The following is a 72,089-nucleotide window of genomic DNA, read 5'->3' on the forward strand; positions in this document are numbered from 1 at the left end:
ATGAATGTAGATTGGATGGTTCAGGCTATGAATTAAAAACGATATTAGAATGAAATTCGTTTCGTAAAACGAGTTCCAAAACAAACAATGTACGTACTATAATTGACAATTACACAAAAAGCTATGTAAAAAATAGGATGGCAGCACATTTTTTAACATTGGGACATTTATAACGTAGTCATGATATACCTGACTGTAACCTGAAAATTAGAGATTATAATGTAGTATATAGTCTAAATTTTATTTATATGATTGTAGTTACGTTTATCGTCTCACCTTGCAAATATCGCCTTTTCGCCAATTTATTGGAGAAGATATCCAGACTATAAATATGAATATGAATAATGAAAATAAAAATTTGATTTTGTCATTAGAGAAAAAAATAATATTATATCTTTCTGTATAAGCAGACATATTTTAATGCTTTCAAAAATGCTGATGTGAACGTCACATAGCACAAACGAGTCTTAAATTAACCGAGTAGATCTTGCGTCCTTTGTTTTTTAATATCTGTTAGATGTACTGGAATATTTCTTTTATAAATACATCTAAAATAAACATACATTAGCATCAAGACTATAAACAAATATAAATTAATACAAAATGCTTGTATTATTCGGTTATAACCACAATCATAAAGTCTTACTATCGACTATCGACGATGGTTGATCCTAATAATTGTATGGTAATCGTCAATACTTAGTGCCTTAAGAAGATTTTTTTTCTGTGTAATGGCAAACAATGTCATGGCTGAACAGCACCACTAACATCATATTATCTTGCGATACCCGTGATACCACTCATGCATCACCAGTCCGGATTATTCTCATATGATTGCCTAAAACTCATCTTACAACCGAAATACGGCTTGGCCGCAATAATAGGCGACATAGAGATACTCATGCAGACTTTTTTAAAAAGTTACAATGGTGAAAAGGTACAAAGTATTAAACAACCTGAAAAATCTATTCACAGAAAATAATTCCTTTACTATAGAAATATATGTATACACTACGCTAGGAATAAGCCAACGTGGCATCGTCAGAATTCCAATAAATTTGCAGAACAGCTATAAATCGAACGGAGCTTAGATACCTCATTAAGTCTTCAGTGTCCAGACTACGAAATTGGGAATTTTCTATTTAACTATTGGCTATGGGAACATTTGAATTCTGTGAAAGTTATCACATAAATAAATTTTATAGAATTTCAATATGGATTTTAATGAATTCATGTTAACTTTTCATGTCTGTGCTGTTAGAAATAAAAGTTAACAAAGAATTAAAGAATTAGAATTTTATTACAAAGATAGACTTTATAAAAAGTCTTCTGGGTGTACTTTAATCTCTTGAGTAATGATTATGATAACGACGCCGTGATACCACTATTACGGGCGTCTTTTGTTAACGTGGTATCAGTAATGCTGTTCATATATTTAAACGGCGATCATCATCAGGCAGGGCATCAGCTTATTTACCATTCGAAGAAAATAAAAAATGAGCCTGTATTGTCTCAATACTTACCACTGAAGTTCAGAGGCGCCATGCCTTAGTATTATGAAAATATGTAGATATAAAAAATAACGACCTAAAAATAGCCATACATCAGTACATAAGTTACATTTCCCTATATATACAAACGTTATTAAAGTTATTATTTAGTAATAAACATTTACATACCTCTGCATATCTGAGCTCTATTGAAAATTCACGTCTATATATTTAGACAGATTTAATCTCCATAATAATCACTTCGTTGAGAGTTCAACGTTTGTAATAAGGGTATTCCGGGTTCCTATTACCCTTTGGTATTACCGTTTTATTTTTTACTAACCCACTTCAATAATACATTTTTTTCTATATTTAGCTAAGCGTATCTTGGTAGATTCTCGTCAGATATTGATGGTTCTTTTTACGCGATATTATATAATATATAACTCGTGTAGATCGAGACATTGAGGACATAATCATAGCGAATGAAATTTCACAATATGTCGTGGCAGGAGGACAAATTATCGCCATCTTTCGTTATGGGGGTATAGGGAGAAAATTAATTAATTGTATATCTCTCTTTAGTACCCACTAAACAGAGCAATAATTAATTTTATGAAATTATATATACCCATATATTCCTGCTTTAATGGGCTAGCATATTATTATTTTTCGCGTTGTCACTTTTTTACAATTTTATTATATGTAAAGAAAATAAATAAGGAAATCATAGTAAACGATGTAATAAAAAATAATAATATTCTTTTATCCAAAAAATCTCTAACCGTAATAATAATATTGAAAACAGCTATATAAATATAATTGTAAAGTCATTCAAAGAACATTGGTTAATACGTTCTGAAGAAATAAATCATAAATTATAATGTAAGTTGTAAAACAGGAATAAAATACAAATAAAACTGTAATGACAAAAGTACGCGCCATATTCGTATTTCACAGAAAATGGAGACGAGAATTATTCAAGCTATAGAAGTCTCAATAATTTTATTTACGGTAAAATTTTATCTTCTTTATGTTAAATATGTTAAAATTAACTACGTAATACGTATAAGTATTGCTTTATCCATCGTAATTTTACTTAATTAAATATCATTTGGTAATAAATACTTAAGTAGATACCTGCCTACATTGTAAGTAGGTATTAATTTATTTTTGCACATCATTATTATAGAACAAGTTAATGGATTCGGCGGTCTAGACTTTTAAAACACCACCTTACTTCCGACAGTCGCGGCTTCGATTCCTCGATCGGTACAAACATTTGTGTTAGTGAATATGATTGTTGATTCAGTCTGCGTATTTTAAATATATATTATCTATGTATTTACAAAAACAATTAATATATTTGCATCATTGTTTCATACCCATAACACAAGCTCTGGGTTTAGATGGCACTATTTTCCTATTCCTGATATATATTTTTTTTTTATTCTTACATTTATTTAGGGACTTTTATCTATTTATATTATTTTTATTATTCAGAACATTTTCTAAATACCTATTGGATTATTTAAATTAAGAAGTCAATTTTTAATAGATTATGATAGATTGATTGTCTCAGATTAATTCTTCTTGTGATGAGTCTGCGTTCAGAATGAGAACCGATAGAAAAAAATATGACTGTTCAAAAGTGTTATGTGGAGTTCAAAGGGGAGATGAAAGGTTGTACGGAAGAATCGTCATTTTTAAAGCTAAAGATAAAAATTTATATGGAAATCCCCATTTGAAGCTAGAACAATGAAACTTTTTTCTTTGGATTGTTTATTTATGTTATTACATGTTTTTTCTTTATTTGGTCAAGGTCATTTCATTCCACGTATTTCATTACATATACATAATTGCATTATATTATTATATATTTCATTTATACACTAAGCTATTATCAGCAATTCTGCAAAAACAAACGAAACAGAAAAACCCTGATTGCATATATGTTGACAAAAATAAATTTATTTAATATACACATTCTTATAATAAATCTAAAGCATGTTTTTAATGAAATCCAAACAATTTAATATTAAAAATTGGCTCCGGCTGCATGCCGATAAAAGTTTAAATAAAAGATCATGAAATATTCATGGCAAACATTCAGTTTCACGCGTTTAATGTGCCAAACAATTTTCATTTATTATCAAAGGATATTTTATAAGCGTATTGTTCTTTATTAATAATATCTCATATTGGCTATATGCAGTATACTTTCGCCTCATTACTACTACAGTATTCAGTCACAGTCATACTCATGCATACAAATGTTTGTGCCGTGCGAGGAATCGAACCCGCGACCATCGGAAGTAAAGTGGTGTGCTAAACAGCTCTACCACGGAGACCAACATGTTTTGATAATCTAGAATAACAAATAGGATATTGTTTATTTGATTTAATGCGGGAAACACCGGTATATATCTAGTAATTAATATATAATATAACTATTGTTGAAGTCATATTAACTATTGTTAATTAAAACAAAGAAAAACTCTACAATATCTATATAAACAAATTTATTCTTGAGAATCTGATGCTTTATTAACGAGTCTGGCTTTATAATCACAAGCAAACATCAAAGATAAAGGATTGGGTGTAACAAGTAACAAACTAAAATCTCTGACGTCTCAATTAAATTTAAGCTTTGACTTAATATAATGATAATAACATTTCAAATATTCAAAGGTTGATTGGAAGAAATACCTTCAAGAGACGAATCTGTCATTGTTTACTCCGTATTTATTTAATAATAATGTTTCATTGAACTCATACATACCCTTATTTATAATGGAATGAAAATTATTATGTATCTAAGTATTTATATCTATTCGTTTTCACGCCACTTCCCTTACGTAGTACGCAGAAGATATTTGAAATATAAAATACTAAAAAGTATATTTTGTTATACATAAATTCTAGATACTTATTTTTGATGTAAAGTTTTACCTATGTAGATTCTTTATACAAATTCGTCAGAATGTGTTCCTGTATCTCAGCTATTTTAGTCATCTGAAAACATGTTTTATAATATGATTTAGTTGAAAAGTGAGATTAAGCAGTGTAACTTCGATTCGGAACTCAGTTGTAGGAAGTTGAAGTCTACTTCATTTGATCTATGGGTAGCATGACATTACATGTCTCAGAGCTGGCAATATTTGAGAGATGCCAAGGCGGTAACATGGTGAAGTTATACGTGTTGCTGTTCTTGTAATAGATGTCGCTTATTAGGCGGGCCGTCAGCTTATTTGCCATTTTAAGTACATAGATATATACCTAAAACAAATAATAATAAATTTCTTCTATACATTCTTTCTACCAGGTATTGTTTTCTAAAGCAGATTCAACATACAATGACACGATAATATTCCTCGATCATATGAATATAGTCACAATAAGGTAAATATTCTAATATTTTAGTCAGATTTTTAGCGCTATTTACAGCCAAGACTTGCTTTGTCAGTTGTGTGTTTAGTATGTAGGGTAAGGTGTGACCCTGAAATTTTAATTTCTTGAGGAAGAATGAATCATGCTTTACGAAGACATGGCGGATTCTTCCTCAAGAAAGACATCACATGTGTAACACGTACATTGCAAGTTATCCGTGGTCAGTACGATGTGTTTGTCTTTCGTGTCTATAGCGGTTGTTAAATTTCTTCAGGTGTGCAGTAAGCTCGCTATTCCAGACAAATAAAAAAATTATGTAACTTTGAATTGTCATTTTTTAGCTCACGCACAGTGAGCATCGTCGCTAAATTGGAAAACTTGGTGATGCTACAACAAAATGGCGACAGAACCGTGAAGAGGTATTTCTCAAAATACAACTCACCGTTTGTGGAAATAAAAAAATATAAATATAAATATTCATGCTATTTTTATTTAGTACGGGTATAGCATATATGATTCCTAAGTCCTCTTGAGTGGCTTGTGAAATGTGAAATCATGCTACACGTGGCTCGGAAGTCACATGTAGCATTTTTCCGTAGTACAGTCCATGTACAAATATATAGGCGACGATTACTCCTTACAGTTTTTGACAAGGAAGTTGTCCAGGCCCACCTGGGGTTTGTTGTTCCAAATACATAGAAAAAAGAGATATTACTTGCCTGCCTTGCCTTGCCTACAATAGGTAGTTGTACCTATTGTAGGTGCCACTATTGTAATCTAAGTAGGTAACAGTAAAACCATTATAACCGAGCTGTAGTGTGGTCTGAATTATATGGCGTTCTACTTCTGATCTTAAAGACTAAAAGGATTATTTCACAATATTCGCGCGGAAGACGGTATCGGTTCGTTTCCTCGCACTGTTTTTATTATTATCATGTAAATTTGATATGTGCAAGGTATATTTCGCATGGCATTCATTCGTGGCGTAAGAAAATAAATTTTATAAAACAAACAACTGAATCTATTGCATATTATTTCTGATTTAAATAATACAATATATATTATCAGATAGGCCTTATGCTATTTACCACCAACGTGGTATAAAAAAATGTAAATTATGTTCTATGAATAATATTAATGTAAATAAAAAAAAAGTATTAAAATAGTGCATACTTTACGCGGATCGGATTGGACAGATCGGCCTGTAACTTTGACGCCCACGTCTTACGTTGCCTCTGTCTCTACTTATGTAAATTGTTAGCAAATGGTTTTAACAAATTTAATTTTAATCTGTTTCAATCATGAAATGTTAACAATTTTGTTACATAATTGTTCGGCAGTATTAACCCATTAAATCACACAGTATAATATATATATATATATATATATATATATATATATAAATATCCCCTTGGGCACTTTGTGGCTCAGACGTGCCGTATAGGTAGTTTTTTGTTGATCCATTTTCACTTGTTGATCCGGAGGCCTTTTGTTGATCTAATGCCAGCTGACCATATATAAATGTTGATCCGTTTTGAGCCACAACTGTCACGACGAGTAATAATAATAATTAAGCGATTTATACACGATTTTATACAAATCCACCTTTTTGGCATACGACCACTTCTTGATCCAATTCAAACGGGCCAATCAGGGTGCAGCATTTCCAAGGGCTTCCTCATTGGCACGTTTGGGCTACTACATTATGGCTACAGTAACTTAATAATGTCTAGCTAGTATTTCAAGAATAATAGTCTATCTAATCTAAATATTTATTGAAATCAGTCTGGAGTAACGTGACTCCAGATCAAAACTCAATACTTGTTATTTTTTGGACGGGAATTTTTCCTTTTGTAACAACGTTACTGAGCGAATGAAGAGAAGACGTAACGGCGGATCCAGTGGGGAGCGTCATGGAGGTCTTGGGAGTCATGGGGGGTCATGACCCCCCCTTAGCCCAGGACTTAGGTAGACCACTAATTGAACTAAAAAATAATGAAACAGCAAATTTTTTTGCACGATCGGAGTGTTGGTGCAGTAGTATTAATTATAATTAAACATTGTTACTTAAAACATAACAGTTAAAGTACTATAACACTAAAAGCAAAATAGGTATTTTCAAAATACTTTTTCAAAATAAATTACCCTTTGAGTTTTTGTTCAAACCTCAGATATTATATTTATTTTAGGTATATCAATCAATACATAGTATAGCATAGTACAGTCTGTCTGTCTGTCTGTTTGTTCCGGCTAATCTCTGAAATAGCTGGACCGATTTTGACGGGACTTTTTTTGGCAAGTAGCTGATGTAATAAGGAGTAACTTATGCTACTGTTATTTTAGAAAAATAAAATAAAATTTCACGCGGACGAAGTCGCTGGGGCCAGCTAGTCTATAGATATACCGAGATTTAATGTTTAAGTTGCTATTATGTTATTGACAAAATTTTACTGTAATGTTACTATTACGTTATCCTACACAATTTGTATTATTTTGGATGAATAAATAAATAAATAAATAAATAATAATCTATACATCTATACATTTAATAAAAATTGGAGTGTCTGTTTGTAATATTGAAAAAACCGTTTTTTACTACATGCATATGAATATATATAAGGTACATATACCAAAATAACTATTTTTATAATTTTAGTCTGTCTGTCTGTCTGTCTGTTTGTTCCGGCTAATCTCTGAAATGGCTGGACCGATTTTGACGGTACTTTTTTTTGGCAGGTAGCTGATTTATAAGGAGTAACTTAGGTTACTTTTATTTTAGAAAATAAAGTTAAATTCCACGCGGACGAAGTCGCGGGAACAGCTTGTTTTTAATAAAAACATCTTTTTTGTGGTACTTGAGAATGTTGAAGCCTGTTGTTTGTAATATTGAAATAACCGTTTTTTACTACTTGCATATGAATATAAATACGGTACATACACCAAAATAACATATTTTACAATTTTTGTCTGTCTGTCTGTTTGTTCCGGCTAATCTCTGAAATGGCTGGACCGATTTTGACGGGACTTTTTTTGGCAGGTAGCTGATGTAATAAGGAGTAACTTAGGCTACTTTTATTTTAGAAAAATAAAGTTAAAAACCACGTGGACGAAGTCGCGGGAACAGCTAGTGTATAATATATTAGAGATACCTACGTGTTTTTTTATTGATGACTAGCTGTACACGGGATTTCGTCCGTGTTGAATTTAACTTTATTTTTCTAAAATATAAGAAGTTAAATTCCACGCGGACGAAGTCGCGTGTACAGCTAGTTGTCGGTAGTCTAGCGATTTATCTAGCACACCGCTTTGATTCCTGCTTGGTGGTCGAGGGTTCGATTCCTCGGACGCTGCAAACATTTGTATTCATGAGTATGATTGTTTGTAACGGTCTGGGTGTTTTCTATGTATAGATAATATATATGTATTTACGAAAAAAAACTTTGTATTTATATCAGTTGTCTAGTACTCATAACATAATCTTCAGCTAGCTTAACTTGGGTCTAGATGAAGCTGTGTGAATTGTCCTGAGATTACTATTATTACTATAATAAATCTTTTCAAATCAGCCGATGTTTATTTTTGCCATAATACGTGCTGTTACCATGTGATAATATTACGTACGTACTTATTACTGTTTTAAATGTGATGCGTTCATTATTTATATTTCCTTTGAATTAAAGACAAATGTAAGTATATATATATATACTTACATTTGCACACTTAGTTGATCCAGCCACGATCCGTAGATATTGCTGATTCCACTGTCTCTCTCTTTCTACCACTATAACGGTAGCGTGGCGGAACGGCAACATGTTGCCGTTCCGCGTTCTACCACTATCTTTGTATTCTAATATGCGATGTTGCCGTTCCGACCGAGACCATGCGTTGTTGCCAAATGTATTCGTCGATAGTAGTAGATACTTATACTCGATATATATTTTTTCAACAATTTCCTGCAATAGTGAATCCGTATCGGCATTTTTTTTAAATGCACAAAGATTTTTTGGCTCTGAATATATTTAAAAATCATTTACTTGTGTGTTGATGAATTTATATACTAGTACATGAAGTACCTAATACTTGTTTTGATTTGAATAGGTAGCGATATTATGAATTTATTATACGTAATCTAAAGATTTTGACGAAATAAAAGTAATTAGTTATCTGTTAACCTTGACTTCATGCTGGCACCAGTATTATCAGATGATGAACATACTCTTCGAAAACTTACAGCAGAAATATCGTGTTTGGACTCATTAGATAGGTCTCGATGAATAGAGTTTAAAAAACTTAAAATAAATGGTACATTAGAAATAATGTATAAAAACCCCTTACGTAAAATTCAACCACTTTAAACTTAATAATAATAATAATTAGGAAAAGAGAAAAGCTATACATGCACTGAAAGTAATTGATGCCTTCCACACAATATTTTCAGTATTAAACAACTCTGTTTGTTCAGTAAAAGTGTAAATACACTGGTAACCTTTAATCATATTTTATATGCAAACATTACATATACAAACACTAAAGTTTTATTTCAGAATAGCCAGTAGTTTTCAAGAAATAAGTCTTTGAAATTGTACGTGTAACTTATATATATACCTACTAGTTTTTTCACCATAACAAACAACACCAATATGGCCTAGTTAGTAGTTTACCTGTGTACCAATTAATAATAATAGTAATCTCAGGACAATTCATACAGCTTCATCTAGACCCAAGTTAAGCTAGCTGAAGATTATGTTATGGGTACTAGACAACTGATATAAATACAAAGATTTTTTTCGTAAATACATATATATTATCTATACATAGAAAACACCCAGACCGTTACAAACAATTTAATAATAAGTTAATAGTTTAATAAGTACGTACGTAATATTATCACATGGTAACAGCACGTATTATGGCAAAAATAAACATCGGCTGATTTGAAAAGATTTATTATAGTAATAATAGTAATCTCAGGACAATTCACACAGCTTCATCTAGACCCAAGTTAAGCTAGCTGAAGATTATGTTATGGGTACTGATATAAATACAAAGATTTTTTTTCGTAAATACATATATATTATCTATACATAGAAAACACCCAGACCGTTACAAACAATCATACTCATGAATACAAATGTTTGCAGCGTGCGAGGAATCGAACCCTCGACCACCAAGCAGGAATCAAAGCAGTGTGCTAGCTAAATCGCTAGACTACCGACAACTAGCTGTACACCCGACTTCGTCCGCGTGGAATTTAACTTCTTATATTTTAGAAAAATAAAGTTAAATTCAACACGGACGAAATCCCGTGTACAGCTAGTCATCAATAAAAAAACACGTAGGTATCTCTAATATATTATACACTAGCTGTTCCCGCGACTTCGTCCACGTGGTTTTTAACTTTATTTTTCTAAAATAAAAGTAGCGTAAGTTACTCCTTATTACATCAGCTACCTGCCAAAACAAGTCCCGTCAAAATCGGTCCAGCCATTTCAGAGATTAGCCGGAACAAACAGACAGACAGACAAAAATTGTAACAATTTTATTTTGGTGTATGTACCGTATTTATATTCATATGCAAGTAGTAAAAAACGGTTATTTCAATATTACAAACAACAGGCTTCAACATTCTCAAGTACCACAAAAAAATGTTTTTTTATCAAATAAACAGTTTTTATTAAAAACAAGCTGTCCCCGCGACTTCGTCCGCGTGGAATTAACTTTATTTTTCTAAAATAAAAGTAGCCTAAGTTACTCCTTATAAATCAGCTACCTGCCAAAAAAAGTACCGTCAAAATCGGTCCAGCCATTTCAGAGATTAGCCGGAACAAACAGACCGACAGACAGACAGACAAAAATTATAAAAATTGTTATTTTGGTATATGTACCTTATATATATTCATATGCATGTAGTAAAAAACGGTTTTTTCTATATTACAAACAGACACTCCAATTTTTATTAAATGTATAGATGTATAGATTATTATTTATTTATTTATTTATTTATTCATCCAAAATAATACAAATTGTGTAGGATAACGTAATAGTAACATTACAGTAAAATTTTGTCAACAACATAATAGCAACTTAAACATTAAATCTCGGTATATCTATAGACTAGCTGGCCCCAGCGACTTCGTCCGCGTGAAATTTTATTTTATTTTTCTAAAATAACAGTAGCGTAAGTTACTCCTTATTACATCAGCTACTTGCCAAAAAAAGTCCCGTCAAAATCGGTCCAGCTATTTCAGAGATTAGCCGGAACAAACAGACAGACAGACAGACAAAACTTGTAAAATATGTTATTTTGGTGTATGTACCGTATTTATATTCATATGCAAGTAGTAAAAAACGGTTATTTCAATATTACAAACAGACACTCCAATTTTATTTACATGTATAGATGTATAGATTAAAAAAAAAGTAACAGTCATAAGGCTAGTCGTATGCCTAATATATATAATAATGTAATAAATTCATTTAAACAGAAATTGCGGGAACATTATTTAAATTTGTAACTTTTTTACTGTCCTTCTCCTTTTTTCACATCTTTCTGTTATATCCATATAGTTCTCTCTATATTTTCTGATTTTCTTACTTTCAATTTGAGACTGTACTTATAATTTGATTATCGGATCATTATGTATTTACTTATATATAATATTTATACATTTATGGGTTATATTTAGATATATATTTATGTATGTATATTGTTATTTTTTTATAGAAATGTATATTTTGCTTATCTTTATTATCTTTATAAATCTTTTTTTGACATTTCTTATTTATATTAGTGCACCGCCAATAATCTTTCGCTGCACCACTCATGGTTGCCTGGTAAATAACGCGGCAAAATATTAAGTCCGCCACATGTACAAATTTTTTTGTGCATTAAAGTTAAAGAAATAAAAAAATACAATACTGTTTAATGAAAATGCGTGTTGTCTAGTGCTTTGAGATGTATCAAAATAAGGTCAACAAAAAAGTCCGTGATGGTATATGTCTATCTCTTAAGGATAACCAACAATAACTATTTTTTATCTTTTACATTTTACGGGATTTTTTTTATCGTATGTTTTCCTTAAAATCATGTAAACTATGTTATTATGTCATAATCTAAAGAAATAATAATATTTTATAGTGACATATCCACTATAAAATACCAAAAAGTAGCAATGTAATTCGTTACGCGCGAATCAGGTGTTATAAGGTCAAAGGTCGGTGCACCCCGCGTATTTGATAAATAGTGCTTCTCTGGATGTCTTTAAGAGAAAATGGCAGTATGTACGTGTATATGTACAAGTCCTTAAGTGTTAAGTTTTTCAAATGTACATACAGTAAAGAATAAATATTTTTAAGTACAGTACTTACGTACATTAATATAATACCTACTTTTTACTTGTATCTATTGTTATCAAAATTAAATTATAAGTTCTTAACTTGACCACGACTATGTGACCCTCTCTTGGCGCCAAAACGAGTGAAAAAATGAACAGCATACGACGACGACGCAGTACCTATAGAGTGGAGCAACTGCTTATTCAGTTTTATTCAACTATTTAGTCCCTCCACCGTTACAATGAATGGAGGCGGATATTACAATGTACGTAGCATTGCGAATATAAAATATCTAGATTAGGTATAATAAATTCATAATTCATAGGCTGTTACGGTATCAGAGCCAAAGTCTTCTTTCTTTGTTTATGTACTGTTAGATGCGACAGCGACTTTGTTTTTATATTACTATGTAATTATTGATATACCTAAAATAAATAAAATATCTGAGGTTTGGACAAAAATTCAAAAGGTACTTAATTTTTAAAAAGTATGGTGAAAATACCTATTTTGCATTTAGTATTTGAAATACAAAACACAAAACTATTGTTGTTTTTAGAGTGACATTTCTATGAATTCACTGTCGATAGCGAGCGGTGCGATGGAAAAAGATAACCGTTTATAAAAATATAATAAATAACCCTGGACAATTAACACAGACTGATACTGAACTGATATAAATAGATATTTTTATTTTGTAAATACATATATAATATACATATAAAACACCCAGACCGATGAAAACAATCGATGACCGATGAGTACAAATGTTTGCATCGTGCGAGAAATCGAACCCGCGACCATCGGATGTAAACCGGTGTGACCACCGAGGCAGTCGAAATATATGAATAATCTTATGAATTTAATTTATTCTAATTTGTTTGTGTGCGCGGGGTGCGGTGTACGGTGCTCCCCCCTGCCTCCACCGTTGCTGGAGCTTGCATGTATGGAGCATTGCGAATATAAAATATCTAGATTAGTAAATTCATAATTGATAGACCGTTACGGTATCTATATATATTCGGATTAAAATAAGTATCGCAGTAAGGACCAGTATATAAAGTGATCAACACAATTAACTGATTTTTGAAATATATATACAGAGCCAAAAAGTCTTTGTGTATTCAAAAAATATCTAATTTGTTTGTGTGCGCGGGGTGCGGTGTACGGTGCAGGGGGACCCTGCCTCCACCGTTGCTGGAGCTTGCATGTATGGAGCATTGCGAATATAAAATATCTACATTAGTAAATTAATAAAGTCATAATTGATAGACCGTTACGGTATCTATATATATTCGGATGAAAGTAAGTATCGCAGTAAGGACGAGTATATAAAGTGATCAACATAATTAATTGATTTTTGGAATATATTCAGAGCTAAAAAGTCTTTGTGTATACCAAAAATTTAGCCGTTCGGAGCCATTCAGTCACGAATTATTAGTAAAAAAAGTGTCGAGTATATCGTACTATCGACGAATATATATGGCCGCATCGCAAAATAGAATGCGACGTTGCCATACCGCCTGAGATAGATGCGATAGAAGTCAAGTTATTCAGTGCAAAAGGTGGAATCAGCAAGTGTGTAGGTTGTGGCGTGATCAACAAAGTGCCCAAAGAGGTGTTTATATATATATATATATATATATATAAAACAAAGTTAAGGGATTATATTGTTATTGTTGTACTGTTGTTGTATTTGATAATTGTATAACAGTAGGGATATCTATATTATTTTATACGCATGTTGCTTATGTAAAAATATTTTCAAAGAAGCCTTAACATTAACTTGTTTATTTTTAAGTTTTTATTTCACATTTCCCTGGTTTTCATTCTTATCCATAATTGAATATAACTTCCCTGTAAATGATAAATAGTCTCCATGTTACAGTGTTTAATATATTACTAGCTCCGTTTCCTCGCATAGATTATGTTCATGCAAATTTCCACGTTATTTTAGAACTCATAAGAGCAATTTTCTTCGTAATGTGTTTCAAGAATTTATATCGAATTTTATAGGATATCGTTATAAATCAAGGAGCTATGGCTTCGATGAGAGAATGTGCAGATCTGGAAAATGCCTCGAACAATATCAAAGTTATTGAAATTTACATATATTTACACAGTAAAATCAGAGGAATTTACATATTATTATGTGCTTATTTGCTTAGTTTTTGTGAAAATGTTCTGTGTAATTATTTTATAGCTTTGTTAAGAAATGTATTCTGGTATAGAAATATCTTTCTGTACTCCTTGTCTATAAGAACTAATACCAAATTTCCTATATATCCATAACTCATCTTGCTTAAAGAGATGGATATAATGTTTTCTTTACCATTGGTAATAGGGGTTAAAGTATGAAATAGCCGTTCTATATTAAGATGTTTGAAATGACTTGACACAAAACTTTCATGGTGATATTTTACATACAAATCAGCAATTTCATACTTTAACATCTAAAATTAAAAAAAAAATGTGCAGATATATGTAATACCGCACGTTGCTATGACTATTATTTTATTTGTGCCATGACTGATTATTCACAAGGGTAGTGCAATTTGTAAAACGTACGTACGTACGTACGTATGTACGTACGTACTGTTAATCACTTTGTGTTCTTGAACATTTTATATTTCACCGTGTACCGCATACTATAACAAGCAACATTTCTACATAAACAATAATAATAGGTAAAATAGTTACAGACTTCTGAATTATAAACTAATATCGTGACGCAAATTTTTTATACATTTTATATATGTGTTTTATGTATGTTACCAATAAAAAGAATAACGAAAATCTCGTTTCGTTATTCTGATAGTTGGACGAAAATCAAATAGTAAATAGTGCTATACGTTTCCCAATTGAAACATACTGACCATTAGGGAATCCATAGATTTTTATTCGGAACGCGAACTGCAAATCCCCATTTCCAAGTACCGAATACCGACAAACCGAGAGCCAACCCTCGTTGGTTACACGCACGCCATCCACAATCACTTAAGAGCACATTATTACGCGTATCGCTTAAAGGATAGACCGTTGTTATCTTAATAGTACTGCTTAGGATTGTGGGTTAGCGGCCACGCTGACAACTTCAGAGGAACTACACTGACACACGCTCAGAAAAAGTGTTCAATATTTCGCACACTTAATACTATGTAATTCTGAACAACAAAAAGGAAAAAATGGTCTGAAGTTATCATTTTGACGGTGATACCGTATATATAAGATACTGTATTTATTTGTACCATCTGGTACAAACAAATACAGTATCTACACATATTATTAAATATAGTCAACGACTATCAGTATGTTCGAAAAAACTACTTAACAGTTTACTAAATACTAATATGTTTTTCGTACATCAACAAAGTATTTTTATGGAAGGTTGAAATATATGTATTCGTTATGATTTTATGTAAAATAATTAAATAAAATACCTGTGCAAAACCGGGAGGGGTCGCTCGTTTCTATCATAATTTACATCATGCATTCACATAAGCTCCGGAAATTCTTGACATCTCTCTCAGACAATGTCAACAAGACAATCGTGCAACGACGGCTCAGTTACTGAGCTATCACGTCAAGCACAGTGCTTCACTTCCAAAACTGTTATAACGGTATTACAGTAGTAACTATAATAGAATTCTATGATATTCCAAGATTGAATCACAGCCAGAGGTCGAATTCAATCCTACCTACAGGATAATATTATTCAAATTTGTGTAAAGATTTGTTGATATTATTATATGCTATATATTTCTAGGGACACGTAAACCAGTCATCATATTAACTTAGATGATATTTTCCATGTAGAGAGAGCTACTACAATAGATTTTTAGTGCGTACCTGTAAAATAATACCTAAATTGAAAATATATAAAAAAAAATAGGAATTCCCATTCATCAATCAATCCATTCCATTTAAATTTGATCCCAATTTAAATAATAATATAAGCTAGGTCTTGTGATCGATATACAGTTTCATTCTAATAGAAATCCAATTTATGACTCATCCCCAGCAGTGCCCTCAGACTCTGCCCTTATTCGTTAGGATGAAATTGCAACAGGCCGCCGCCAGCCGATGAACAGCCGACCATAAGTGCTTCCGCAAGTTAGAATTGCCTTCGGCACTTGCCTCCACTTTCGTCCGGTGAAGTTGTAAAGGCCAGCAATGACCGGACAATGTTTGAATAGTTAAAAGAAACATTCTTGCCATGTAATAATTCTATATCCCATAGAGTTGTCCGAACGTTGCGGTAGTGTAAAATGTAGTTGACATTGTAATCTAAGGTTTAATATTATTCTACTACCTCGTAACATTGGAGAACGAGTTTTTCCTGAAATTTGAATAACCCTACTTTGGAATTATATTGTGTTAACAAAATTTTATCCCGTTTATACGTACTATATGCCATTCGGGTTGTTTTGCGATGTAACGAAATAAATACGGACATTGTAATGCAATATTTGTGTTAAACAGATAAAATAATCATTTAATGATCCAATATGTTGGTTGAAATAAACATTTATATATTTAAGTAAATTCTGTGAATGAGGCACATATTATTATAATGTCAGTATTATAATCCTTCATGTATACTTTTTTTAAATGTACCAATTCTTTAATCATTCCTTTATATAATTTATAGTAAAGTTTTGTAAAACTTGCAAATAGGTCGTATAAAAACTAAATATATTGAACAGTATATTAAAACACAGTAAGTGACTATAGTTTATATTAATGATTAACCTGATAGTACCAAGCAATATTGTCTTGGTCTTCTATGCACAGAGTTGACTTTGACGGGATATTTTTCGGATTCGCGATTATTTGTTATCTCAATCGACAAATGTAAAACCAGGTCATGGTCTTCGCCGGTCCAAATTAGCCAATTTAATAACAACTATTAAAATTTCTAATTACCAAAACCCCCGTTATTGCATTAGTAGGTACTATCACATTTTACTATATCCGTCTAACAAAGATATCATGAACTTACAATTCAATATATCCGCAATATATAACACTCTTTGTAATGCCAATCCAAATATTGCATATTGATGTTTCGCAATGCTATACTGTTGGTTCACAGCTGGTAAGCTTCCCATTGCACTCCCAATATCCATTCGTTTTAGTGGACAGTTGTTGACGCAATGCAAAAATATTTCATACTTTTTTCGAACATCCATAAAACGCATCGACGTTGTGAAATTTAAATATAGGAATAGGCACCGAAGGCTTTACGAGTTTTATTTTTATATAGCTGCCTTCGATTTAGATGCCTTTGCTTCGAGCGGTTATAATAAAACTAGCAAAGGAATTATTTTTTCAATATGTGATTTTTATAAACCATATTTACATTTTTCAAATATTGTTCTGACAGATAATAACAAACAAGAATTAGCCAATTTGTTAAGGCCGTATTGAATTGATTTGCGTACATTTGGCAATAGATTTTTATTTACATAGATGCTAGTTTTTCTCGCGACTTTTTCTGTTTGGTATTTGAAATAATTAGTTAACTAACTTTATTTATTGATTCGAAACTAATTGGATTGAAATAAACGATGTTTATTTCATTCCATTCAATTTATTTCATGTAAATGGGGCGTTACTCAATTTATATCACGAGTGCAATGATATGATGTAGTATTTTAACTCAAAAGAATTAAATGAAGTTGCGGGAAAAGCTAGTACATAATATCTTTAATCCTAAGTCATGGTTAAATATCTGAAGATATATTATATAATATTATTTTAATAAAACTTAGTTTGTCTTGGCATTTACAGAATTAAACTCGTAACTTCGCCTACGCTGAACCCAATATATCCCTTTCCTTTGGGAATTTTTTAACCACATTTGTAGTGAATCCGTATTATACATATGAGAAAAGACTATGTAAATTTCAACACGCATGGGTTTTATAGTTTCTAAAATTACAAATGCTTCTGAACAATATACAAAGTATATAAAAAATATTAAAGTTTAATAGTGGAATGTATAAATTATAGCCACAAAAATTCATTTATTTATGTATAATATAAATACAACATACGTTTATTACCATTTATATTTCATTTTAACGTTCAATTCAGCTACCAGTTTCAATTAACACATATCGAATCGTAAAACTCTTCCTTTTTTAAATCAGTTGTAATAAATACCAAACTTGAACTGAGATATAAAGAGGCACCGACGACATCGCACATAAATTACAGCGCCCATGGGGACATGTCATTAGCCACCGTTACTGGAGTTATTTATGCACAACCTTTCGCTTCGGACAGTTCTGATAGTTTAATGTGAAAACTTATCCAAAAAAATCCGACAGAATACAGATATACAAAATCTTCTGTACATCTGTAACTATATACATGAAAAGTAAGAAATTATAATACTTTTTATGCATTCTATCATGTGACTTCACATCGCACAAGTTGAAATTGTTATGGATTCTCTGCTCATAACACTGCAACCGGCAGCCTCTTTACCATATATGGACTTTTAATGTAACTGGAATAAATAATTTTAGCAAACAAGCTGACGGCGTACCTGTATATAAGTGTATATGTAAAGTATATATGGTGGTGACTGTACATACATCATCACGATACAGATCAGTCATCACGTCATCACGTTTCGACCATGATATACCTACTCCTCTCATCTCTCAGTGTCACTACCATGTTTCAGCTATCAAGCTACCACTTATCACATGCAATATTGTCTATCGACTCTTTGGGGAGATAGAAATGGTAGTTCTACTATTTAAAAGTATCATTTACTTTATACTTATATCTATAAAATACCGTAGCTCACCCTCCAAATCAAAACAGGGTACCTAGATGATATAAATGTCAATATACATATGTATTTAAATGTATTTCCATGAAAAATATTATGTATATACTATATTAGAATTATTGTATTATGTAATTTATTAATCTAAACAGTCAAATATACAAACAGTTATTCATGAATAATAAATCAGTATTCACAATGCCCGAAAAGTAAGGATGTTTGTTGAAAACGGGTGGAATTTGAATAAACGCACAAACGCCACTGGTGGTACCATACAAACCCATTAATATGCATGTACACACGGTTCTTTTAATTAACTTTCAGTTTTTATTTGTAAAACATAATTGAGTGTCTAAATAATTTTGTTTTAACTCAAAGCCTGCCTGCGCACACGAGGCACAATCCACGTTATACATTTTCATCCTTCTGTTTTTTTATGACACACGAATAGAGTATGCAAATGCTGTCGTATATTAACATTAATATATTTATTATAATAAAATCAGTACTAAAAATATTACAATAAAAAAAATATTATGTACTGAATAAGTCGTCTAGAGATGGTTGTGGATATCAACAATTATCAATATAAACAATTTCTTCAATGAAACAATAATAAAACACATAAATCTAAATAAAATACATGCACTTAGAATCGGATAACGATTCTAAGTGCATGTATTTTATTTAGAAACCATGTATAAGATGTTTTTGTTTTTACATTATTTTATGGTACGTATTTAATTTTCGTTTTTATATTGTAATTGTTAACGTATTATTATTGCTCTTTGTATATTAACATTAATCTTATATTTTTGGGTGTATCCCATTTGTTTACCGAATTTTTTTCAATTGTTGTCACGACGGTGTACATAGAAAACTAGGGAAACGAGTAGACAGCTTTGTCTGTTCATAACAATTGACATGTGGATGTCAATATATCTTTAGTCAGCTAGGATATGTTTAACAGCGGTAAATAATAATAAGCATAATGGTGTCACTTATACCATTTATCTTATCTGTACTTATAGTACGTGCATAATTTTCGCGAATTGTGTGTCATATAGTGTCAATGAATAATGGAGTCTTTGTAAATAATTACCTATTAACGTATATATTCCAATTGTTTTCGATTTCGAATTGAGACTAACTGGAGCCTAACATCATCTGTCTCGTCTTATTTAAAGTTGGTTAAAATGTAACAAGAATCAGAATAACGAACCAATCTTTAATCAGGCGTTCGTAGAAGCCATTTCCACCCTTAAGTTCCCTCTGGAATAATATAGCGCTGACTGATCTTACTTAATTTAAGACGAGCTAACATTTTTCAGTTCAACTTAGCAATAAAAGAGATAGGTCAGGAGTAAACAAATGGGTATCTGTATCACTTCCTTATCCCCTGCGTGTCGTTAACCCATCGCGTAATCACGTTAGCGCTCGTAAACCGTTTTACTGGGTACCGCAAACAAATTAACCCATTTTATTGCTAATAAATGGAGACGATAAACATTGCATATATAGATTTTTCTGGTGGTCGACCGAAGGATCCCATTGTCGGTCATATAACCGTCTTAAATTTACGTGGCGTCAGATCTGGGAGCGAAAACCAAACGCTTAACCCACGCTAATTGACAGTATAAAAAAATAATAAAAAATTATTATTTATTTATTTCTTATATTCTACCATTCAATCAATTAATCATATCAATGTAAAATAGGCAAACTCAACGGCAAAACTACAGACAATAATTAAAAAAAGACAACAAAAAAAGTAATTTAAGATCTCGTTTAAAGGATCTTTATTAACTAGAATAGACTAATTGCACCGAAAATAACGGTTTATATAAGTTATTCCCCGAAATTAAGCTATTTAAATTATTTAGATAAGATATGAAAAATAGAGAATACTTATAGTGGTAAACAGTCATAAATCAGACACCTCGATAGTTTTTAACTTAAACAATAAAACATCCCAAGATTCGGTGATAATATTTTTGAAAATTAATGTTGCAATATATCAAAATTCTTTCACAATTAAACTAATACAATGAATATTTTATAACATCTGTGGCGCGCCATTATAGTTATAACGTTCACTTAACTGCTAATGACTTGTACAAAATACATAAAGATAACGTTGCACTGCGAATACTGTGATGCTTATATTGCGTCCATTAAACGACAGCATATGTCTCATAATATTCAAGCCACTATAACCAAATTATGCGATACTAACGACTCGCTCTGGTGGCCGAGACCCCGCTGTGTAAGAATGCGTTTTGCTTTGAATGGCTAACTGCCAGTACCAACGATCTGGCTAATATTTTCTCTCAAACTAAAAGTTCTTGGCACGAATCATTATTCATGTCAAAAATTACAAAATTCATATTCATTGGTACCTATATAATGAAAAGGAAATGCCTAGTGCTCTGATTCATATGGGCTTTAAAGGTTTATCTACATTCATCAGCATGTTCAGGCAAGTTTAGAATTACTGTTATCTAGTTAGACTTTTTTTATGTATCTACATAATGTTAGTCCATCTCTGTGGGGATTTTTATCTATATCTCCAATCATTCTCAGTCAATATGTCTTTTTCTGTTTTTCAACATCCCCTTGCAAATGTGTTTACCAGATATATTTTTTCCAATGTAGCTATCATTTTTATTAATTATGGAAATCTATACTTAACATGATGTGTGATAACAAAGGATATTTAGATATAGTGTACATGTCTACATTGGCAACTGTATTAAGCGCAGATTCTATCGTTAGGCCCAGACTAGGATTACCAAGTAACTGCATTTATTGTTGACTAAAATTACCAAAAAACTGATTGAAATGTATTTTTTGTACACATTCTTACTACAAATAGTAAAATAATACCTTGTATTATAGTGTATAGTAGTAGGAACATGTTAAAAAATTGCTTATCTGTCTCAATTTTTTATATAAGACATAAAACACTGTTATTCTGGTTTAGCCTTTTTATTGTTATTATAATTATCTACAATTTATGAATACACTGATATATGGCTACTGGCTTAAAAATTTACCCCGTATAAATTATCAACTCATGAGAATAATAAATTTGATCCAAGTCTTATGTGTCCGTAATCAGACAGAAATAAAATTAGTCGATTTATATATATATATATATATATATATATAAACACCTCTTTGGGCACTTTGTTGATCACGCCACAACCTACACACTTGCTGATTCCACCTTTTACACTGAATAACTTGACCCCTATCGCGCATATCTCAGGCGGTATGGCAACGTCGCATTCTATTTTGCGATGTGGCCATATATATTCGTCGATAGTACGATATACTCGACACTTTTTTTACTAATAATTCGTGACTGAATGGCTCCGAACGGCTAAATTTTTGGTATACACAAAGACTTTTTGGCTCTGAATATATTCCAAAAATCAATTAATTATGTTGATCACTTTATATACTCGTCCTTACTGCGATACTTATTTTCATCCGAATATATATAGATACCGTAACGGTCTATCAATTATGAATTTATTAATTTACTAATGTAGATATTTTATATTCGCAATGCTCCATACATGCAAGCTCCAGCAACGGTGGAGGCAGGGTCCCCCCTGCACCGTACACCGCACCTCGCGCACACAAACAAATTAGATATTTTTTGAATACACAAAGACTTTTTGGCTCTGTATATATATTTCAAAAATCAATTAATTGTGTTGATCACTTTATATACTGGTCCTTACTGCGATACTTATTTTAATCAGAATATATATAGATACCGTAACGGTCTATCAATTATGAATTTACTAATATTTTATATTCGCAATGCTCCATACATGCAAGCTCTAGCAACGGTGGAGGCAGGGGGAGCACCGTACACCGCACCCCGCGCACACAAACAAATTAGAATAAATTAAATTCATAAGATTATTTATATATTTCGACTGCCTCGGTGGTCACACCGCTTTACATCCGATGGTCACGGGTTCGATTTCTCGCACGGTGCAAACATTTGTACTCATCGGTCATCGATTGTTTTCATCGGTCTGGGTGTTTTATATGTATATTATATATGTATTTACAAAATAAAAATATCTATTTATATCAGTTCAGTATCAGTCTGTGTTAATTGTCCAGGGCTATTTATTATATTTTTATAAACGGTTATCTTTTTCCATCGCACCGCTCGCTATCGACAGTGAATTCATAGAAATGTCACTCTAAAAACAAAAATAGTTTTGTGTTTTGTATTTCAAATACTAAATGCAAAATAGGTATTTTCAAAATACTTTTTCAAAATAAAGTACCTTTTGAATTTTTGTCCAAACCTCAGATATTTTATTTATTTTAGGTATATCAATCATTACATAGTGTAGTATAAAACAAAGTCGCTGTCGCATCTAACAGTACATAAACAAAGAAAGAAGACTTTTTGGCTCTGATACCGTAACGGACTATCAATTATGAATTTATTATACCTAATCTAGATATTTTATATTCGCAATGCTACGTACATTGTAATATGCGCCTCCATTCATTGTAACGGTGGAGGGACTAAATAGTTGAATAAAACTGAATAAGCAGTTGCTCCACTCTATAGGTATGCGTCGTCGTCGTATGCTGTTCATTTTTTCACTCGTTTTGGCGCCAAGAGAGGGTCACATAGTCGTGGTCAAGTTAAGAACTTATAATTTAATTTTAATGACAATAGATACAAGTAAAAAGTAGGTATTATATTAATGTACGTAAGTACTGTACTTAAAAATATTTATTCTTTATTGTACATTTGAAAAACTTAACACTTAAGGACTTGTACATATACACGTACATACTGCCATTTTCTCTTAAAGACATCCAGAGAAGCACTATTTATCAAATACGCGGGGTGCACCGACCTTTGACCTTATAACACCTGATTCGCGCGTAACGAATTACATTGCTACTTACATTACTATTTTATAGTGGATATTTCACTATAAAATATTATTATTTCTTTAGATTATGACATAATAGCATAGTTTACATGATTTTAAGTGAAACATACGATAAAAAAAATTCCCGTAAAATGTAAAAGATAAAAAATGGTTATTGTTGGTTATCCTTGAGAGATAGACATATACCATCACGGACTTTTTTGTTGACCTTATTTTGATACATCTCAAAGCACTAGACAATACGCATTTTCATTAAACAGTATTGTATTTTTTTTATTTATTTAACTTTAATGCACAAAAAAATTTGTACATGTGGCGGACTTAATATCTTGCCGCGTTATTTACCAGGCAACCATGAGTGGTGCAGCGAAAGATTATTGGCGGTGCACTAATATAAATAAGAAATGTCAAAAAAAGATATATAAATACAAAGCAAAATATACATTTCTATAAAAAAATAACAATATACATACATAAATATATAACCCATAAATGTATAAATAAACACATAATGATCCGATAATCAAATTATAAGTACAGTCTCAAATTGAAAGTAAGAAAAACATATAGAGAGAACTATAGGGATATAACAGAAAGATGTGAAAAAAGGAGAAGGACAGTAAAAAAGTTACAAATTTAAATAATGTTCCCGCAATTTCTGTTTACATGAATTTATTACATTATTATATATATTAGGCATACGACTAGCCTTATGACTGTTACTTTTTTTTTAATCTATATGTCTATACATGTAAATAAAATTGGAGTGTCTGTTTGTAATATTGAAATAACCGTTTTTTACTACTTGCATATAAATATAAATACGGTACATACACCAAAATAACATATTTTACAAGTTTTGTCTGTCTGTCTGTCTGTTTGTTCCGGCTAATCTCTGAAATAGCTGGACCGATTTTGACGGGACTTTTTTTGGCAAGTAGCTGATGTAATAAGGAGTAACTTACGCTACTGTTATTTTAGAAAAATAAAATAAATTTTCACGCGGACGAAGTCGCTGGGGCCAGCTAGTCTATAGATATACCGAGATTTAATATTTAAGTTGCTATTATGTTGTTGACAAAATTTTACTGTAATGTTACTATTACGTTATCCTACACAATTTGTATTATTTTGGATGAATAAATAAATAAATAAATAATAATCTATACATCTATACATATAAGTAAAATTGGAGTGTCTGTTTGTAATATTGAAAAAACCGTTTTTTACTACATGCATATGAATACATATAAGGTACATATACCAAAATAACAATTTTTATAATTTTTGTCTGTCTGTCTGTCGGTCTGTTTGTTCCGGCTAATCTCTGAAATGGCTGGACCGATTTTGACGGTACTTTTTTTGGCAGGTAGCTGATTTATAAGGAGTAACTTAGGCTACTTTTATTCTAGAAAAATAAAGTTAAATTCCACGCGGACGAAGTCGCGGGAACAGCTTGTTTTGAATAAAAACGGTTTATTTGATAGAAGAAACATCTTTTTTGTGGTACTTGAGAATGTTGAAGCCTGTTGTTTGTAATATTGAAATAACCGTTTTTTACTACTTGCATATGAATATAAATACGGTACATACACCAAAATAACATATTTTACAATTTTTGTCCGTCTGTCTGTTTGTTCCGGCTAATCTCTGAAATGGCTGGGCCGATTTTGACGGGACTTTTTTTGGCAGGTAGCTGATGTAATAAGGGTACTACCTAGTAACTTAGGCTACTTTTATTTTAGAAAAATAAAGTTAAAAACCACGTGGACGAAGTCGCGGGAACAGCTAGTGTGTAATATATTAGAGATACCTACGTGTTTTTTTATTGATGACTAGCTGTACACGGGATTTCGTCCGTGTGGAATTTAACTTTATTTTTCTAAAATATAAGAAGTTAAATTCCACGCGGACGAAGTCGCGTGTACAGCTAGTTGTCGGTAGTCTAGCGATTTAGCTAGCACACTGCTTTGATTCCTGCTTGGTGGTCGAGGGTTCGTTTCCTCGCACGCTGCAAACATTTGTATTCATGAGTAGGATTGTTTGTAACGGTCTGGGTGTTTTCTATGTATAGATAATATATATGTATTTACGAAAAAAATCTTTGTATTTATATCAGTTGTCTAGTACCCATAACATAATCTTCAGCTAGCTTAACTTGGGTCTAGATGTAGCTGTGTGAATTGTCCTGAGATTACTATTATTATTAAATGGTACACAGGTAAACTACTAACTAGGCCATATTGGTGTTGTTTGTTATGGTGAAAAAACTAGTATATATATAAGTTACACGTACAATTTCAAAGACTTATTTCTTCAAAACTACTGGCCATTCTGAAATAAAACTTTAGGGTTTGTATATGTAATGTTTGCATATAAAATATGATTAAAGGTTACCAGTGTATTTACACTTTTACTGAACAAACAGAGTTGTTTAATACTGAAAATATTGTGTGGAAGGCATCAATTACTTTCAGTGCATGTATAGCTTTTCTCTTTTCATAATTATTATTATTATTAAGTTTAAAGTGGTTGAATTTTACGTAAGGGGTATTTATACATTATTTCTAATTTACCATTTATTTTAAGTTTTTTAAACTCTATTCATCGAGACCTATCTAATGAGTCCAAACACGATATTTCTGCTGTAAGTTTTCGAAGAGTATGTTCATCATCTGATAATACTGGTGCCAGCATGAAGTCAAGGTTAACAGATAACTAATTACTTTTATTTCGTCAAAATCTTTAGATTACGTATAATAAATTCATAATATCGCTACCTATTCAAATCAAAACAAGTATTAGGTACTTCATGTACTAGTATATAAATTCATCAACACACAAGTAAATGATTTTTAAATATATTCAGAGCCAAAAAATCTTTGTGCATTTAAAAAATTTTGCCGATACGGATTCACTATTGCAGGAAATTGTTGAAAAAATATATATCGAGTATCTACTACTATCGACGAATACATTTGGCAACAACGCATGGTCTCGGCCGGAACGGCAACATCGCATATTAGAATACAAAGATAGTGGTAGAACGCGGAACGGCAACATGTTGCCGTTCAGCCACGTTACCGTTATAGTGGTAGAAAGAGAGAGATAGTGGAATCAGCAATATCTACGGATCGTGGCTGGATCAACTAAGTGTGCAAGTTTATATAAATGTATATATATATATACATTTGTCTTTAATTCAAAGGAAATATAAATAATGAACGCATCACATTTAAAACAGTATAAATAGTTAATAATTTAATAATAAGTTAATAGTTTAATAAGTACGTACGTAATATTATCACATGGTAACAGCACGTATTATGGCAAAAATAAACATCGGCTGATTTGAAAAGATTTATTATAGTAATAATAGTAATCTCAAGACAATTCACACAGCTTCGTCTAGACCCAAGTTAAGCTAGCTGAAGATTATGTTATGGGTACTAGACAACTGATATAAATACAAAGATTTTTTGTGGTAAATACATATATATTATCTATACATAGAAAACACCCAGACCGTTACAAACAATCATACTCATGAATACAAATGTTTGCAGCGTGCGAGGAATCGAACCCTCGACCACCAAGCAGTAATCAAAGCGGTGTGCTAGCTAAATCGCTAGACTACCGACAACTAGCTGTACACGCGACTTCGTCCGCGTGGAATTTAACTTCTTATATTTTAGAAAAATAAAGTAAAATTCCACACGGACGAAATCCCGTGTACAGCTAGTCATCAATAAAAAAACACGTAGGTATCTCTAATATATTATACACTAGCTGTACCCGCGACTTCGTCCACGTGGTTTTTAACTTTATTTTTCTAAAATAAAAGTAGCCTAAGTTACTCCTCATTACATCAGCTACCTGCCAAAAAAAGATTCGTCAAAATCGGTCCAGCCATTTCAGAGATTAGCCGGAACAAACAGACCGACAGACAGACAGACAAAAATTATAAAAATTGTTATTTTGGTATATGTACCTTATATGTATTCATATGCATGTAGTAAAAAACGGTTATTTCAATATTACAAACAGACACTCCAATTTTATTTATATGTATAGATGTATAGATTATTATTTATTTATTTATTTATTCATCCAAAATAATACAAATTGTGTAGGATAACGTAATAGTAACATTACAGTAAAATTTTGTCAACAACATAATAGCAACTTAAATATTAAATCTCGGTATATCTATAGACTAGCTGGCCCCAGCGACTTCGTCCGCGTGAAATTTTATTTTATTTTTCTAAAATAACAGTAGCGTAAGTTACTCCTTATTACATCAGCTACTTGCCAAAAAAGTCCCGTCAAAATCGGTCCAGCTATTTCAGAGATTAGCCGGAACAAACAGACAGACAGACAGACAGACAAAACTTGTAAAATGTGTTATTTTGGTGTATACCGTATTTATATTCATATGCAAGTAGTAAAAACGGTTATTTCAATATTACAAACAGACACTCCAATTTTATTTACATGTATAGATGTATAGATTAAAAAAAAAGTAACAGTCATAAGGCTAGTCGTATGCCTAATATATATAATAATGTAATAAATTCATTTAAACAGAAATTGCGGGAACATTATTTAAATTTGTAACTTTTTTACTGTCCTTCTCCAATTTTCACATCTTTCTGTTATATCCCTATAGTTCTCTCTATATTTTCTGTTTTTCTTACTTTCAATTTGAGACTGTACTTATAATATGATTATCAGATCATTATGTATTTATTTATATATAATATTTATACATTTATGGGTTATATTTAAATGAATTTAATCGATAAAATCGTTGTTAAGTATTAAATTAATTTTAAGTGATATTAACTATTATATTATGCATAAAAAATATTTGTAATAATAAAGAAAATACATTTAAAATGTTTTACTTGTTGTGTTAGTTATTTATAAGATCTTACTATAATTGTTAGCTGCTTTACAATTTAGAAAGTACAATAGGTAATGTAAATTAAAATTAATTGAATACTTAACAACGTTTTGTTCGATTAAATTCATTTAATTATTAAAATAGTTAATTTAAAATTAGAATAAAGACAAAAAAAAATAACAAAAAAAATCGGTGGCGGGAATCGAACCTTGAGCGTCCGTTTGGTAAGTTGATTCAAAGGCTTATTAAAATCAAAATTCAAAATTCAAAGGCTTATTTCTTCGAAATTACTGGTCATTTTGAAATAATACTTAGGGTTCGCATACCTTTATCGGATACTACTACTACACGGAGTTTCGTCAAAATAAAATATCTAGGTTAGGTATAATAAATTCATAATTAATAGACCGTTACGGTATCTGTATATATTCGGATCAAAACACTATACTATGAAATAAGAACGAGTATGTAAATTGATTAACACAAGTAATTGATTTTTGAAATATATTCAGAGCCAAAAAGTCTTCTTTCTTTATTTATGTACTTGTTAGATGCGACAGCGACTTTGTTTTATACTATACTATACTATACTATGTAATGATTGATATACCTAAAATAAATAAAATATCTGAGGTTTGGACAAAAACTCAAAGGGTAATTTATTTTGAAAAAGTATTTTGAAAATACCTATTTTGCTTTTAGTGTTATAGTACTTTAACTGATATGTTTTAAGTAACAATGTTTAATTATAATTAATACTACTGCACCAACACTCCGATCGTGCAAAAAAATTTGCTGTTTCATTATTTTTTAGTTCAATTAGTGGTCTACCTAAGTCCTGGGCTAAGGGGGGAGAGTCATGACGCCCCCATGACTCCCATGACCTCCATGACGCTCCCCCCTGGATCCGCCGTTGCGTCTTCTCTTTATTCGCTCAGTAACGTTGTTACAAAAGAAAAGATTCCCGTCCAAAAAAATAATAAGTATTGAGGTTTGATCTGGAGTCACGTTACTCCAGACTGATTTCTATGAATATTTAGATTAGATAGACTATTATTCTTGAAATACTAGCTAGACATTATTAAGTTACTGTAGCCATAATGTAGTAGCCCAAACGTGCCAATGAGGAAGCCCTTGGCAAATGCTGCACCCTGATTGGCCCGTTTGAATTGGATCAAGAACTGCTCGTATGCCAAAAAGGTGGATTTGTATAAAATCGTGTATAAATCGCGTAATTATTATTATTACTCGTCGTGACAGTTGTGGCTCAAAACGGAGCAACATTTATATATGGTCATCTGGCATTAGATCAACAAAAGGCCTCCGGATCAACAAGTGAAAAAGGATCAACAAAAAACTACCTATACGGCACGTCTGAGCCACAAAGTGCCCAAGGGGATATTTATATATATATATATACACACATTCCTATAATAACCATGTTTAAAGGTTGTTGAACGTTAATCCAATAAAATATATAATAATAGAAGCATTATTCGAAGCATTATTCAACCCATTTTATGGCCACAAGAAAAACATCGTAAACAAATTTTCACAAAAATCCGCCGAGTCAATATTTGCGCGTCGACCTAAAAGTTGTTCGTTAAGGAAATATAGAGGCCACTTTGTGAACTTTTCTTTACGACGAAAATAAATGTTATGTCAGCAATCGTCTTTAATACAAACTTTAATTTGCAGATCTGTGCATAGCAACTAAATCTAAACAGTCTAGACCTAAGAAATATAAATCTATGTCCCCAGAAATAGCAACGCCTCTATACTGTTAGATTTTATTTATGGCTCTTAGCATTTTCCATCAAGTACGCTATGTTTTCATACTTGGTATCCTATGCCCCATGATAGCTAAGTTGTCTATACTTATAAAATCATTCGTTCTTACTCAATAAACAAACAAAAATAACAGCTTTTTGACTAAGACTTTATTTTGTAAAGTCCAAAAAGCTGACATTTACAACATTTTGATTGAACATTTATAAGATTTCTTAAAAAAAAATTATTATCCGCTATCTATCTTATAGACTCCATAAGTAGAAAGCCGTGACCCACAACTAGTATGCTATATATATATATATGTATATAGTAGCTTTAGGTATATCACTACATAGTTATGTCTTTAGAATGGAATACTTTAACATTTTATAAAAAATCCTATTTTAATTAAGCATGTACGTAAAGTTTTCATAGTAAATTTTTGTATACAATGTAATATGTAAACAGATATCCATACATTATCAGTTAATAATAATTTAAAAAAGCAATGAAATAAAAAATAAACAAGAACACATTCTTACACATTGCTATAAGGAAATAAATTAGAGTAAACGAATTGAAATCAGAAACTGTTTATTTCCCATTAAAGAAATATATTCAGATATTTTTACATTCATCAGCTTCGTCACTTATAAGAAACTCTGTAATGGTGTTACGTTGAAAATAAATTTATTTACTGTAATGAATTATAAATGAGTCGCAATACAAATGCGTCTCATTTATAATTCAACTTCACTCGTAAGAATTTGCAAACACACACTTTTCCCATTAATTAAACATGTTCCAACTTGCTTTTGGATAGAATACTTATAGCAAATTCTATTTATTTCTTATTAGTGTAATTGGAATAGCAAACAACCTGACAGCCTACAAGCAAAGTAATATCAAATTGAGTTACAATTAAATTAGTAACATTTACACATTTTTGTTTTTTGCCATAAGTGACGGTAATACTTACCCCTAGGTGGACTGTCAACTTGGACTATTTCAATTACATAAAAAAATATATAAAAGCCCAGTCTAACTATATCTAGGCAAAATAATATTGAAAACATGGAAAGTATTTTTAGTTATCTATCATAAAATATTATTATAACATTTCATAGCTGTCACTTAGGAGTAGGTTTTATTAAAAACATAACATTAAATCTTTCATGTTTTTGGAATTTTGTATCCAATTGCCCAAATATTAATAGAAATTATGTAGCACCTACTTATTAGCATTACTAAAGAAAACTCTTTAAAATAATGATTATTAAGTTTTGATATCAGTTATCAGAACAGGTCGAAGTAACTTTGATATAACAACAATCTTGGGACCTATTCTAAGAAACTCGGTCATTGCTATTTTGGTTCTACAAATTATATTATGATGTTATGTGGAAACTCTTGGAAACTTACTTGAAACCTCTGACTTTACAATTGGACACAAATTCGTTGAACTAAAAAATCATCTGAGGAGTGGGACTTACGTTATAAATTGAACATTTAATTCATTTTATGACATACTAGTGGCTTGCTATGGTTTCCTCAGTGTGCTTATAACTTTATGAGCATTTTTACATAACAGCATAACATATTGCCCAGCTGTTATCCTTTCCGTCTTTTTTTAGGGAAAAGATAACCTACTACTACCTTAATGCAGAAGCAACTACACTTCTGCATTAAGGTCCAGAAAAAAATCTGTGTTCCCTTTCTTTAACATAATACATAAATACAATTCTTCTCTACTGTTTTTGTTATCTAATTACCCTAAATTACTGGATCAATTTGGAAATATCGTATCTACAAAGGATTTCAGGATGATTAAAACTAATGTGGATCCTGTACGTAAGCATGTGCTTACTAATTCCAACATAAAAATAATCAATTATCATCATTGCATCCATTCGTAGTCCACTCCTGAACAGAAACCTTCCCCATGGACCACCATAAGTAACAGTTCTGACCCATTAACTCTCTGCAACACATTTGACGTCATCGTATTCGGCGCTATTCGAGATCCTTTCTTTCCCAACTAATATCAATATTCAATAGCAATAAATATTCAAAGACAGACCCATAGTTGTACTACTTAACTATCGTACTCCCAATGCTCTAGTTCTAATTTATGCAACAAGACCTACAGTTTAGTTTGTTCCACAACGGTTCCCACTTTTAATAGTTTTCCCATCTTCGTTTAAACTTGTTTATCATTAAAAGTTTTATTTATCAGGCAAGACAAGCGATCGGATTCGTTCTCATAAGACTTAGCACACGTTATGTATTAAATAGCGTAAATATACTCGTAGGTAAATAAACTTTAAATTTAATTTTATAAACGTAAAGAATACCCTTAATATTTTGTGTGTAATACTATAATTATATATAATTTATTATCCCAAAAGAGAGATGTAAAATTCTTATATAAAACTATTATAAAATGTTACCTTTTCGCGACTAAATGCCTGAACAGATCTTAATAAATTTGATATGAAGGTAGATGATTTCATGAGTACGCATATTGGCGAAGACGCAGGTTACAGGACCCACATGATAGAAAATGGGTACTGTCATTTACAAACAGGGATTTTACCATAGATGCTGTGGTGGTGCACGTTTCTATATGACCTAACAAAAATTTATAGAAATAGTAGTTGTCCTCTTAACTTCCTTTTGTTTAATGAGCTGTATTCATTATACAAAAGGAGGTAAAGGATGCGAGACACGTAGCTGGAACCCATTTCTCAACTAATGTAAAATTTTAAGAACTTAACATAAGGTAGTTACTATAACATTGCATATAAGTATATCAAATGAAATTATATGTCCAGTCTAATATCTAGTAATATACATAAATGCATAGTATGTATGTTATTACTCCATACTTCCAGTTCTGAAATACCTATATTTTGGAAGTCAAATACTTGATTAGAGCAGACCGATTCTATAAGCACCAGTAGTTCAGGAATATAAAAAGACGAATGAGCCAAACACAACCAACTTCATCCACATTTTGAAGATCTAAAATCTATTTATTTTCGTCATTTATAAGATACTAATAATATCGCTCCGCTCGTTAAATGAACTCAACTTAGAATAACTTTAGCGGTGCAATGAAGTCTCATTGTTTGGAAGATTTAACGCTGCATCAGTTTGTTTGGGCTACGTCGACAGCTTGCAAACGCTTCAATACAAAGCCTCGCTCAGTTCTCAGGGTACGTGAATCAAATATTTGCGACGTGAATTTATTCGTCTCAATTTTTATTCTCATTTCTTAACTTCTTCTGTAGACAATATTGATAAATACAAATTCATTTCATAATTTTTTGAAGGCCTCGGTGGTCCAGCGGTTTAGCAGACCGCCTGACCTGAGTCGAACACGCGACCATCGTGTTCGATTCCTCGCATGGCACGAACCTTTGTATTAAAGAGTATAATTGTTTGTATCCGAATGTTTTCTATGTATTTACGAAAAAAATATTTATCTATGTATTAATTGGGAGGTCCGTTGCTACTACGTGGGCCGGTGCTGGCAGGGAGCCGGTCTAATTCCTTGCCATCAGATATGTTGAAGCGTAAACAAGTCATATATGGTAAAATAATGTCTAATCTATGGTAATAAACAAACGAAATTTCAGAAGTAGAATTAACACTTAGGTGTACAAATATTTTTTTATTTAGATTGATTTTAGTATTTTTGAGTAACTGTTTGAATAAATATTTATTTGTTCCTCCACAAACTTTACATAAAATATACTTAGACTAATACACTTACAATTAATACATATTCAGCCGTTTTGTAGTAAAACAATATCAACATACAGATATAATTATAAAATAATAATATAAAAAAGCGACACTTCTGATTGAGTCAGGAATTCTTTGGATATGCTTACTAATTTTCAACACGTTGATACCTTACTTATGTCGGATGTAGTTCAGGGTTGACAACATTAAATAAAGTAGTCTAGAAACTCTTATATTGACTCAATATGACTCTGCAATCTCTTATATATAAATTGACAGTAACAAGAGGTTACAGTCAAGGTTATTACTTAGTACCTATTCTGTGTACGCTATTTTTTTTTTATTGGGTTGTTTGGGCTATTGTCAGGTGTTTGGACCTGTAGCACTGCGACCTATATAGATCTATTGCGCTCCTTTTTCAGAGTTCGCTAGCTAGAGCTCCGTCAGATACAAGAATTGAAGGATATTCTTAGGAACGATGTTTTTTATCTCGTGACATTACGTTTATGCATGAGTAGACTACAACCACATAAGATGTGTAGTGGCATATCCTCTTCATTTTGGAAAAATCTGCAGATTGTTGTTGTGCACAGGCCTAGGTTTGCCTGTGTACACTAACAATAAGGTGCAGAATGACCGCAATGAAAAATTTACACATAAATTTCCGTAAGTCGAAATCTCGTATAAAATTGGTCGCGGATTTCGATATCGTATTTCGACTATTGAAGAGCTTACCCATACGAGGATTCTCATATGATTGGCAACCATGCTGTAGTCTACCTTAATCAATCCGTACTTCAATGGTTTAATAGAGCGCCCGCATCTCAATAGACGTAATAGAGTAGCTTTGAACACATTGCTATAGGATACATCGGCTAAGAAATTGAGTTCAATACGTCGGTCTATCAATACAGGGTCCATTTGGAAGGCTTTCAATATTACCGATAACCAGTATTATGAATACACAACGACCCAGCAAATAATAACTATTATTTTTTATAACAATTTTAATAAAATATTATTATTTCCAGTTTAGTTTAGAAGCTACAGATTTAATGGAGAAGAACTACAGAGAAACACAGCTAATTATATTTTAATTAATAATCATTATTATCTTATTAAATTGTTGTTATATAGTTGGATAGAAAACAGGTGATGTCACATCTGATGGTAAGTAGTAAGTCTTATATATATAAATGTATATTACATGATAACATGATGACTCATGCATTATCAGTGGACTGAGATGTCATGACTCTCATACTGTAACTTCACTGAATAATCTCGCCGTATAATAGAAATATACTTTTACAAAGCAAGCTGTATGGCGTCTGAAATGAAAATCGGAAGTATCACATAGAATTAATTTACAATACCTACTGCGGTGTTTTAGAGGCCATATCTAGGATATTCCTTAAACTAATTATTAATAATAATAATAATAATAATAATAAAACTCTTTATTGTGTACACATAAAATAATGAGAAAATACAGTAAATAGTAAAATAATAACAAAAGGCGGTCTTATCGCTAAATGCAATCTCTTACTGACAACCTAGAAGAGAGGACTTATTTACATAGAATAGGGTAGGTGGTACACATAAGACACTATTTATTATACTACTAGATATACATACTTACATTAGGGATAAATATATAAACCTACATATATACATACATATATACTACATATTGGAAGAAATGAGAATAAAAAAAAAAAAAAATAAAAAAAAAAATGTACTATGAAGAGAGATAATGAGATCTTAGTCTATTTTTAAATGATGCATGTGTTTGAGCTGATCGAATGGAGAGTGGTAGAGAGTTCCAGAGGCGAATGGCTTGGACAGTGAAGGAGTTGGAATAATATGTGGAGGAGTGAGCAGGGATCGTCAAACATAGGCTTCTGGTACTACGCAAAGCAGAACCGGGGGATTTAGTATGAAATTGGAACTTGGTTTTTAGATATTCAGGGGTGGAGGGATGGAAAAGAATAGAGTAAAGGAGGGATAATATATGAAAATTCCTGCGAAGACGAATGGGAAGCCACTTGAGTTGACTGCGAAAATTGGAAATGTGGTCATACTTACGGAGACCAAAAATGAATCGTATGCACATATTTTGGAGTCGCTCAAGTTTATTTAATTGCTCTTCAGTGAGATTTACATAGCAGGAATCCGCATAATCTAGGATTGGAAGTAGTAGGGTATGTGCGAGCGCAGTCTTGGTGTCAACTGGCAGGAAGTACCGTAACCTGTTAATGCTTCCGATAGCAGCAAACATTTTACGACTCAGGTGTGATATTTGATGCGACCAGGACAAGGTTTCGTCAAAATGAATCCCAAGATTTTTTATCTGAACGCAGTATTCTATGTCGTGACCATTAAAGGAGACTGGTGGAAGACTATTCAAGTCTAATTTAGATAAATAATATGGACTTCCGATAATGATGCACTGTGTTTTTTTTGGATTCAGTAATAGGCCATAAGCTTTACTCCAGTCAGAGATATATGCGAGGTCAAGATTTATATCGCGAACAGCATCGGTAATATTACACAGAGCAGCATGTGAGTAAATTTGTAGGTCATCTGCATATAGGTGGTAGGATGAACGAAGATGAAGGGTGATAGAATTTATAAATAAAGCGAAAAGAAGAGGAGATAATACGCCACCCTGAGGTACGCCCGCAGTCGTTGTGCACCAGGATGAACTGATATCATCGATACGAATACGCTGCCGACGCCCATACAGGTAAGTCCGAAACCAATCAATCACCGTTGGAGATATGTTAAGAGAACATAGCAAACTGAGTAAGATGTCGAAATCTACGGTATTGAAAGCATTACTAAAATCCAATAGCGTTAGTAGTGTCAGCTGCGACTTATCCATACCAAGTCGAATGTCATCGGTGATCTTGATTAGAGCTGTAGTCGTGCTATGACCGGGGCGGAAACCAGATTGGAGGGGATTTAGAAGATTATTTGTGTAAAGGAAATTGTAAATTTGTTTATGGACAAGCCTTTCTAAGACTTTAGAAAGGAATGGAAGAATGGAAATAGGACGATAATCTGAAAAACTCAGAGGGTTTTTGGTTTTGGATAGAGGAATTATATGCGCATCTTTCCAGGAAGTCGGGAAGAAGGCTGATGATATGGAATAGTTGAAGATAAAAGTAATGGTTGGTAGGATAATATCAAGGATGGGAACAATCATAGCACGACTGACATTATCATTTCCCATGGCATTCGACGATATAGCAAGTATATTTCTCTTAACATCACAATCGGAAAATTGAGTAAAAGAAAATGAAGATATATCAGGAGTTGATAAATTGGAAAGAATATTGATTGTGCTTAATTTGTCATTGTTGTCAAAACCAACGGAAGAGCAGAAATGCCTGTTAAGGCTTTCGAAGTCAATATCACATTTAGCGGAATTTTGAGCTTTCCCAACTCCCAATGTTCTGAGAAATTTCCAGACCTTAGCTGGATCACCGTTCTCTACAGATTTGTGAATGTGGCGACGTTGTGCATGCCTACAAGCCCTATTGCAGAGATTCCTTGCTTCAATGTAATATTCACGATATTTATCAGGATTGGATCTAAATTTAGCCTTGGCCTTATTCTTTTTAACCTGAAGAGCTTTAATCTCATCAGTCAACCAGGGAGCAGGAAGATGTTTAACTCGTACTGGTCGAACGGGTGCATGTCGGTCGTAAAGTTCCAGCAAAATTGAGTTAAACAAATTAATTTGGTCATCCACAGACGTTGCTTTGTGAACAGATTCCCAGTCCGCGACAGATGCATCGTTACGCAATTTTGTCTGATCTATACTACCAAAACTACGCCGCATTATAACTTTGTGTTTAGGTTTAGGAGGTCGGATTTTATAGGAAAGATAAATGAGATTGTGGTAGGAGAACGCATCTGCAGGACACTGACCATGCCTAGTTACATGATTAAGGGAGGAGACAAACATAAGATCTAAAAGAGAAGGATTGCAGTTTGGAAAGAAGTGAGTAGGCTGTGAAGGGAGAATACTTAGGTTACATGAATTAGCAAGACACATGAGGCGGTTGGCCCGGTGGTCGTTTTTCAGTAAACATGTATTAAAATCGCCCATAAGAATGGTATGATTAAAGGAGGGGATAAGAGTTTCTAGGGTGTTTTCAAGGAAAGAGAAATAATCAATCGAGGACGAGGGACTATAAAAAACGCCTAGAAGAGTTTTAGAGTGCAAGAAATCAACATTAATAAAAATAAATTCTGGTTCTAGAGAAGGGTTGGATGTATCAGAGGAGAGGATAATTTTATAGGAAATATAATCACGAAGGTAAATGGCAACTCCACCACCACTCCCCTTAACACGATCATTACGGATCAGGCTAAAACCGGGCAAAGAATAGGAGACAGAAGGAAGACAAGGTTTTAACCATGATTCCGAAATCAAAACGGCATGCAAATTATCAACGTTAAAAGATGTTAGAAAATCAGGAAAATGGGCCGGAATACTTTGAGCATTAATATGCACCACATTAAAATTTTTCGCGGTATTACCAAAGTTAATATTTAAAGTTTCATTAAGGGGAATAAAATCATTATATGTAGAATTATAACTAGAAGACGAACTCGAAAATGAAGAATAATGTTCCTCTTCCAACATATATTTATAAACTAATTAATAAAAATAAATAATATAATAAACAAATAATAGCTAAATAAATATAACTGTTACAAAAGTTATATTTATCAAATATTTCAAAATTATCATCTACCTGCACATATAGATCTCCAGTAAAATATAAATATTTTTACAAATAACAATATTACTAAAGTTTTAATATACAGAAACAAAGAAAAAAAAAAAAATAAATAAAAACAAAATTCAAGTATGTGAACGGAACGTCACTAAGAAAATTATTTTAAGTGCTGACAACACTAATCAAGACAGACAATGACATTTAAATTTGACACTATACAGATACACTTGACATTCACTTGACAGTTTTAAATACACAAAGATTTCTTTAGCATAATTGACATTTGATCTAATTGTTTACGAAAAATATATTTAAAACATAATTCGTAGGTAAGATAAAAAATAAGAATTGCTAGGGTAAAACAAAATAGAAGGTGCGTATACTACAGTGATACAGTAACAAGAAAACTCAACATAAAATAATAATGTACAATAACTACTTTCTATGGCGTTTAGATCGAGCCGTAGCAACAGAAGGGTCTTTGGCAATAACTGGGGTCGATGCAGATTGTACTGCTGTGGCTGGCAAAGAGCTAATCAGCTGATTTAGCTCACTACAACAGCTTATGCGATGCCTTATACCAACATCATCAGCGACAACGATGTAGCCATCATGCGACCAACACTTTTTAATGCCAAAGTGTTGTCGAGCTGCCATGAATACTCTGTGTCTGGCCGCAGTCATAAATTCTGACATGGTGATCCCGCTGCCCTTAAGTTTAGTCTTAGCATACCATACCTCATTCCTTACGTCTAAGTCGCGGAACTTCACAACTATTGGACGAGGCTTCTCTTTTAATGATCGACCAAGACGATGACACCGAGAGATTTGCCCTGCAGTGAAGTCCTCTATGTCCAGTTTGTCCATAATGACCTTTGCTACCACCTGGGCTACAGATTCCTGTTGTGACTCCGGCACTCCATGCAGCAACATCATTTTGCGTCGACTACGCATCTCCATCTGTTCTTGTTGGCGGGCGATAATTTCCACTTGCTTCTGAAGACTAGTGAGTGCAGTTGTGATAAAGCTTCGGAAAGTGACAAAATCAGATTCAAGTGAAGGCACAGTAGCTGGTGTGTTGTTCGCCTTCTGCAACTGGTTTTGGAACTCAGCCATAGTCTTATTAAAGTGCTCCATCATACCCGCCATTGTATTGTGCAGTGTGTCCATTTTATAGGATATGGAGTGAAAAGATCGAAAGGAAAATTATCACAGCAGGTAGAGAATAGATTAAATTTAGAAATGCATATAAGTAAAATTAAAAATCTTTGTGTTAAATAATTAACAAATAAATTTCAAATAGAGAGGTGTAATATTCGTCTATTGTGTTTCACAGCTACCCAAAAAAAAAAAAAAAAAAAAAAAAAAAAAAAAAATTATTATTAGTAACTTCTTTATAGTAAAATATATTTATTATCAACGTTGGTAAACCAGATGTAGTCAGACGTTTTTTCAATTTTCAACTTTAACTTGTCTACGTCGCTGTGAACGCAACACTTGGTATGGCTCACATTTTGAGGCGTCTCTACCTCCTCTCGATTCAAAAATAATGTTTGTAATGTTTTTTGTATAATTCAAAAATAAATATATGAGAGTTTTCAGTTACATGTAATATACATTACAAATTAACTAATACAATACAATAAGAGTAAACTGCGTATACAGAGTAGTAATACAAAATGACTCATATAATCATAATTTCTAATTTCTTTAATTCACATCTCAAACATCACGGTCTTATAGCAACTTCTATTAAAAAAAAGTAATTACTTTTTATATTGAAACTTATTTTCTGATATTTTATTCTACATACGACTATATTTGTAATAACTCCATACTCTTGATACATTTGAAACTCCATTTTTATTGTTCTAACCATGCCCATTAAGGATTTAATATTATACGTATACGTAAAGCGTATTAGTTATGAGAGGGATCTGTTTTCTACGCAGACGCTCATTAGTGGATATCAGGATAAAGAACAAAGAAGCTGATGTTTTCTGATAAATCCAAAAAAAATGCTAGTATTTACGTTGTCTTTGGTATCACTTTCGTTGTAGAAAATCAGTTTCAAACAAGTAATAACGATGTTTTATGTGTAAAAACAGTAAGTCTTTATTTATATTAAAACTTTCTTTAATAATAATAATTTGACGGCGTCGGTGGTCTAGCGGGTTAGCCTTATTTCCAATGGTTACGGGTTCGATTCCTCACACGGCACAAAAATTTGTATTCATGAGTATTTGTTTATATATAAAGGTCTGTTTTCTATGTATGTATTTACGAAACCAAAATATTTATATGTATTTGTATTAGTTTACTAGTACCTAGTGAGTTTATAGATTATAATCATCTTATAAACATTTGACATTTCAGAGTCATAAAGGTATCCACCTAATGGTAAGTATAGTAAAATAATGTAATAATTTTATGAAACAAAACATAATAACTAACTGAAAGTAAAATAAAACAAACTGTTTTATTCACCACTATCTGATCCGTACAACTTCGTCTGCATCACATTTTCCCCTTTTAGACAACATTTCATATCCATTATTTTATGATTTTACTCATATTAGTAGTTTCTTATTTCAATTACATAAAATATTGGCATCATAAATAGTACGAAAAATAAATTTAGAACAAATTTAGAAAGCTAACTTTGAAAATTATTTAAACTAAAACTTAAGAATCCATTTACAGAACTATTCATCTAATCATTTCTTATGTACTATATATACTATATATACATAGTATATATGGAGAAATATATATAATATATAGTGTAGTCATTATAATCGAATCAAAAGAAATTCTGGTAAATGGAATACGAATTATATTCGGTAACCCGCATTGGAAATAGGTCCATTTACCTAATTCTACTGCTTACATAAATAATGAGGCACCATTTATCAAATATCTTCCTGATTTGCGTCTACAACTTGTTTCTAATAACGCGTTATATTATTTCCATCATTTCTCTTAATAATTTTGAAACGGTTATAAATTTATATTCTTATACATATTTTTAAAATCACTAGTATCCTGACGACTTAGGCGTAATGCCGGTTAGTCAGGGAGAGAAACACCTCAATGCCTACAATATTCACAATTATCTATCTCTTATTTGTTTTTATAATAATATCCACACTTTCGCTCCAAAACTCCCGCTGCCTCCGTTCAATCGTCCGTCATCCACTTGTCAATGTCACATAGATTACTTTGGCTCTGGCCTCTGACGTTCCGTTTCAGGTTACATGATTATTGACTTTACCATTTTTAATTAATGGTGCGTCACACGATAGTTAACAGTCGGCCATCCTGCAATAGTGTCTGGCCCAGACACATAGGTAACTGATGAGCGTAGTCATGCTTATCAAAGGATATAGTGTCTACAGGATCATATAACAAATACTTAACTAAATAAACTAAAGATACACATTACTTTCATAACATTGACTATCTTAGTATACTGTCAAAGGTTTACAATCTAAAATCAATACTAACAGAGCTAAGTTTCGGCATGCATTCAGAATGCACAAAATATAACATAACATATATTAATTTACATAATCCAAATCACCCAAAAACATTAACAACCTTTTAGAGTAACAAACAATCATTTGGCGGTGATTGACTTCTATGAGTCAGACTGTAACATATCACCATCACAATGTAAGTTTCCGATCTTATGAACATTGCATTTTTTTTTTTTTATATCTCCAAAATAGAACTTGACATTTCTCATCATGAATATTTTAACGGATAAATTTAACATATCACATTACAAAAGGTAAAACTTAATTACCTACCTATATAGAGAAAAAATATAAAGAGAAAGTAATATTCTCGTGACATAAAATTAGAACAAAATCGCTGCCTGCCTTCACCTCACCAATAGAAAATAACAGGTCAATATTATTCAAGTGGTTCTAATACCCTCAATACTACTACTACTATTTTACTTCGACGATACTCTTGATTTACCAGAGAATTATTTTAATATAACATAATTCATTGAATTTCAGTTATGATTTACTTATATTTAATTAACAACAAGGATTAGGCATGCGGCAATCAACATAAAAACCGCTACGCACTTAATCTCCGTTCAATCAGACAACATTGACAGCGCTATGAATTTCAAGTTAGATATTTTCTAAAAAAAACACTGATTTATAAATGATGACATTTATAAATTCTTCAATTTTATAATAAGCTTTTTTTTTTTTACAAAGAAAATATTTTATGACACATTTGATTTCTTTTTCTGGCAAATTGAGTACGGACTCTGGGAGTTTGTTGTAAAACCTTGCGCAATTTCCATAAAACGAATTACTAACTTTCGTCAAACGAACGTGAGTTTAGTAAGCCTACTATTCACTTTATATTTTATCGATGGTATTCGTAGCCACTTCGGCCATCCAACGTTATCGAAGGGCCTCATTCGATATTATCATAACAGTTAACATCGGGTAATATAATAAAATTAAAATCATATAAAATTTAGTTTGAGATACTTTACATACTTAAAATATGAAAGTTGCCACTGACAACTACACATTACATTTCAACATCATGAATTCAGTCTTTGTTATATTTTTCCGCCTTAAGTTGTATCACTTAATTTTTCACACCAGGTACTAGTCAGCATCTCTGCAAACACGGCTGCCTAGCTAATTAGTGAAATACCTGTTAAAACAAAACATTAAAAAAATGCCACCGCTTGCCCACTATGACTACGGTCTCAACAGATCTGGATTTTATTAGACTCAGCCACCGCTTGCCCGCACAAGGAGCTACGGCCTCAAACTGGTCAAATTCTCATTAGACTCAGCCACCGCTTGCCCACACAAGGAGCTACGGCCTCAAACTGGTCAGATTCTCATTAGACTCAGCCACTGCTTGCCGCCACAAGGAACTACGGCCTCCAACTGAAACACATCAAATATTTAACAACTGGTCATTTTCTCAATGAGGCATTCACCGCTTGCGCACGCAAGGAGTTACGGCTTCCAACTAGTCATATTCTTTATGGTACTATGCTATTTTTACTTCAGCCTCAAGTGCTCTACATTGCAACTCAACTATGGGTTATATGCACTCCCATCAAAATTTACTATTACTTTTTATTCTATTACATATCTTTAAGAACTGGATTTCCTGGTTCCATTTTACTGTTGTTGATTTCCTGACTGATACATTGACGTAAAGACAATTGATTAATGACTATCGGTATGATGACGTAGTACAGTGATTTGATTTCATTAAACATTAATTGTACCTACAATTTGAAATTTTGCACACCTCTTACGAGGTTAATGTACGGATCTCAACAACATATTTATAACACCTTATTGTTTACCTACATTTGGCAAATAAAGTATTATTATTATTACTATTTCTCCAACGCTTTAAAGGACTTTATAACATTTAATCATAAGTTAATTCAATTTAATTATGTACCAAATTCGAATTATATATCTGGTTGATATATATCTAGTATCTACCAATTTCTGAACGAACATGCAATATATTACTACCACATACCCTACTCCTATTATTATCTACCAAATCTTGAGTAGCATCAACAAAAAGCGAGTCGTTCGTTGTACGTCGCATTGAGCACACGCGGATCCCCATTTTCTCCGTGAACTAACGTATACGGAACCATCAGCCGCGATCTCAGCGCAATCATCTCATCAGTATATCATCAAATCTAAATCACCATCATTTACCTTAAAATCCATAAATCGTATTCATAGTCATATGATTATTATATTAATCTCATAATTTCATCAAAGTATTGCAAATCATTTTTCATTGTCATATCAACCGCCCGTTCTATTAGCCAATTTGCTCATAATTCAGATTGTCGTCGATTGTAACTCATCATTGTATCACTAGCATTCCTTAATCTTTCAGATCTATTCGTTCATGTACAACTCTTCACCGCGTATATTTACCGACTATTTTCCATTGAGGTGTATCAAATTTTACCTTGTGATCGTCCTTACTACAATCTTGCAGTGTAACTATCTTGTACACCTCGAGCGCTTTATTCATAATATTTCTAAAGTGTCTGTATACGGTGTCTGGGTTCTATAAATTAGCACCTCTTCTAATTTCCCATTAATTACAACAGACACATAAAATCAATTCTGAAAGGATTAATTTCAATTTAAACTATTTAGTTAGTACAATAGTCAATCCGATTTCTCCAAAGGGCGTTCAGCCACACATACAAGTGCATATAGGTGCTCAGACTAATCTATGGAATCAAATGCCCAGCATTTGATTGCGTTGATCATTACTTATAAAAATTTTAACTTCCGTCGTCGTCAAAGACAACGCTTTAAATTTAATTCAATCTTATTTATCTGATCAATATCAACCAAATATTTGAAAACAACATCACCGTTATTATTATAAACTTCCAATATCTCTACACCTGTAATTTTGTACAATTCAACATTAAAACACCCTCACTTATTTAATACATCCGTTCTCGTATGCTATGCAAGTGACAACATCAATTCTTATATGTTGATGAGTTTACTATTAAAAGCCTTAGTTAACACTTTTATTTTACTTCAACTCAACAGTTATGTCAAAAGTTACAATGGTCTAAATACAACACATCCAATCTCCTATTCAAGTCAATTGAGTCAACATTTATACCAACAATTCTTACCTGCTCGTTAATTTAGCATTATACGCTTCGATTATACTCTCTTTTTTTTTTTCAACCAATTAAAATCTTAATAGATACAATATCTCAAGATTTAACAAAGGTTAACTAGAAATTAATAAAATTGGCAAAACCATCTACAACAGTAATTTATAACTGTAAACTGTAATCTATTGTTAACAATATTTAACTTTCTTATATCTTAACTTTCATTTATATCCTCTAGTAACTTTTCTTATATATTCCTGGGATTAAATTGACAGATATAGCCTTACTTCCACAACTTATATTGTCTCTCATTTTATTTGCATTGGATATAAAGGTCTCTTAAAACAGTTATAGGTTCAATAGGATCCTTTCAACTTAAATCTAGTATACCCATGTACACTTTTCAAAACTTTAATGCTCATACATTTAACAACAATCAATTGTCCTTTTGTTTTTGTTTTTCTTTTAACTACCTGTGCTTCTTAAATTTGTATTCACTATAATACCATTATAATTAAAGAACAATGGCTCAGCTCGCAAACATTTTCTCAACAAATAATTCTCTATAACATGTAAAACTTACAACTTAGACCATGCAGTATTTATTTTTCATTCTACATATATGCTATTCATAAAGTAGTTTATTATCCATCAGTAAACCATATAAAAATCTCATAAATTACGCCAGTATCCATATTCATAAACCAGCTCGTCCATACTGACTATCCATGTCTCTCTCTATGGAAGTTTGCATCCAGTCTTCTCCTGCTGTTTCCTTTTTTTTTCTTATGTCATCTGCTTATCTTTTTTTCTGCTGTCCTACGTTTCTTTTGTCTGTCGTCTCTGCCATTTTCTATATATATATATATATGGCTTATAAATTTTTCATTTCATTATATGGCGTCCTACAATCCAATCAATCACAATACTATTTAAATGTTAAATAGGCATTACTATATGTATTTATACCTGTACATATGATACAATTTTCTTTTGAATCATTACTATTTATATTTTTTTTTCTTCTATAAATTATACTGATACTGTGCTTGTGAATCACTGTTTATCCCAACGGATACCAACATCTCACTTTCAATCTAAGTTACATTTGCAGTGATTAACTTGTGTTCAAAAGATATTGAGGATTTTTCCTATTCTTTTTTTTTTTTTTTTTTACTTATATATTCCTGTCATAGCTATACCGAAATCACCATGCACTGTCCTCTACAGTACAGTAGATTCACAGAAGATAATTGGAAGCTTGCCACAGTATAGAAGTGCTATCTTCATAAAACTGACTAACTTCAGTCTCATCCTCTTTGGTAACAAAGTTATATTAAATAAAACAAACCACATGCTTATAAAGGCATAGCATAAAACACCAACAATCAGGAATTCTCATAAATATATATATCGGTTGTATAGAATGGGAACGAATTTCCATGCATGGACAATTATGCAGCCTATTAATAACCACATTACCAAGGTCATCAGCAAAGTTTTCTAGAATATCCATATCTCTTTACTTTCCTAACAATCTTGTCTGTCTGTGTCTCATAATTTTCCTCTATAATAATTTTAAAGCTTATGTACTTTGAATATCTTAACATTGCCTCCCACAGAGACTATTTAATAATAACTAATTAATATACAGAAACTTCATTAGTCAAATCATAAAATATTTTATAATCCTGTAGTCTACAAATACATAGAAGGTAAGTTACATAAACCATTTAAAAATAGTATCCAATTTTTCCTTTCTCCTCTATTTCACCATATCACAGTTTACATGTATTCACTTAATTCTCTCCCATCTGTCCATACCTATATACAACAAAAGAGTGCTATGCACTCATTTATTTCCATTTTCCTGCCATAATATCTGAATTATAAAGTTTATTATCCAAATTTCACAATTCTAGACCACACTGTTTGACACAATCCATGTGCTAACTTCAAGATGAGTTCATTATTAACTCATGAATGCTTTAAATCAGTTATTATCTTCTGATATACATTTATTTATATTAATATTCAATAATATATTCTACTTGTTTTTTTTTTTTATTATCTGTACTTCACAAATATATAATACAATTTGAATTTAAACAATGATTTCCTCCTTGGTTCACATTTCAATTCCAATACAGATTTAACAATGAATCTGTCCACTTTATAGTTTCTTAGTACTGTCATTCTACAAATGACACTAAATAATAAAACTCAATGGATAACTTAAAGCTCAGCAAATCTTCAGTTCATTAGCTTATGCACTACACAAGATTGGACAATATAGCAATACATTGCAATATATTACAATGGTCTATTTTCATTATTGTGATAACAATTGTCGTATGTTGTACATATTCATATTATAAAATCATGACATTTTGTGCAATTTACTGTATGGAGAGTTATAACTCATCAAAAGGCAAATACTCTCACTGTTGCGACTCAATATATATATCCAAACATTCTGTATGTACACAAATATTAACTTATTTCCAAAAACTTTTATTCATATTCATAACACTAATAGTAAATTTAAAGACAAGCTTGTTGCTCAAGTATTGTTTAGAAAATTCAACAGGTTTCTTGTACAATCAATAATACAATCAAGAGCCAACAACATTCATTTCTGGAGTTACCAAAAGCTTTTCTTTAGGTTAAAAGACAACTTCATAAATTATAAAACTGAACCATGTAAGAATAGTCTTACCTGTAATCTATCACTTTCTAACATGTCACATATTAATGTGGTGCTTATAAATTCCAACACTCACTTACTAAACATTGTCTCAAATGACAAATGTACATAGCTACAGGTACCTGCTCAGGACCTTTAAGTACCTTTATTGATCAACAATGGCTGCTAAGGGCCATTCTAATGAATTTCAAGAGAAGCATCAAAGAAGTGAACCAATTGCTCAAACATATAATACATTCAATCTGAGCATACATATAATATATAATTCCAGCATAATATGACACCTTTGAGGAATTGGATATCATTTCTAGGTGCTTTTTCAACACATTAATAATCAATATCATATGATTATGATAACCTTGAGGATCCTAATAGATCTCAATTGGATTTTATACTAATTAATGATTAAATAAGGAACTATTAATAATAATAGTTTACAGTTATTCGGTTTTTTAACATTGGAGTTTACTACCAATTGTTAGCCATTGCTATATATATAAAATTCAAAACACAGCAAGAAATAAATATCATAATAATTGTACTACCAGAGTTAAGTACTATTTTCACTGAGAGCTTCACAGCTAATCATGAGATAGCATCTAAAATGTCTTTAATATCTAATATTATGAAATATAACATATTATGTTGCTGGTATCAGTTTATGTCAACAATATACTGTGTCTATCTATATTAATATGCTTTATTAATTCATTAATAAACACATATCAAAGTATCAACCAATATAATATATATATATAACAGTGTCTCAATTTGGGAATATAACCACCATCAAGACATATACCTGGACTATGCCTGTGATTGTCATTTATCTGAAATGGGATCATCAAACATATATGTGTACCTATGTAAAGAAATAATAACAATTCTTCAATTCAATTCACGTAGAACAAACACACAAAACTGAACAGTAAGTTTGACTAATTTACTGTGAATTAGCAACAAACTCAGCAATACCATTACACTGTTTATATGTATAACATGGTATGTGTTCTCATGTTCAACCTGTATGTCAACATAGTTAATGTAACTGTTTCTAATCTGTTGATATCCTATCATACTCTATCATAGGCATTAATAACATAACAATAGTTACTCTGTATTTTAAACTAATTAGATAACCATGTTGTTCTATACTTAATATATTCATAATACTTCTTTCTTAGGTATATTGTATACCTCAATATCGTGCTACATGTCATGTCATTACTCTCGCAAGTTATCGTACATACTAAATCTATTTAATATGTAGAAAGCAATTCATCCAAAAGTTCAATAAAACAAGTGAGAAACTGCGTTTAATGGTATGCGTGTTATTAACGTAAATTCACTTACCACAACTTCTAGTCAGAATTACCTTACAGTCGAATTTGTAGGCGGGATTGGTACCGCTTCTGAACTTTTAAAATCACTAGTATCCTGACGACTTAGGCGTAATGCCGGTTAGTCAGGGAGAGAAACACCTCAATGCCTACAATATTCACAATTATCTATCTCTTATTTGTTTTTATAATAATATCCACACTTTCGCTCCAAAACTCCCGCTGCCTCCGTTCAATCGTCCGTCATCCACTTGTCAATGTCACATAGATTACTTTGGCTCTGGCCTCTGACGTTCCGTTTCAGGTTACATGATTATTGACTTTACCATTTTTAATTAATGGTGCGTCACACGATAGTTAACAATATGAACATATTAGTCACGTAGCGTCATCTAGTCCCAAAATAACTAAAATACTAGGTGTGAACAAATCTCAATATATTTTTTTATTACAAAGTATGCACGGAAATTAACCTGACTAAAAATGCAAACGGTCTTATCATGACATTTATAATGTTTGTATTGTGTAAGAATTGAACCTACGACATTGTAAGGTGAAGCAGCATGTTATTTTGGCTATATCATCGACTAATTCCAACCAACAGTTTCATCTGCCATTTCATTTCATATAATTGCATGGCCTTTGCTGGTGATATATTTAAACTATAACATCTAACTTTAGTTTTTTATTTTCTAATAATCATAGCATGATGTCATCAAGAATGACGGCGTCGGTTTAACGCCAGTGTATAGTTATAGTAATTATTGTAAAGTTTCATTAAAATTCATCGAGTAACTACTCAACTACTACTTGCTCGAAAAAATAACATCTATGCATCCACTCTCTTAAACTTCCTTATTTATAATATTAGTAAGATGTATTTACAATATAAATTTATTTAAATATTTCTATTAGTTAACTAGTACCCATAACACAAGCTCTGCTTAGCTTGGGTCAAGATGGCGCTGTGTGTATTGTCCTATGTGATTATATGACTATTAAAATGTAAAATTCCAGAGTGTATTCAAACCAAAGAGGACTTCTGCTTTATTGTATTAATACAAATAAATACCACATGTTATAATGGACATGGATGAAGATTAAAATCATAGCGCCACGTCCATGTAACACCTAGGTGGTTATGCTTCAGAACACTAAGCTGGAAGTTTGCTGAGGAATTATGTAACTTATGACATCTTATCAAACTCGGGTAAATCCAACTTTCAGTAAGAGTTCACTGGACTAATCCAACTTGGTTGGGCAATGTTCGTACAACTAGGACATATCTTAGAATATAAAATACCGCAATATTTATATATGAACTAGCTACTCGCCCCGGCTTCGCACGGGTGTACGTGTATTATATATAGACCTTCCTCTTGAATCACTATATTTACTAAAAAACGCTTCAAAATCCGTTTCATAATTTTAAACATTTAAGCATACATAGGGACAGACAGCGACAGCGACTTTGTTTTATACTATATAATGAAGTCTACTATTACTTATAAATGTCTAAACAATAAAACCGGGAAATGGTCCTAGAACTTAATAACTTCGATAGTCTTGCGATATAACAATTTCGACTAAAGTTGCGATTGTTACGGACTCCTGTACAATGCAAAATAATTCTATTTATGAATATGAATATTTCTATGTATCTACATTATGTCAGTTGTCTTGTCTAGTACCCATACTACAAGATCTGCTTAGTCTTTTACTAGATATCACGAAGCACAGATGAGATAATATTACATACTATAAGAGTTGTCTACATTTATATTATACTAGCTGTGCCCGCGGTTTCACCCGTATTAAATTTATAGCGTATATGTATTCTGATATATAAGATATATTGCTGGAAAGTTTTATAGAAATACTAGCTGTGCCCCGCGGATTCACTAACAGTATAATTTAAACGAAATGGCGCCCGCAATAATTTCCCTAACCGCTGCATTGCATCACATCGCTCGTCATTTATTCATTTTCACTTTTTGTTCAGCTCCAAAAGATTGTACACTGATGATTTTGTTTCCTATAGGAAACAAAATCTTGTGGTGGTGGTGGGCGTGGTGGGGTATTCTCCAAAATTTTAATTTAAGAATGAATCTGTGATGAATGATGTTTTTAGTAAACATGTACAACATTAAATTGAGAATACGAACTGAGTTTCCTGTCAGATCTACTTATCTCGAAATAATTTCAAACTGACGGTAGATTTCACATATCACAATAATAGATAATCTCGTCTGTAGCATACACATATTAATAAAGATATTCTCAATTTGAATTGAATATATATGTATTCTTGTTTGTAATATCATAAATTTTAACTTTCGACACCTGTCTATGTTTGGTGTAATTGTTTCCATTCCTGATATATGTTATATAAATTATAATAGAATTGACAGAGCGTTGAAATATTATTGGTTCAAGTAAAAGTAATAAATAATATACGAGTTACAATATTAAAATAAAATTATTTGATTCTATTAAATGGCCTATTATTAATTTGCTCTTGTTTAGAATTTCTAAAATTGAATACAATTAATCATCATCACCATCATCTGCTTCTTCCGTATCCCATTTATTTATTTGGGGTCGACGTAATGTGTTTTCTATTCCATTCATCTCTGTTCGCAATGAATGGAAGAGAAAGTAAGAAACCTTACCACACACACACAGTTCATCCATGTCTATAAATTCATATAAATAATATTTAATTAATTTTCATTTGTATGCTAATATGTGTGTATTTATCTCATTTATTTTGGTAGCCAGTAGTTTTTTTAAAAAGGTGTGTTCTGAATTAAATTCATGCCATAGATATGCCAATAATATAATAAGTATGAAGTCAGATTAGTAGATTAGTTAACTCATTGTGGCAAATTGAATTAACAACGTAACACCGTTGATTTCCAAGGGTACCGTGAGGAAGTCAGCACGATAGATCCCACTGCCAACAGTACTCTAGTAAGACTTCATAACGAAATTCAATGACAGGCCAGTTACATTCAACTGACCCTGAAAAATATTTTATTCATATGTTTTACTGACTCAACTAATAGACAGATTAACTTATAATTTTATAACCTCTGTTTCACCGATTTCAGCCAGCTGCAAAGCAGTTTTTTTTTGTGGATTGTTCCTCATATCTATAAACTGCAGTTGTCACCAGATGGGCCGCCAGCTTGTTTGCCATTCTTGTTACATGATGAAAATAATTTCCATCAAGTATTAATATTTTGAAGTAATGTTTTAGGCAGTGGTATAGGCAGTTTCGTAACTAAAACTGATATTGCGCTAGTTACATTCACATAAACTTATACTTTATAGAATACAAGTCGTATTGTCTAGTGCTTCTCTCTCTCTCTGTTAGATTGATTTTTTTTGTTACAGATGCATATTTGAGAATCAAATTACCTTTTCTATTAATACCTAATATTAATATTAGGTATTAATATAAAAAGGCACCATTAATAACGGTTTCAAAATATAACACACTTGTTATCTTAAAATTTACCAAATTTGCCTAATCTATTCGATTTGATATAGGCAGGATGCGCGTAGGTATCCAAGCAAGATGGGAAAGAAGAAAATTCCAGAATTAATTTTACGTCAGAGAAACTGCCTTGAATATCAAAGAGTCGGTCTCAATAACACATTTTTACCGACATTTCCCCGGTTCATATTGACGGATATTGTCTTTCGAGTCTGGGAACAATTTTCAGTCACCGCATAAAAATTTCCGCATTATATAATAAAGTTTACCTACGTGGATCATCATTCCTTTGACTTATTTTTTTTTTCAATTTAGAATTTTATATTTCAAAATTAATTCAAATGAACTATTCTTATTGGAATTAATTATATTCCAAATATTTTATTGAATAGAACGTTCCACGCGAAATATATTTTGTTTATATATAACCAAATATAAATGCACATATCTAAAATTATTAAATCAGAGATGAAGCTTGAACAATAAAACTTTAGAGAAATGAACACGAAAGAAAAATAGAGACGTCGTCGTAGGTACCTCATCATTATTTCTTGCCAACGATGGCATTCGATTTATTACCGACTAGCTGACCCGCACAACTTCGTCTGCATCACACTTACATGACATTTATCATTATATTTCGCCTAATTTACATAATATCTTTGAAAATTATATAGGTGTAATTATAATGTATAAGCTATATTACTGTAAAGTTTCATAAAAATCCATTCAGTAGCTTTTGCGTGAAAGAGTAACAAACATCCATCCATACGCACAAACTTTCGGGTTTATAATATTATATTCAGATGTAGTTGGCCAGTCGACTAGACACTGGAATTATCGACACTGAACAAAAACTACAACACTTTTAAAACCGCTTCCTGATGTCCACTCTAAAAGTAGGACAAATCTGAGAAAACACGAGGGTGGCCCTAAGTGGTCGCGTTGTAGAATATGTAAACACTTTACTATCTATACATACTTATCGACTGTATATGGAAGATCAAAGAATCAACGGATAAAATGGCAAACACATATAATACGAACAGTGATAATATGACATTACTATAATATAATGTAAAAAATATACATACATTAAACTACTTTACAAAAGTACCTAAATTAATAATAATATTATATATTACATAAATCAATAATCTACTAATATTCATAATTTAATAAGAGTGTTAACAGTGAATAAACATATCAATATTTAGTATTAGTAGGTTATACATAAAATTTAAATGTCTGTCATATTAATTCGAATGTTTCTCTTATCTTTATTATTTATCTGTTAGTTGTGATGATAATTATACCTATCCTCTGCTAATTATTTTGTGATCTCCCGCGACACAGCATGGATCATTTTATATATGAAATTCTCGTCTCACAATGGTTATTACCATACTCCTCCGAAACGGCTTGACCGCTTTCTGCACATGAAATATATACAAAAAACTATTATTGGAGATCTTTGTCAACGTCAAACAAAACAATAATTGTTAAAATATTTGCCGGTACGTTTGTGCATGTTTTTCTCTGTAATGGCTTCCGATATGTGTCAATGTAGTTTTGACTAATATATTGTGGTAATTAAAAATAATAAAATTTACTACAATTTTGTTTTCATTTTATTACAGTTATTTCACAAACAATAAAGTTATACAGATAGGAAATCGGGGTTCAACTGGTAATAATAAAGTACCTAAATACCTACACAGTTAATGGAATATCATAATGACAAAATCATATCTAATCATTCAATCGTTAGCAAAAAGTTTTAACTTCAAATATTAAGTTGAAATGCCGCTTCGTGTTTCGGGAGATTATTAATTTGAAATATAATCAAGAACTTTGAGATACGGCGTCTGAAAATAGAAATGAAACTTTAAAATTAAGATTAGGTACCTTAAATCTAATAAAGTAGGTAAGTAATTATTTCATTGTGTATATAAATGTTGTCTATTTCATTGTATACTGCAGGGTGCTCGACTATTGCTTGCTTTGTGTATCTCGATTGCAGGATCATTAAGCAGTGAAATTAGAGGCATTCTCAGAGCATGACATTTTAGTTATCTGGAGCCTTCGTCACGAGTATCACATTATATCCGTAATGCTGTTCATGTATATAAGCGATAACTACCGTTTAACATTTAGGCATTTCATCAGCATGTTTACTATATAGATTACAAAAAATATTGGATTCTTAATTATATTCAATTTTATTCTCCTTTTTGGAGGCTCTTCCAAAGATGGTAAAAGTTTCATATTATGCATTACTCTCGTACAATAACATCTAAAACTATACCAAATTTGAACGTGAAAGATCACAGATGGACGGTTGATGTCGCATCATAAGAATAAGTACCATTTTATCTTTTGATTCTAAGCACTAAATATAGTAATGCAATTTAGAAAGTATCACATAATAGATATTTTAAAGTAAACTCTTAAAAGTGTATTAGTATGGATAATCTGAGTTTGTTAATTTTTTTTTATTTAATAGCATTCGCAACCAATATTGCGGCCCACCTGTGTATATATGGCTATGTGTATAACAGTCGCTTATGTACATGACTGACAATGGAATTATATTATTATGTGATACCTTTGATACCACTCATGCATTACCATTCGGGATTAGGCTGTGAAATTACTCTGCTATAATTTCACAGCCTAATCAGATCTTACAACTGAAGCACAAATAACAAAAGAAGCTGCTTAACTGCTGAAATAGGTGAGACCGAGGTTACCTACGCAGACAATTTTTTAAAGTCTACCTAGTATTCAAACAAACAATCATACAGGTACTGTTTGTGTATTTTTATTACATAAGCTTATTAGTATAAGTAGTAAAAAGTAAAAATAATAGTAAACATAGTTAAGATGTAGGAAAATGTTGTGATTTTGAATACACAATATAACTGAGTATTGTAATTGACGCAACACGTATCCGAGATATGAATAAACTATGGGCATATGGAAGATGACTAGTAAATACGTATTTATTAAACAATTCGCGTGGAATCCTCGAGAGACGATTTATCTATGTTTGTCCAACTGTTCATACAACTTGGCTAGATTAATTAGGCACTTGTGAATGTGAGTAGAGTAATACTGCCACTAGGGATGTGATAAAGTAATCAATTGGGGTAAAGTCTATAACTTTTCGATAAAATAATCGATTTTATTACTGAATTTTAAAATATCACATAGTTGATGTCTCTTCGCAAACGAATTTTATAACATTTTACCATTTTTCTATCCAATTATCTCAAAAAACACGATCTTACGGCCCGAAAAGTCAATGGGCTCAAAAAGAGGGATGTAAAAATATTATCCGTTACGGATAAATCGATTATTATGCTAACAAAAATAATCGACAGACTGTCACATCCCTAACTGCGACTGCGAATACACTGTGTTCCGCCAAATTGCTGTCAGCGTATTATTAACCGCATAAATTAAATATGTTCAACAGAGTGTATGTTCTATTACAATTGGTTTTGTTGCTTGGTCTTAATAACAGGCAAGCAGTCGTTTAACAATTAACATTAAATTGCATTTATTACAAGAGAGTTATTTTTTAAGTACCTACATCTCTACTACTATTATATATGCAATAGTGTATATGTAGGTCTCAATGTCTCTGTTTGTTACTTGGTAAACTAACTAAACTACTGAAACGATGTTAATGATATTTGATATGACGATAGATGATGGTGTCACGTATCGACATGGACGTACGAACATGGACGTAGGCTACCTTTTATCTCATAAAAATCAGACAAAGTAGCGAATTGCAACTAATTATATTATAGGTATATCTATTAATAGTACAGGCTGTCCCATAAGTCCTTTGAAATTTATCGTATTATACAAAGGCCTAACAATTTATATTTAATGCTATTGTTATTTTTCTGTATATTTAAATAAATTATCTATACATATAAATAAAATAGCAGTATCTGTTTGTAATATTGAAATAACCGTATTTTACTACATGCATATGAATATAAATACGGTACATACACCAAAATAACATTTTTTACAGTTTTTGTTCGTCCGTCTGTCTGTCTGTTCAAGGAATACCATGCAATGTTATTTAGCTCCGTTGATGTATGCTGACGAATGAATGTAACTCGCTTGGGCACGCGTCTAACATATTAATAAGTACCCTTTTACATCTTGTATTCTATCCATGCAGTTACAGATCAATCAATAAATATATTGCATGCATAATTTACAATTTAATTCTCAACATTAAATTGTCAAAATACTGTTAAATAATAACATAGATTTAAAGGTGATCGGTTCAGTAGTTCAGTTTTTAGAACAAAATAACAAAAAAGCCACATCAATCATAAAAATCACGTGCCACCCGTGCTAACACTCATACATTGTTATTTCGATGGACAAAAATATCATCCTTCAACTGAAGCAGAATAAAAAGCAAGCTGTATCTCGATTTAAATAAGTGAGTTAGATGTACCCAATTAGATTGATGTCGGTTTATTGTAGTAATAAAATGTTTATCATTTTATTTATTAAGTTTACCAACAACTATTACAATATTGCTTTTTACGTATGTATAAGTACATACATATGGAAATGATAATCACTGTTTAGTCACTTAAAGGTAAAACAGTATAATAGAAATATCATTATTTGTAACATATGCATTGTAGTTGAGACGAAGTAGTAAGAAACTCAACTGGTTATATATAGATAGATAAAGCCAATTGTGTTAAGGCAACGTGGCACATATCTACCTATCTTATTTAGTTACAAGCTCAGATTAATTAGACACTTGGGGAATTGCGGATGTAACTAAATGGGAAATTGTTGGCAATATAATACACGGTACACGCTACACTGGTCACTGTCAGAGTGTCGGATAAATTGAATACTGTCGAGATTAGATCCTCTTGTAAATAGATACAAGTTGAAGATCAAACGCTTTGTGTCGGTAGATAAATGTTACCGTTACTTTAAATCAATATTCTAATTCTAACGAAAAATTGGCTATATTCTCTATACACCTTTACGTACCTATGGGAAATTGAAAATACAACAACATTTATATAACTATAAAATCCGAAATTAGGTACGTTCTTCCATTAAAATTAAAGACTGTTAATAATGGGAACTACTGACTCCAATTTTATCAATATACTTTATCAGGACAATCACCGAGTGTAACCCTGAAAACCATTGTGGTTAATTCATCGAAAATTTGCCAGAATGATAGCTGGTTGATAAATATATCATTATCGTTAAGGTGGTGCCAACCAATTTTCGCCCTAATTCTCTGACCCTTATTCACTCATACAAAAAATACAATAATAGAATATTTTTGAAGTATAATTACATAAATAAATAATTATTAATTGCTTGATATTAACAAATACAGCTTCAAGATAAGGGATTTTGGAAAGCCTTACCAGTCAGTGTGATAAGATATTCAAGACCAATATCAGAAAATTATGAACGACCCCATTGTTGGTTGTAATTGCTCTGATTACATCACGGAATTTTGATAGCGAGGGTCAAGGGTGCTAAGCAGAACTACAATTCAAGCTATAAAGCAATAACATTCCAATAATCCCGATTGGTTGGCTGAAGTCGTGAGGGCTGCCAATTTGAAATCAAAAGTATATTCTTAATTGTACGCAAAAATTAAGTAATATTTATTATTATATCACTCAGTTTTATTTCCTATTGTCGCTGGTTCGATTGCTGCCCTGAATATTACATTTGTATTCATGAATGTAAATGTTGGTTTTCTCTATATATTATGTATTTATTAACAAAAAACATATGTAAGTATTTCTATCAGTTATTTAAAACACAAGCACAACAAAAGCTCTGCTTAGCTTGTGATTAGATGGCGCCATGCATAATGCACGCATTATTCTAAAAACAGAACAAAAATTAAAAATTAAAAAATTCTACATTAAAAATTGTAATGCGATGTGGTACCTTAAAATTACGATTAGTCACGGTCTAGCATACAATAATACATGTATGTTCAAAAATCCGCTAAACTTTAAAGTGAGTTTGTTTATGACACTTGCATATAGCATTTCATATAGAAGGATACAGAATTTAACAAAAGCTAGTATGTAATTACTTTGAAATAACTCGCCTAACTATAAAATAAATATTATATAATCTGGATATATCCTGTTATATCATATATATAGCCAACCCTAAGAATCAGCAGCGAGTAATCACGACGCTGCGTTAGGAAACTTGGGAATTGTCACAATCGCAAACGGCAAAATCCCAACGCCCAACGGAAATGTTGTAGGCGAATGTTGGTAGGCAATTTTGTACCATTATCAGACAAACTTAAACGCAATTTGTCATTTAAAATTATACCTAATCAAAAATAATTAGATAGATTAGTAGAATAGAATAGAATAGAAAATCATTTATTCAAATAAACTTAATTTAAGCACTTTCGGAAAGCTGTCTCATCACAAGAGTTCTAATTCTGTTGTAAAATTTTATGGGTAAAGGTGTTTAAAAATGTTTTTACCAGACATATATATGTAGTTTCGTACAAAGTTTTCAGCATAGAGGACAAAAGTGCTTGCAGTTCACCTGATAATAATTGATTATCGCCGCCCATGAGCACGCGCAATACAAGAGGAGTTGCAAGTGCCTTGCCTGCGTTTTAAGATACAATGGGCTCGTTTCTTGGCGATTTCAATGTCGTATCAGTTCAGAAATACCATAGCTGGAAAGTGATTCCACAATGTGGTTATCAGTGGCAAAAAGTTCCTTGAAAAACGGACGGTGGAAAACTGCTTTGTAAGGAATATTTTGATTGCGGGCAGATTTATCTCTTACCATCAGATGGGCCGTAAGCTTTGCTAGTTAAATTACATTTGAAATGACAGTTATTAATAGTATTTCTAGGCAATAGTAATTAATAACTGTTAAATTTATAATTAGATTCATTAGCAGTTTTGTTTATTCAGTTATTAAAATAGAAGCGTTCTTTTTACTACTTGTTTATTTATTTTGTTTATTTATAATACTTCATTGTATAATAACATTATAAACAAAAGGGCACAATTGACTTTAAAAAAATGCGTACAATGGCGGACTTATCCCAAAAGAGGGATTTTTCCAATCAACCTTTGAGTTACTGAGAGGAATTGTGGAGTAGTGGAAATGCGTACAATAAATAATACGCGTCACAATTAAATATATACACAAAAATAAGCAAACATATATGTATATACTTGTTTTATATATCACTTCTGTCACTAATCTCTACTATAATAAACATAGAAACATCTTTACATTCTACTTTACTATTACTTCAACAACAAAATGAAAACTTTAATTGGAGATGTTATATAAAGTTACAGATAAAGGAATAGACACAATATAACAGGGAACAATCAGAGCGTTACACTGATTACACCCAATTTAGAGAAAATATAGATTAAATGGCAAATATTTGAGCCAGCATTGTATCAAACGTTCCCCCCGCGGCGGTCACGTTCTAAGTACACGAATATCAAGAGTATCTCGACGATTGCCCTTTATTAGTCTGCCGACGCCAATACCAAATACTAATTACTGTAACACAAGAGCGCTCGCCTATATTGTTAAGTGATTAACGAGAATTGTTACACAATAGGTCATTAATTCAGAATTACAATGGACTATTATTATAACTATAACATAGTATGTATTAAATATTTGTCTATTTGCCACATTAGTGTGTAGAGTTTACATCAAAACTTTGTAATTTATAATATTTATGTACCTAAAAATTATTTAGTCTAAATCCCATTGTTATCCATGTACACGATAAAATGTTTTCATTTATTTAATTGGAACGGCCAAGATAAATATCCATATTCTATAACTATACATATATTATAATTATATAAAAATAAAAAATACAAATGTAATTTTACAATAACAACAATTGCTATTAGACTAAATAAAGTTCCTATAAGACCATAAACGCTGATAATACAAAAGCAATAAACAAAATCATTTACAATTATATTCTTTATATACATAAATGTTGTTGATCACAGTTGAATTGAGACTCGTTTTGGTAGTCGGTTAAAAGTAACACTTGTTAAACACCTTTTGAAATCTTTAAATCAATTTAGATATAAAAAATGCAGTAGTTACTTGTACGTACTTATTTAAGACTAACGGCGTTCTTTGAGATAAAAGTGGAATGAAAGCAACTCATAAAACACTAAGAAAAATATTAATTAAAGCGCGTCAGTAACGGGTTAGGTTTTTATTCACAAAGACAAATCACTCAAAAAAATTAATTTAGCTATGTCCGAGCATCCGAGTTACTGTTACGTCATTTTAGCATGAAAATATTGTCATTTATTTCTAAAAGAAGCCCTTACTGAAGGTATGAATAGTACAGATTAAGGTATATTTGTAAATACAGTTGCAAAATAGTCGTTAAGATTATTATTAACTGACGAAAACCAAAAAGTAAGTGATACGGTAAATGTGTTACGTCGTCACTATTAATTTCTATTAATAGTGTTTACGATATTCAAAGAAAAAGATTGAAAAAGCGGGTAGACAGATTCGACTACTCGAAATAATTGTTTATTCTTCCGTCCACTCAATTATTTCGAGTTATATTATATAATCTAATGTATATACATAGGTTAGGTTCGACGAGAACCTGACCGATGTATATAGATTATCTAATACGTTGTTTAAAATGTATCCTATAAGATTGAACTCAACGTATTATTAATGTTAGTTAATTACTACTTAATTGGCCACGCTAGGCCAAAATTCTACAGAATAGAATATAGTGATCAGACTACATCCTCATCCTTCACTGGGCCCTGAATTTATTTCCAAATCATCGAAAGTTCATAGATATACTTCTACCTAAAGCCCTCTTTGAACCGTGTTTCCTGCCATCTGCGCAGTCTATTGTGTTAAATACATCAATAGACGAATGTGAAGGCCGTGATATAAAAAAATGGTTGTTTTAGCATGCAGTACATTAATCAGAGAAAATATATTTAAGAAAGGAATATGATATAATAAAACATTTAAATATTTTTTAAAACTAATGGCTACAATTACTGCCAGTAATAATAATTTACTTTAACTTTACATTTCCCATATTAAATTCTAAGTAATGACTTATTTATGTACATTAGAAATTTTATACAATATACACTTCATTGTTTTCATAGAGTTTTCTTTCTAGTTCCATACTAAATTCTACGGTAAATATCAGTGACTAAAGAGATTATCTAGAAACATTTTGATTATTAAATTTTTCATCACAGATCAATGAATACTATTCACTATCTCAAATAGTATTCACTCCATAAAAGTAAATTTCGATGGAAAATACAATTTCTCAAGTCAATGAACTTTAAATATATCTATCTCAACTTCTCATGGCGGCAACTAGAAATGTATCTTGAAACATAGCACAAGATTCATTGCAATTATCTTATCGATATTACATGTAGTTATATTTATTATTTAAAGTATCGATATAATAATGATTACTTAAATTTTATTTTAAGATTGTTTGTATTGGCCTGGTCCTTTTTCTATGTATAATATGTTTGTATATACAAAAAACTGTATATCTATGTATTTGTATCAGTTATCTCGTACTCATAACACAAGCTTTAGCTAGCGTAACTTGGGTCTAGATGATGCTATGTGAATTGTCCTTAGATTATTATTATATATGATTAATAGTTCTCTCAGTTTACGTTTTATAAAGTCCAAATAAGATTTAACCACAAAAGAAACTGTTTGTTATCGTGCCTATAAGAAAAAATCTATGTTTATTGTTATAAGAACGATATATTGGATTCAATATTTTTCTGTCCTGTATATTATATTTCAACTCTGTTCAAAGGGATCCAATACTTTCAACCCTAACCTACACGTCGATATCAGTTAATGAACTTGTCAATCAAATATAAAGAAATGAATGTAACATAAAGTCACTACCATTTTCCTGTATTTCATTGAACGAAATCAACAATAACATCACGTCACATACTTTGTATTGTATATCGTGATATTGCAAGCCGGGCTGAATATTTTGAAGAACAATTTATGGTAAGTTATTCCCAGAAATAGACAGTCAAGGATTGCAATATCACAAACATTTGGATACAAAAAACTGATAACCTATGCCAGGCAGCAAACAGTTTGTTTTGTATGTTGAAGGGTGGAGATTGAAAAATAATGAAGTAAAATTAGAAAATATTGATTGTTCATATAGATATACAGGTGATGACATCCACTTACAGCTTACAGCTTATTTGTCCAATCACATAAAAAAATATTATTTCATAATCCTCACTAACATTACAATTGCGAAAGTAACTCAGTCCGTGTGTTTGTTGCGCTTTCACATCAAAACTATTGCAACGAAACAATCAAAATTTGGTACACAGATAGTCTAGACCTAGTCTAGTTTTTAATGCAAAAAAACTTTCAACTCCTTAGGTTGAATATTTATATGGAATTTCGTCGTTTATGAAGCTAGAATGGTGAAACTTTTTTCTTTGGCTATTTTGGGTTAGATTAATAAATATTTTTTTCTTTATTTGGCCAAAGTCACTATTTCATGCGGACATAGTCGCGGGTACTGCTACGAGTAGTAGTATATAAATTAATCTTAAAAGATTTTTATGTAAATGTTATAAGTCGAAATTCTTCAATTACCTACAATAATAAAGAAATATAATAAACTATTTTTTTAGTATCTATAAATGTACACTGTAAACTGATTACTTTACTTACTTTTATTACATGAATATAAGTCTCTAGTTCAGCCACACATGCTCTCATCTTAGAGCAGGAGTACCTGGATACCAGCTCGATCCTTTTGACTCGGTTCAGAGACGTGCTATGAGAATTGGCGATGATCCCTATCTCTTTGGCGGTATCGGCCACTTAGTTTGAGACGAGACTTCGCTCCGCATTGTGTGTTCTACCGATTATACAACGGACTGTGTTCTGAGGAATGTCCGACATGATGCCTACGACCATCTTTTACCATCGCACCGCTCGCCATCGACAGGTAATCTAAGGAATAGGTAAGGTGTGTGAATGACACACGCTGGAACCTAAGTGGTCTCGGACAGTGCGATTTCAAAGGACCTTCCTCCCACATACACTTAGATTATGGAATGAACTTCCTGCCGAGGTTTTCTCACGAGACTACAGCATGGAGTTTTCAAGAAGGGTATATTAAGGTTTCTTAAGGGTCGGCAACGCGCATGTAACCTAGTGTTTCAGGCCTCCATAGGCTACTGTAACCATTTACCATCGATGGGCCGTATGCTTATTTGCCACTATAGTAGTATACAAAAAAAAAAAGATTAATCAATGTAATAAATAAATCGCATTTTTTCTTAGAATTAAACCAAATATAAGCGCACGCTATTGGTTTATCAGTGCCAAATACTTACTAGACGGAGCGACGCCTTCACAATAAATACAGAATTATGCTGACTGATTGATCTCGTAGTATGTTTCATTCCCTCGTGTTACCCGGGATTTCTATTATTAACTCAGCACGCGCAATATTTTATACGGGGGCGAAAGTAATATTCTGCGGCTTGTCAGTCAATCTGCGATTCAATTGTTTCACGCTCTGCACATATTTTTCACTGTTCTTCATCTGATATCCATAGGTACAATAACCTCTTCTTTATAAGATCTCAGAACTATTCTAATCAAATTTTTAGTCCAATTTATTTGTTTATTAAATGAAACTTGTGAAAAATACTTGTGATTATATCTTAATTATAAGTTTTAAACATATTATGTTGTTATTAGTTGTATTGTGTACCTATATATTTGATTAATGCTGTTTATTAATATAATTATAGAAATATCATTAATTTATATTATAACTTGGCGTATATGTAAAGAAGTTTTGTGCATAGATTAAAAAACGAAATATAGATATTTATTAAATTTAAAGTAGTAAGTTTAAGTTATAACCTATCTATAAAGATTTAGTACCTACCTATAACGTGCAATTTAAACGTTTAGTAACTAACTAAAGATAGCTTATATCCATTCTCGTGGCACAATTATATGTATTACCATCTGAAGGCACTCATGCCTTGGCATTCCGGAGGATTAAGATGCTATATCATCATCAGTAAGCGTCATCTCCAGCCTCCAAACACAGCTTACAAAGCAAGCTGCTTGGCGGCTGAAGTAAGTCAGACTGAAATTCTCATATAAACAAAAATTAAATTATACACATGTTGATACTAAATTTATGATCTTTAAGTACAAGAGATAATATCCACATTTTATCTAATGAAATATTCATATAACTTCAAAAGACTATAAACAAAAATATTGCAAAACAAGCAATAAATGACGGTGAAATAGGAAAAAATTATCCGAATACTACATAAATGCCAGTCACTCAAGTTTCAAGCGTAAACCATCGTCAAAGCAACGAAAAAATTGCAAACGCGTCCGTTCTAAGCGTCATTCACGAATTATTAAAATTGTTCCGCCATATTGTCGGCGGCCATATTGAGAAAGTTGGTGCGGTCGGAAGTTCTGTCGTTAATTTAAATGTCGGGATGACACAAAATATTTTTATGTAACGGTATTCTTTGAAACTCACAAAATATTCCATATAAAATTAATTTGCTAACATTTCTACAAGAAGTGTTTTCATTTTCAAGAATATTAATATACATTACGCAAAGATTTAATACCGCCAACAGAACTTGACAAAGGAATGTATTATTTATTCAAATGCTTAGATTAATTTCTTGACGATTTGCTATAAAATATTTCTGTCTAAAAACAACATATTTTATAATACATTGATACCTAAACCTGTGGTATACGTCGAATAGGTTTTTCTATATTAATAAAAAAAAAACATTTACATATTCGTCGTATCTTAATATTATTATAATTATATTGAAATTATATAAATATCTGTAATTTATTACATTGATACCTAAACCTGTGGTATAGGTCGAATAAATTCAGTTTCATTGAATCATGATCAACACAGGTTTTTTCTATATTAATAAAAAAAACATTTACATATTCGTCGTATCCAGGCGAGATCTCCTTTTCATGACCCCCATTTGGCAACCCTGCGATCGTAAAAGTCCCAATGACTATGCTTTATACAAACAAGCTTGTGTCACTGAGATTTGTATGTGCGCGTGTGGCAATATATTATTAAATATCGAGTGTGGTAGTTAAATCAGATTTTCAGTTAGACTTGAAGTGTATGCACTCGTTTTGTTACAAACTGTATGAAACCTAGCTTTTTAAATATTCTATAATATTTACAGTACGAAAGTATATAAGTTCTCTAATGTTCTAAAATAAATACATTTATTAATAAACATTAATCATACTATTAGTTATATACGCCATCACCTCGTGATATAATACATCTTCATATCAAACTCCACTATAATCCGTTCAACCGTTAGTCCTGAAAAGGTGATGACAGCAGACACACTTTCGTATTTATAATAGATATTAGTATGAGTTAAAATGGTGGATTATGTATTGTTATGTATTACTCAGTTATGTAATACAAATATAAATGGTATATACAAATATGGAAAAAACTTAAAGTGTACACTTGTACAGGTAGGTTTACAGCTTCTAGTGCGCCTTTGCGGCATCCTCACAGCATTGCTGTGTAGCTGGATATATATTATATAGATGTATATAACGGTGATTTTTTCTAGTTTCAAAATGAGGAGTCTCGTCCTTCCAATTGTTTTTGTAAGTATATATAGTGTATATGTAGAGTGCGTACTAGGTGTGAGTACTAAGTCCCTTACAAAACCCTATATCGCCTGGCGTTTCGGCAAATCGAAACCATTACTATTATTAAAATCGAGTACTTACTTTATACCTACCTCTGAAGCCTGGAACTTCATAAATAGCTGTATTAAATAAATGAAAATTAATTAATTATTATTATTAGTTTCCCTTCCGATTGACCCCTTTTAGGGTTGTATAAAACTCTGTATAAAAGGTCCTCCTCAGCATTACGTCGTAATGGGCAGTATTACATAGATTTGTACAAAAAAGTCTTCATAGTAAAGTCTTCAAAATAAGATCTTATAACACAGTCGTAATTCAAAATCGAATGACTATTTAAGAAGCTATATAAACTGAAATAAGTCCTTGGCCCAAATAAAATTACAAAGTAGGTGATCAAAGTAATTTAAGTTAGTGAACTAAAAACATTAAACGATTTATTGATCTATCATAAAGATTAAACTTCTACGAAAGATCCAAACGAATGCCGAAGGAACAACTCGGCTTTTAGTTGTGAAAACATCGCTCGCTTTGCTATATTTTCTCAATGGATTCTTCCATATTCCAATAAGAATTTTATCAAATCTGCCCTAATACAGTATATACACTCATCCCAATTCATATTATCAATCCACTCGCACTTTGCACATTAATGCCTGTTTAGACTTAACTCAATCAAGACTATCCGTAATACAAAGATAGATAACCCTATCTGAACATTGTCTAATTAAAATGCAAATGTAAATATATTTATGAGTGACTTAAATGTTAATATGAAATGGCGTTAAAAAATACAGGGCGATTTAATTATTATCTCTAAAAAATCTCAAAACAAATATTTTAAAAAATCTACTAGGTATAAAGTCGTTTGCGTGGGGTCACCTTTTTCATATCCATTTCAGCCAGTTGCGAATTAGATTCTTGGTAAGGGGTATTTCGGTTGAAGTGTGAATGAATATTGCAGTGAAATTACAGAGAATTTCATTTATTTATTCATCCGAAACGATACAAATTTTGTAGGGTAACATAAGAGGTCTAAAACATAATAGTAACTTAAAATGTAAATATTATTATGTCAGTACTCATAAATAAAAATCACGTATATTATACATATATTGTAGTTATTCCCAAGTATCAAAATTTATAACTCAATTTGGACGCACAATTTCGCAGGTTAGGTAAAGTTATTGTTATTACTTATACATTTGCTATATGATCAATTTTGTAAACCAACATTTTCTGTTTGGCTGTTGTAGTTCATATATTTACGAGTGAAACGTGCTTCAAAATTGGACAGCCGCCAAACGTCACACAAATATGTCTTACAAAACAGATGGCGCTGGTGAGGTAATGGATTAAATTCTGAATTGAACAAAAACTGATTTAACCCATTTTTAAGCGCATATTGATTGTTACATTCTGTAATTGCACTAATTGGAGTAATTTCCCTAATAGTGGTTTCCAACCAGTGATCTAATGAAGGAAAATAATGACATGGTGATCAAATTATAATATGTTTTCTTTTCTTTATTTATTTCTTGATAATTTACTTCTAAACATACATATGACTTTATACCTTTCAAATTATATTCATTATTAAATATATATTTCTTTAACTTTACATACTTGTAATACCTAGATATTTTTATAATGCCCTCCAATTTGACACAGGTTTATTTAAGAAACAGGGAATAATTGGGTTGTTGGCCTAGTTCAGAGACATTAAATTACAAATTAATATTTTACCTATAATAACACAATACGCTTTAGACATGTACAATTGATATTGCATACTTCTAAAAAAGTTTGAACTTATAGATACTATTCATTATATGTATTGTGTATTAAGAAATGAATAAATATATAACATACGTTTATGTACATTTATCTTACTATATAGATAAAATATGCTTTATTTGCATTGATTTATTGGTGATTGATTATAATGATAGAAAAAAGGAACAATTCCTTAGTGAATTTAACATGTGTATAAAAATACACAATTGTGTCTATAGTGCAACAAATACAATTGTGGGAAATAGTGGGTGACATGAAAATAATAGGTGTGTAAACAAAGAATTATGATACAAATAACAAGGAAAATAATGTTAATTATAATAAAAATATAGACATAAAATATACACATACAAAATATATTTGTGCAAGCTTATTTTTCATAATGTTTAATACATTATAATAAATTATAGTAATATTTTTTCTACTGAGCAAGCTCTCTATTTATATAAGAATCCAATATCCTAGCTAACCACACAGTCTCTAGTCTGTATATTAAAGTCAACCGCGTTATAACTACTTTACTATCGTTTTACTCCAATAATCTTTAATCTATTCCTATATCATTCACCAAAAGCATGGGGTTAACCTCTTTGTCAGCATCATTCCCAACGCAAAAAGGGTTCCCGACAGACAATCGACATTCGAGAGACATATAATGCTCGTAAGCCTAAATGATTGTACGAACAAAAACTCGCTCGATTTGGGGATGGCAAAAATTATATACCCATCACAAACTGATGTAGGTGTGTTTACTGCATTTATTTTGTGGGAAAGTGATTGGGTGATGAATATTTTGTAATGGATGATGGAATAGTATACCAGTAGCGCTATCGGCATACGCTGGCGGAGCACTAGTAAAGATGATGGCATGACCAATAGAAGGAAGAGTAATAGAACCACTTACTAATAATCTCCTTCTGTTTTTTTAATGTCATAATATATTGTAACTATATACCATTTGCAATATGTAATTTTGACATTTTTATTATTTCATATGTATGTTAGTCAATAAAGTATTTATAATGTGGGCCATTAGCGGCCTGAAATAAATAATAAAATAAAATAATATTCTGGAAACGTTTGGTTAAACTGAATTTAATTAATTTTATCTATAAGTTTTAGGTATAACATTTCAATATACGAAACAGGTAACATGGGTATAAGCTGCATTCAATCTCCTTGCACAATGGGACCAGTCATTATGTGTGCTTAATGAGTCTCGTAGTTCATACAATTATACCTTCATATATTAACGGCTTCTGCATGAGAAAATCGCAATTAAATTTTCTCCGTCCTCCACTAATAACGTTCACTATAGGTGACTACGCTTCTTTGTGATTAATACTTTGATATTATCTAAACCAAAAATATTGACGGCATCGGTGGTCTAGCGGTTTAATATTTGTTTTCGTTTGGTTTGTATTTATGAGTTTAACTGTTTTATCGGTCAGGGTGTTTTCTATGTATATTTATAAAAAAATATATGTAAATATTTCTAACAGTTGTCTAGAAGCCTAGTACTACCTAGATTAGTCTAGATGGCGCTGTGTAAACAACCTATGTTATTGTTATTGTATTAAAAATCACTTGCTAATTAACTTGAATTACAAACATTTTTTTTATACTATTATTGTGGTAAACAAGTATACGGCCCATCTGATGGTAAATGTTTACCGTAGCCTATGGATGCCTGGGACACCAGGGGTGTTACATGCGCATTGCCGACCCTTGAGAAACTTTAATATACCCTTCTTGAAAAACTCCATACAACCTCGTGAAAATCGAAGATAATTCTGACGATACAAAATGGTATGCGACAAACTTTGCATACATGACAGCAGCATTTCCTCGTCGTATGATATAAGCACTAGCCCTCTTTCATTGCTATTCCGGAATGCTAAGATATCATTCTACGACTCGCCCCTCAACCAAAACACATCTTACAAAGCAATGTATTATAGTTTACTTTTTAAGGTGTAATACGGCTGAGTTATAAATATAGATAGAAAATAAAGTTACCCATGTTAATAACATTACACAAAGACTACCTCGATCAAATATGAACTTTTCGTCTATCAGCACTAATTAAATTATTTAATTTTAATTTTATCAAAAAATTTTAAATAATATGTAACGTTTTCGTATCCAAACTCTGATAATATCTATAGTATCTTGATATATCTTTTGTTTGTGTGTTTTTCACTCAACTTCTAAAACAGCGGGACAAATTTGGATGAATTTGTGTGTATATTTAAATCGTTTCCTAAATTGTACGTGATGTAGCTTATCTTAGATAACGATAATGAAAAAGATAACTACCACCTAATAGTACCAGATTAAAAAAACATGTATGTATCATATATTTTAGTTTCATATTTTAACTCATAGGTCAAACCCACTAAAAAATTATAAATTTATTAGATTCATTCTGAATGAAAAACATTACCTTTTTTATTTAAACTCAATCGGGTTTCCAGGAAGGACGCCCCTATAGGGTTTTCCCTATTTAACAAGTCAATTATAAATGGAACATTAATTATAAAGGGTGATTTTGAACTCCAATCAAGTGAGTGTTGGTTTTATATAATTAACCAGCTTGGAAAAGGAGAATCTTCTAAGTTTGACTATATTATATTGGAAGCATCTCTATATTAATCGATATCTGAGCCTAATAGACTTCCTTTTTAATTTTTAATAAATTGTTTCTGCTTTGCTCCCTAACTCGGATTCAGACTTCTCCGAATAATTCACTCAACTTTAATCAAAATAAGCTAAATTTAGGAAGATATACAACAAGTGTTAACTTTTATTTATACATATAACTGGCCATTTTCCAGGACATCGACTGTTTTTTTGTGACAAAATATAGTCTTCACGTTAAATTTTATTAGAATCGATTCAACAGTTTAGTCGCGTAAAAATAACAAACTGATGAACTAATTCGCGTCCATGTTTATATTATTAGTAAGTACATATAGATGATTACTATTTAATGCAGTGTGCGAATTTAAATGCAATGTGTGTTTTGTAGGGGTAAAGTTTATATATATATATATATATAGATTATGTTATCTGTGATAGTATG

The 72,089-nt window shown here is 31.5% G+C and overlaps 1 protein-coding gene across 1 annotated transcript; it reads right to left on the reverse strand.

The window, feature by feature from the left end:
* Positions 1-39,510: 39,510 nt before the first annotated feature.
* On the reverse strand, positions 39,511-40,340 carry LOC131842872 (protein unc-13 homolog C-like). Its single transcript, XM_059191439.1, has one exon. It carries the CDS (start codon positions 40,311-40,313, stop codon positions 39,579-39,581), a length of 735 nt encoding a protein of 244 aa, XP_059047422.1. The 5' UTR covers positions 40,314-40,340; the 3' UTR covers positions 39,511-39,578.
* Between the last annotated feature and the right edge of the window lie 31,749 nt (positions 40,341-72,089).

The sequence above is a fragment of the Achroia grisella genome, unplaced genomic scaffold (genome assembly GCF_030625045.1).
Source record: "Achroia grisella isolate CSIRO2021 unplaced genomic scaffold, CSIRO_AGI_Agris_v1 utg25721, whole genome shotgun sequence".
NCBI lineage: Eukaryota > Metazoa > Arthropoda > Insecta > Lepidoptera > Pyralidae > Achroia > Achroia grisella.

Excerpts from the sequence above, each read along its gene's own strand:
- LOC131842872 (XM_059191439.1), bottom strand. The coding sequence starts at position 40,313 with ATGGACACACTGCACAATACAATGGCGGGTATGATGGAGCACTTTAAT.